The sequence below is a fragment of the Beta vulgaris genome, chromosome 5 (genome assembly GCF_026745355.1).
Source record: "Beta vulgaris subsp. vulgaris cultivar EL10 chromosome 5, EL10.2, whole genome shotgun sequence".
NCBI classification, from domain to species: domain Eukaryota; kingdom Viridiplantae; phylum Streptophyta; class Magnoliopsida; order Caryophyllales; family Amaranthaceae; genus Beta; species Beta vulgaris.
Window position 1 is genome coordinate 1,423,645 of NC_079206.1, and position 72,089 is coordinate 1,495,733.

Here is a 72,089-nt window from a genome sequence, read left to right on the forward strand (position 1 = left end):
ATTTCACATAAAAAGTTCGAAATAAATTATAGCATATGTATGATCCAACTTTTCTTTAAAAGAATACCACGTTTTCAGAAATATTTAAATATTTGCAGTTTTTCTCGTATTCAGGAAGATTGATAGAGGTTATAGAGAAGAGAATACACACAGTATTATCATTTGATTCTTGGTAATCGATATGCAAGCCACCGATTTAATGTTTTCCATTCTAAAAATGGAATTTGTCATAATTAATCTCATTTGTATATAATAGAAGTTTTTCATATACAATTGGTGGAATATAATTTATCACTTGGATTGATTTTTTTGCAAATAATACAAACTAAACAATCATACAACATACCATAATTCACAGACTATATAGAAGTATAAACAACACTACTGAAGAAAAATACTTGTGTAATTACTAGCTCTTAGCATATATGCAAAAAAAAATCATTGAACATGCTATTATATGCCATCAATATATACAAAATGTAATACTGGAATTGTATGTCTTGCATGTTGCACAATTGTACAACAATATAGACTTAAGCATTGTACCGCCTTCGTGGCTCAAAATTCGTTTACTCTCAAGATGAAGCAGCTGCTTGACAAATTGGTAGATCTTTTTCGGAGTATGGTTGTTGCATTCCAAGGATAGGATTTTCGTCAAAGAAATTAACAGGCTTCAAATCAAAGCTTGATGACACCGTTGGCATAATTGGAAAATCCTCTTGACATGGTATATGATGAAACCCTAAAGTGTACCATAACACAATATCCTTGTTCTCTATTGGCCTGTCCCTGCAAAATATAGTCCACTTTGATGTTAGTGCTTCAAATAAGCAAAAAAAAATTTATAGTGGATAATTTTACAAAATGATTGACTACTTAACTTCAAGTCCTTATTTTGTTAAATTTTGATGAAATTCATACATATAATTGTCTTTCAAAAAAAAATTGTCCCAAGTGGACAAAAATTGAGATGTTGTGTAAATCTAACATACGACTCTATTAGATATGATCATGGGTTGGATAGGGTTCAACTCATGCCATACCTAAAAAAATTACCCATTGTCGGATCTAGCCAAATTTTTGTGTCCAAAGTCCGCTATTTCGGGACAAAAATATCGGGTTTTTCGGTCCAAAATCGGGTTGTGCCGAAATTTAGACCAAAATGTCATTTTTGATTTGCCGAAACCCGTCCCAAAGCCAAAAAAAATTGGGTCGGGCCGGAAATTGGGCCAAAAAATTCTACCCAAGCCGGGAAAAATTCGGACTGGACTCATTTGATCAGCTTTAAACTCTATAAATGTTTACTCTTAAACCTATACCCAAACAATCTCAATGAATTTGGTGGCAATATGCTAATAATATTGATAATCTTAATTTGGCTAATTCAATGTAGCTTAACTACCTTCTAATATTGCTTACCTTTCAGACCATTTTGCGAGGGTATCTTCCCCATGACTTTGGCAAACAAACAATCCACCGGCCCATTCTTCGCTACGGTTATATGGGGTGACCCATATTTGGTTATTGGTGAAAGCAGCTCTCTTTTGGGGCGAATCCTCGGGTTCGAGTAGGCTACCCGCGGTACCAGCAGGGACCAACTTGTACCCGACCGGGTTTCCTACTTGGGTGTACTTATTTGGATTAACCATATGGAATTCATATGGGTCATAAAGTTTGAACTTGATTTGTGCATCTTTTTCTGTCTTAGCAACATTTCTTTTGGCTTTCATGTAACTCTGACGAGGTGACTCACCAGGAGAGGTTAGTTGCCTTTGCATGTTCACCTTTACAAAAGAATTATCTGACCCATCCACATCCATATCTAGGTAGAATGTGATGTAATGATCATGTATTACACCAATAACATTTTCAGCTAATAAGATACCATTTAAGGTCTCTTGGTTTGGAATTTGGTTCAAGTTCTTGTGTTGTGTGGCCTTTACAATCACTATGCCACTTAGTCCCACCTGCAAAGATTAAAAAAAAAAAGTAAGAAGATGTAGTTATCCAGATAGAGTTCATTCCAAAACACGTCGTTTTGGCTAGGAGTTTGCCAAAAAGAATTTAAGTTTGCACACTCCAGCCTACAGGTCCCACACGGACGATTAATCGTATTTTCATTTTTAAGGTGAGAAATTATAAGACTGTGAGTACTACGAATCTTCTACAAGTATCGACCATTATTAGCGATTACAGACCTTTGACCTAATATATATTCTCAATCGAATTTTAGGGATCAAAACTGGAAGAATTTTTTTTCTAGTCATTTAGGATAGATAATTAAACTGTCAAAAGTATCTACTAGATCAATGGTCTATATCTCACTAATTAGCAGTGATCGACATTCATCATAGAATTTTTGTTAAGGATGCTCTTATACGCAAGCAGACAAACCTTGATCTTGATAAGTCCATCAGATTGAAATTCCCAGTCCACAATGTAATCGTAGTTAGCTACTGATGCTGCCATTCTCACCACTAATGTCACCTTTGGCCTTACCTCACGAATCTACAATCAAGCAAAAATCAATTCATCAACAAAAACCATATCTTACCTCCGTTTAATATTATTTGCAACGATTAGACATTTTCTACTCACACTTTATGTCAAATCGTTATAAATTTAACATAAAACAAAGGTAGTAAATAAAAGCCAAAATAAAGCTATAATAGTAGTAGTAAAATGGAAGATTATTACGCCAAACATTCCTCGAGTTTCAGCTATCCAATACAGCAAACCTATAATGTATTTTTTTTTACAATGGAGCAAACCTACATTGTTATAGATCTGTTAATTATAAAAACTGGCGAATTAAGTGTTTCAATTTGCTGTTGTTTTTGACAAATGATGATGAAATTAATCTCTTCACCAAGAATAGAATTGATCTTGGGCACATGTCAAGAGATATAAGTATATTACCACGTCCGTTTCTTTTTAATTGTTACACTTTGACATCTTTCACTATTCACAAATTACAATTTGACCATCGTTTGTGATTTATACGTGAACAAAAACATAGTCACGTTAGATCTTATTAATATGTGAAAAGTGCAAGTGTTAAAATCAAAAAGAAACGAAGGGATGATAATTTTGACTGAAAAAAACCCAAATTAAGGTTGGACACCTGATCAAAGCTAGTAGTAGTTGTTCCTTTCCTTATAAAAAATAATAGTAGTAATAAGCTTTATATATATTTAGTTAAGTATAGAAAGGATCAATTTTCAAAATGTCATAATTAAATTTGGAATGGAGTTATTGTTATTATAATTTTTCAGAGATGCATATGTTTAGCTATTTGTTTTTTTATTACCTTTATTTAACAAAACAAATATATATGATATAATTAATTAATGATATAAATCTTATAATTGATATCTAATTTCTGTCATGAAAATTAGATCTTTAATTAATTATGCCATAGATTAACCCTTGTTACTATTATATATCAATGCTATTTTTTTCTTAATACTCATTTGAAATCTCCAAAAATGAGTATAATCACATAATTGATAAAGCTTTAAATGAGCATGAAATAGCTTTAGGTGTATCATTCACATGGTACACTCGGATGTATGATGGATGCACTCATGTATCAATGGATTTTTTTATATTAGGAAATTAAGTCAGCCCAAGGGCTAACCCCTACTAGCCTGTAGGAAACACCAACAGGTTGGTTGGTAAGGCATGCATAGCATGCTAATAAGGAACTACCCCAGCATAATGCTAGGGGTAAAGATCGAACCTCTGACCTTAGGGGCCAAAAGGGAGCGCTCTACGCCTCTACCCACTTGAGCTAACTCCTATCCTTTTCATGAGAAAGGCTTGGTGGTAACCAACGATTTGAGTCCAAAAAAGACTCAAACACCCAAAATAAAACACAATGGTACCATTATAACCTGACATTGGTATCAAATTGTTATCAAAACTAGTACCAAGGTATCAATATTTTCGGAGAATGGTACCATTATAACCTAGCAATGGTACCAAGCAAATGTCAGCCACACGCACGTGAAATCTCCAACGCATAAAATGACCAAATTACCCCGTTTGAGTCCCCTAAGAGATTCAAACGGTTGGTTGCCAAGACAAGCTCCTTTTTCATGTATCAATGGATAGCACTAGAAAATTCACTCTTCAAAGTTGAAATAAGTACTTGAAAATCTAATAAAGTAAAAGAAGTAAAGGCATTACTTTCATATTGGTGATTGGACTCTCTGAATGTCGCCATGCAATATCACCCGCATATCTTTCAAAGACACAAACCATATTTGATCGGACATATGGTGTCCCATCGCTAGCAGCAAATACACCATCCATGTAGTGTGCATTCCTAGGACAATCATTAAGTGGCTCAAGAGGCATAGACTGCAACCCGAACCCGTATTCGCCCGCATCCATATACGTCTTAAAATACCATGCATCAGTCGGATCCATATAAGGAACAAATAACTCTGAGGCCATCCCTTTGTACATCACATTTCTAAGCTTCCCAGTGCCCGTATCCCGGACCATGGCCCGGGATATTATCACCCCGGCTCTTGGGTCGGGTTTGAGGTGAAATTCCCAATTTGCCCATTTAACCATGTGACCATTCTCTATAGTGAAGCTTGGGCCTTTGGGCTGCTCAATAGACATTGGGTTAATGGGCTTAATTTTATTGTGGGCTTTCTTTTGGGCTGAGAGACGGTAATCTGTGTTGGTTGCCTTGGGAATTGGGATTGTCTTTCCATTATCAGAAACTTCTAGAATTTGATTGGTGTCCATATCAACGACCACAGTTAGACCTTCAATGGGCCTCATATAGAAGTTAGCAGTGCCCTTCATAGAAAAACATTGGATCTTAAGCAATCTTCTGTTTTCCTCTTTCTTGCCGTACCACCCTACACAAGTATTCTAATACTTATTATAATATAAACTAAAACATTCAAACAATAGAACGTTCCCGAAAACGGAAACGCAGAACGTAGCCTTTTGGAATAAAATAAATCAAATAGACTCCTACATTACGTACCACGTACCACGTTTCCCGTAACAATGATTCTAACTCATAATCATATAAACTTGCATCATGGATGATTAATCCTGTTTTTTTTTTTTTTAAAAAAAGTTGCATCATGGAGCCTATGTTTTTTTTTATGGGGCAGAGAGTGTCACAAGAACAAATGATGTAGACGCAGGAATCGAGCATTAATGTCCTGAAGTTTCCTTTTGGAATTATGGGATTATCTATAAAGGTCATTAGGACTTAGTAGAGATGATAAGTATAGTGTGGGAAAGAACATGGAAGTTAAGCTAATGCATCTGTTTATCTCTCTCCATCTCTTCATGATCTCTTGCTCTATCTCACTCTCTCTTTATCTATCACACAAACAAGCATACATAGGCTATGTTTGATTCACCTGAAATTTTCTGATCTGAACTTATCTGATCTGATCTGAACTTATTTTTTCTGATCTGATCTGATCTGAACTTATTTTTTCTGATCTGATCTGATCTGATCTGATCTGATCTGATCTGATTGATTTACAAGATCTTATCTTTATAAAATATATTATTACTATTATATTATTACTTTGTAAATCATTATTATGCAATACATTATAAGATCTTCTTTATAGTTTTACTATTATTATCATTTTATTTCTATTACAACTTTTATACAACTTTTATTATAATAATAATTATTATTATTATCATTATTATAAGCAACAATCAATAATATATCATTATTATTACTAAAAATAATTATATAACTCAAGTCATTATTTTATAAGAGCACTTATACAATGTTTTCACACTTTCCCTTAAAAAAAAGTTTCACACTTGAGAAGTCGGCAAACTCAACTCTTTTTTTTCCATATAAAATAGAATAAGATATACAAACAACTATGACTTGAGCAAAAAATAAATAAATATCGTGCAACTTCAAATAGCTAGAGAGATTTGGAATTCGGTAGGAAGAGTTATACCGAATCTAAATTTATAATTTGTATCTCACACTTAGCTTATTTTGAAATGTAATCCGAACTTATAGTTTCGTTGTCATGAATTTGAGATATCATATTTTATATATTTCTTATTTTTGCGTCAATCTTATGTTCTTAACACGTGGCTTTTAATTTTCTATTATTTAATAACAACAAAATAACTTAATATAATAATAACAATGACATTTATAATGGTAACAACAAGATTAATAATAATTACCAATATTAATAATTAATAAGTACAACAACAAAAACAACAATAATAATTCTTTTGAACAAATGTACTAGTAAATAATAATACTCCCTTTGTATTTTTTTATCTTTCTCACTTAGAATCTTGACACTATTCACAATTAGAGATAATCTTTTAGATTTTTCTCAATATATAAGAAAAAATATAGTCAGTGGGGTCTTGTTTGATTCGTCTCAATGAGTACTTTATTAATATTCAATTATTATAATTTTTATTAATATGTAGTGAAAGATATTTAATAATAATGAGTTTTTAAATATAAGCATGATATGATCTGAATTGATCTGATCTGATCTGATCTGATCTGGTCTGATCTGATCTGATCTGATCTGATCTGATCTGAACTTATTTTTTCTGATCTGATCTGAACTTATTTTTTCTGATCTGATCTGATCTGATCTGATCTGATTAGATCTGAAATAAGCAAAAATAAGGTGAACTGAACATAGCCATAGTCAGAGAGAGTAAATAATCTTAATCTTGTTTAAGAGGAGCTTAATCTTCATTGTTAGAAGAAGACAAACGAAAAACTATCTAAGAAGATAGGAGAATCACTAATAATAGAGCTAGTACTAACTTATTAAGAAATGACTTGACATTATTATGGAGGAATTACCTTGTAATATAATTCAAGTTGGTTAACAAAAACAATGAAGTGAATAGTTAAGGGCCATCTGGTATCATTGTGGTTTTTAGTTTTTTGTATTTAAGAGTCATATGATATATGTTTTGTAATGGAAAAAAATTAGTCAAACCTATTAAAAATATGAAGATTTTGAAATCTAACAACTGAAAAGTAAAAATCACTATTTTTAGTTTTGAAAAACTGAAAACAAAAAACTACAACGAACAAACCCTAAATTTCTTTTAGGACCTTATGTCGTATGAGTTTGTTTGTTCATTATTTGATTGTCTTCCCTTCAAATTCCCAAGGATTTCAAAAATATTTTGTTTGCTGTAAGTATTGTCTATGACTTGTAGTGATGTCATATGCTGAAACCTCTGTTTCTAAATAAATGTAAATAATTTGACTTTTACGTTTGTCAATGTATGTCAATATATAACTTTAACCATTAATATCTCTAATTATGTATTTGTAAAAATTATAAAAAGTTGATATTATGAAAATATTCATTGAACCAAAATCCAAGAACATTTTACATGATTATTTTTGTTTTTATGTATCAACAAAAAATACGATCAAAATGATGTAGATGTATAGTATAAAAGTCAAAGTGTTGTATTTAAAAAAAATTGAGGAATTATTTTTTAGCGAACAAGGTAGTTTATTGTTCAGTTAGAAAAATTTATATCATGTTAGGATTTTAAAAATTGATAAAATGTCCCGAATTATGTTAAAATTTGTCTTAAGATATTGATTATCAAACAAGGTGAATACACCTTTATTTGATTTAAAACTCTTTTTTGACCTGCATATAAGAGTAATTAATTTATAAGAAAATGATATACTCCCTCCGCTTTTTTTTATTTGCTACGTTAGTTGTTGTTGCACGGTTTTCAATACGTTATTTAACCCTCGATATCTCTTATATTGTTTAAGTAAAAATTATAAAAATGTGATATTATGAATTTACACATCAAGACAAATCTAATAAGAACACATATGATTATATTTTTACTTATCGAAAAATCATAATAATCCGTCAAAGTTAGTGGCTTCATTCTCAAAGTAACAATATAGCAAATAAACAAAGTACGAGTAATAGTTCTTGAAAATCTCACTTTAATTTATAGTTTTTTTATCTTAATATTTTCCTTACAAAGAAAATCAAGCCCGATCAATCACATATAAACAATAATGTATCACATCAAAACAATAGTATATGTTAGTATGTTACATGCCTCGTTTTTTATTTATTTATGCGTGTCCAAATTAAAGTCCGAAGATATGTTCTTTGATTTACAAAATCTTAGGCAATCAAATTATCACTAAAAATCAAAGTACTCTATTAAAAGTTTTTTTTAGAAAAAGAGTATTAATTAAAATGTTAAATATCAATACCAAAATCTCTAAACGTTGTCGTTAAATAGTTACAAAACAAATACACAAAAATTAGGAAAAAAAAAGAATTAATATTGCAAAAAATAAAATCTGGGTCGTTCATCAGTGATATTTACCTGCAATAGAATAATAAAAAGAAGTATTAGCAATGCAAAAAATAACAATATCACCCACTATAAAAACACTAAAAAATGAGTTACGTGAAGTCATATAAAGAGAAACATAAACTTGTTACGCATGCCTGTAGACAAGGGAACACAAGCCAAGTCTGCCAAATCAACTCCACGCTCCAAAATGGTCCGGTTCAACTGAGAACCCACTAGTTGAGTATACTTGGTCATGTTCGTATCCTCAATAGTCATCATCGGGTACCCGGATAACGGGCCCGTATCAACCCGGTTCACCTGACCTGTCCCCAAGTCAACGCTGAACACGTGCGACACACCATCCACACGTGCGATGACAGATGCCTTTCTTGGTGGTAGCGGATTTCCCTCCATCCACCTCATGACACGTGGCTTTAGTGGCTCCTCCAAGACCACTGAGTGGAGCGCGTAAGCCTTAGCTGACACGAATAACAAGTGGGTGGACAAGATTGCCTGCACCCGGTTCATCTCTTGGACCGTGAGTGGGTCCAAGGGATGACACGGGATATCAGTTATGTGGTCGTGGTTGTGGTCGTGGTTATGATGGTAGAGCTTAAGTAGCTCCTTATGTGCATCATTAATAGTTTTGAAGTTACCAAAAAATAAAAGGTTTGAGTTGCTGTTGAATATAAAAATGAAAAGAAGTACAACTCCTAGCGATGCACATAAGAAACGAAGGGATTTTCTTCCTTCCATTTTCTATATCAAATTATTTGTTGGATCTATGAAGATGGTTTTTTTGTAGCTCTATTCCCTTGCTTAGTTTTTGAGATGACACATAATTTTTTTTGTCATTGGATGGAGGAAAGTGTAGTGGCTGACTAGTATATATAGAGGAAAAATGTCAAAATGATTGTATGAGTATGACACTGTTTGAGCAAAAACATGAATAAGATGATGGATTAAAAAATATATAATATATCAAGGTTTGACCGGTTATTGTAACACCCTTTTTTTTTACAGGAGTTTAATTTTCACCCTTCATAAGAAACATCCCCGATTTATCCCCTTTTACAATATGATTCTCCTTACCAAAAAAATAAAAGGTAAATTGACATCAAAAAGAAGTAACCATACTAATCACGAGTATTAATCAATAAATTTATTTGCAATATGGTTCAAATCATATACTTTTTACCTTTCCAATTTAATTGTTACTTGCGATAATAACTTAGTACTATTATAAATTGAAAAAATAGACATGAATAATCTCAACTTTCATCCGTCTTATCAAAATAATCCCAACTTTGAATTATTCAACTATTTGACGAAACCTTCTCAAGATAAGCCAATCTATCTTTTTTCTTGCGTTTACTGATCCATTTTAGGTATAGTGTATTGAAAATTAATAGTTCGGATTATTATGAAAAGGTACTCCTTAAAGTTAGAATTACTCTAAAATAATTTAGAGGTGGAATTATTTTGAGAAGACGGGTAAAAATTGAGTTTATTCATGTCATTTTATACCTTATGCTCATTTTTTTCTATTACATCATTTTGATTTTATACTTTTTATCTACTATAGTCTAACACTTACCATATAAAAACAAATATTATATTATTAACCAAATGTTGTTAGATTTATGTGAATGAACATTTTCAAAATATGAACTTTTTGATGAAACTATTAATTAAAGACAAATATCATAATCAAAGTTGTGTATTAAAAAGTGTAAAACTAAAGATATTATTCATTCATCATAATATAACCATATAATTAAGTGGCTTATAAATAGTAGACCAAAAATTTATCTAATGGAGTTCATAGTAAATCCAATGAAAGAGATTTATGCAACCATCCTTTATTAAGACACTTGTCGGCAATTATCATCACCATCTCCTTCGACTTGGATTTTTCATGATAAAAATAAAGGGAAATTTCTTCAAGTAACCATGAAGTTTGACATAATTTTCAAATTGTCCATAACATTTGAAAAATTCCTCATATACCCCTTAACTTTGACTTTGTGCTTAATATATCCTTACTAAGTACGGAACTCTGAAGTCTTTAAATTTTCTCTATCTCTCCTCTCTATCTTCTTCATCTATTCTCCCACCATCCTCCCATTAGTGACATCATAAACCTTCAATTTTCTCTCTCCTTCCACCTATATGCCTTTATCTCTCCTCCCATCATCTTCTTCATCTCTATTCGTGCTTATGTCTATCACCGATCCTTTTTCAACCCCTCTTCTCTATCTTCTTCCTCTCTCCTAAACTTCACAACCCCTTTAACTTAATCCGAACACAACACTGATTATTGGTTACTTGGTTTTGAAAATACTTTGATTTCTATCATTGATCATCTTTGGTTATGATGCAGATGTTTGACCCCCAAATTAAGTTGGGTGTTTGATTGGTAAATCATTTAGGTCAAAGTTAGAATTTTTAATTCCGCTATGGTTGTACTGTGGATTTTTTTTTTATTCTAGGTACAGTCGTACACTCGTACACATAATAATGTTAGATTAGATAGAAAATAACGGATAAAATAAAATCCAGTCACTTGATTTAAGTCACTTTAACCACTTTATATTTTAGTCAGTATTTCATTTCATATGCCAAATACTCCTAATAATTTAAGTACCTCGAAAGTTTCAACATCTTATCTTTTAAGTTGCTTGAAATGTATGGCCAAACTTAGCCAAAATACCATAAACTAAGATTACGAAAATGCAATATCCTATGGAGAATTGGATACTTCTCTGAGTCTAACATCAGTCAAACACTCACATACTCTCTCCGTTTCATTTTAATCTACAAATTTACATTTTTCACGTATGTCAATGCAAAACTTTGAGAATATATTTCTTTAGTTTTGTATTTGTAAAAATTATAAAAAGTACATATCAAAGAAATACATGTTATAATGAATCTAACAAGATCATGCATGACTATATATTTATCGTGTATAAATCACAAATGATGGTCAAAGTGAAATTTGCGAATAGTGTAAAATATTAAAGTGTAACAATTAATATGAAACGGAGGGAGTATGAAATATGACAATCAAAAAGTCACAGCCTCACAGGTCTAAGTAACAAGAAATTTTGACTAGTGGTGAAAATTTTGTGGCAAATAATTAGATTTAAATATAGAAACAAAATGAGATTGACCTAAGTTTTTAAATTGAATAAACTATCAATTTTATCTTATGAGAACTACAACATTTCCTTGCTGGAACTACGCAATAATATAATTACTCGTAGGTTTTCGTGTATTAAAACAGGTATATTAGTAGTATATGAAAAGAATCTTGCATATTCTTTATTTGATGTGGAAGGTTTGATACTTTTACACTCTGTAGATTGGAATCCAATTATTGATGAGTGACATATTTGGCACACTATCAACCACATGCATAAAAAACTAGGGTCTAATGGTTTGCTTTTAGAACATGTTCTCTTCGGTATAAAATAGCTAAATTGAATTAAATTAAAATGAATAATGATATATATGAGAGTAAAAGTACTCCCTCTGTTTTTTTTTATCATTCCTACTTTTCTGTGCGCGTCTTCCAATGCATATTTTAAAACTTAAATATCTTTCATTATATATTAGTAAAAATTATAACGATTAAATATTAATAAAGTACTAATTGAGACGAATCAAACAAGACCCCACATGACTATGTTTTTTCTTATAAATTGAGAACATTTGAGAAGATTCTCTCTATGCATGAATAGTTTCAAGATTCTAAGTGAGAAAGATAAAAAAAAACAGAGGGAGTATTGTCCAAGAATGAACTGAACTAAACTGAATTGAACTGAAAATAAACTGGGGAGAACAGGAGATACTTAACAAAGACCGAAAGTGAAAGCCATTGATATTGCTATTCCTTTGCCATGTTTTTAGCTGGGAGTTGTGATATAGAGAGGACATATCAACAGTGATGAATCCAAAAATATGTTCTAAAATAAATGAAATATTTATTATTTTAAGTAAAATAAAATAGAAAATATAAGGCCAAAGTTTGTGCATAATTTTCTTTATTATATAAGGGATGAGTTACGATGTCCCCTATAAAATTATTTTTTTGCCCTTCACTTATAAAAAAACGTTAATCATAAAATATTTCAATTTCTTCTTGATTTACATTATCTAGCTTATACTAAGATGTAATGTATGAAAAAAAAAAACTTTTCCAAGAAAATATGCTTAAAAAGAGATATTTTCGATTAAAAATTAAACTGATATAACCAAAGCAATTCCAATCAATTAAAAATAAGAACTTAGAAAGTTTCTTTCTACCTAAACTACCAATTACAATTACATACATTAACAATCCATAAACTTACCCAAAAAAAAAAGAAGATAGTCTCATTTTTTATATTTTGCCTTTTGTGATTGTCTAATGTGTTGATAAGGACAACTTATCATTTTATTTATTTAAAGGTCTTGTAGTAGTTGTTTGTATTAGTTGGAATAATCCATCTCATCATTTTATTTTATGCAGAAATATGTCATGCTTATTAAATATATTATTTAAAAATATGTTAGCAATTCAAATATACTAAAATAATAGGTTTATACCATCCAATTTCTCAATATGATGTCATGCAATAAATTATACTTATGTTAAAGAGATTAGCATATATCATCCAATTAAACTATAATAAAATTATATTAGTGCCTCAACCGCTTTTTAATGTCAATATTGATGTTAATATTTCTTTGCATGCATCACATACATGTAAGAGTAGTGTTAAAATAAGAAAAGAGAAATTTTAAGCTTAGATCATTATATTAAAAAGTGAACCACATGAATAAAAAAGAAAAAAATACATGGAACATATTATCAAAAATAGATAAATAACGTGTAAATTAAAAGAAACATATTTTTTTTATAAAAAGTGGGTAAATTAAGAAGAAACGGAGAAAATAGTTAACTCGTTATATGAACAAAAAAAAAAATCATGGAATCTTATAGATTCTTTGCTTTGATGTGGAAGGTTTTGATACTCTTTCACTCCATGTTACAGTTTGGAATCCAACAATGACATATTTTTGTGTCATTATCAACCACTCACGTAAGCCACTAGGAATCCAAGGAAAGAATATCCCACATCAACAGCAAAATAATATGCTTCCTCAGCCTTGTAAGTTGTAGTACTATTTAGCTGTGATATAGCGACATGTAGTATTAAGGAATCGTCAAAAAGTCTACGATTGATCTCTTGTGATGTGCAAGAACTTCCTACCTTGTTTTTTTTTTTGGCAAAAAGTTGTTGGCTCTCTAGTCTCTAGTACCACTAGCAATATTTAGTTATTCACTACTAGATTTAAATCTATGCTATATGTACTTCAAGTTATAAAAATATGTAAAATAATCATACTCAATACTAATATTAAATTTTTAAAACAGTAATATGACAAAGAGCATTTAAAATATGTTAGGTTGACATTCAAAGTTGGCTTATTGGCTTACTAGTCTTTTGTGCACGCGATGCGTGCGATGATATTTTTAGGCCTAATACTAAGTAGTAAACAAACTGAAAATGCAAGTTAGTATGTAAGTTCACCTCTATTTTGTGAATAAGATTCTTCCATGTTCTTTTTATGTTGTCATTCATTTTTGTGATTTTGAATAGTTTTTTGTTTCTCAAGTCTTATATGCGCATGTTCTTTTATAATCAGTATGATGTTCTTTACAAATATCGTCATGTTCTTTTTTTTTGGTTTTATTCATTTTTGTAATTTATAATAGTTTTTTATATGGATTTCAGTAATTTCTCTATGATCCCAAAATTGTAACCGAAAAGTATAATACAATTTTAGTTTTTTTTCCTTGTCTAACTTCTAAATTCTGATTTCACAGATATTTAAGAATTTTCATCATTTTAATTTTTTCTCCTTTTCTAAATGTTCACACTTTGAGTTTCAATTATATTTGAAAGGAAATTTAAGTTTTTCATACACAATCTGATTTTGCATGAAATGGTCATTTTTAATTTTTCTCCTTTTCTAAATTTGAACACTTTGATTTTCAATTATAGGTGAAATGAAATTTCAAATTTTTCATACACAATCTGATTTCGCATGAAATGGTTTTTGCAAAGCATTTTATAGAAATAAAATACCGTTATTTGTTCATTATTTATACTTATTTATTAAAGTGTTTTTAAATATATTTGATTGTAGTTCAAAGAATCTTATTTCTACAAAATGGAGGTGAACTTAAATACTAACTTGCATTTTCTTTTTGTTTACTACTTAGATAATAATTAGGCCTAAAAATGTCATCGCACGCATCGCGTGCATAAAAAGCTATGTATGTGTAGTCGTCAATGATAATAACATGAAACATATTTGTTGATCAGTGAAAGTAGAAGCTAATCAAGCAGGTATTTTATTTCTATAAAGTTATAATAAGAGGAAACTTTAATTTTCCTCATATAAGCTAATCAAGTAGAAGCTAATCAAGCAAGTATTTTGTAATTTAGAAAGGAAAGGGGGGCAAAATAGTCGGTTCAAAAAAGGACACCGTTGCTCCCCCCTTCCCTTATGTAATAGAGATAAGTCCAACAGTTTGACTTTTGCGATTGCCAACTTTATATCCCTAATTATGTACTAATAAAAATTATAAAAAGTCGATATTATGAAATCCAACAACAGTTTATATGCTCATTTTTGCTTTTATATACTAGTAAAAGAATATGTTTAAAGTGGAGTGTCTGAATAGTACAAAAGTTAGAGCTGATCATTTTGGCCCGGCCCATGGGCTCGGCCCGAATTTGGACCAGGTTTTGGCATAATTTTTCGGCCCACGGTCGAGATCGGCCCTGCCCGAATTTTTTTTGGCTTTGGGCGGGTTTTGGACAAGCCAAAAACGACTTTTTAGTCTATTTTTGCCTGAAAAGCCTGTTAATTTTGGTCCGAAATAGGGGGCTTTAGGAACAAAAATTTGGCCCAAGTTTTAGCCCGACCAATGGGCAATTTTTTTTGCCGCGGTCCGATCCATGATCACCTCTAGCAAAAGTCAAGGTGTTGCACTTAAAAAAACAAACCAAGGAGGAATAAATTATTTGCAAAGTAATTTGATGCAAACTTTATAACAACAATCAATTGTGACATTTAGGGAGACTTTTCCATCATTTAAGGTGGCGTACTATTATTGTTTTCTTATCACAACTTGAAGAGTTGAAGTCCATATAAATTAGCTTTCAATGTTAACCACTTGCGTAAATGAAGAGTTATATTGAAGCTGTAAAAGGCACTTTTTATGGGCGTGTTCGGCAACAATAGCTGTAATAATAGCTTTTAGTCGTTAGAGTAATTGTTAACTACGCTTATACCTATTAGTAGTTGGTGTGTAATTGTTAGCTATTAGTTGTTCAAATAGCAATATAAAATATTGATATTCGGTAAAAGAAGCTGTCAAAACTCAAAATAGCTATTTACAAATAATTAATTAAAAACTTAAAAAAAAACTTTAATACTTCCTCCGTTTTTTTTTAGATGTTACACTTTCTATTTTAGGAAGTTTTAAATTAGATGTTACACTTTTATTTTGGGTAATAACTTCTCTCTATCTCTCTCCTATCACATGTTCACATGTGACCCTTTTGTTTTTCATTCTCTCTATCTCTCTCCTCTCCAAAAATTACCTAGAAATCCGTGATTTGAAAAGTGTAACATCTAATAAAAAACGGAGGAAGTATATAATTTATGCACCACTAAACGCTACCACAAAAGCAACAAATTGTAGCTTTTCACAAACACTACTAAAACACTACTTGTAACACTAAAAGCTACTTACACCACTAACTTATCAAATACTAGTAATTTTTTTAATTAGTTGTTTTGACCTATTTAAGACACTAAAGTTACTTAAAAAAACTTGTGCCGAACACCCCATATGTTACTCCTTTCATCTTTAGCTAATTGTCCGATATAATAACGTTTTGCTCATCCCTTAAATAACTGTCTTGTTATCTTCCACCCATCTGATATCAATCTCTTACCACTCAGTGGAGGACCTACATCTTGACACCCCAAATCAATTGAAAGCTTTATCAATTCCACATGAGCCATTGGAAAAAAAAAAGTTAAAATTTATACCGGTATCCCCGAATTACTAGTCTCAAAACCTACCAATGACACCCCGAAACTAAAATCCTGCATCCACCATTGTCTCCACTAATTATCTATCTCCTAAACTCTCTCTTCGGATTCAAGTAATATAGCTATCTCTGTTATTAAACCAATTTCTTGATTGATCTAACACAACAATTAATTGAGAACAGATTAAGTTATATAATCTATACAAATATATTAAAAGGCGTGCATAAACAAGAAACTGTGCCACATGGCACTTTGCATAGGGAGTTTTAGTTCATGTAATCCATGTACAATAAAATTTTTTAGAAATTATGTAGTATAAGGGTTCGATCCCGAGACCTCAATTAAACATACTAAAGTCTTAACCACTAGACTAAGTTGTATTTAATGTTATTATCATAAAGTATTATATTAATAAATGAAATTTATTCTTACCCAGGGCATAGCCCGACCCTAATAACTAGTTGAGACAATTAAATTGTAGCCTTATTTGTCAAACTTGAGTATTAATCTCAAGTGAATTTCTTCCTCATTGTTATATTGCATTAGACGCATCCTCTAAAATCCAACTAAATGATCAAAGCATGTCATACTATGAGGGAGACTTCCTGATATTATGTCATCACAAAGAATCTATCACCTCTGACCTCATACCTTAGGGAAGAACGGTAATCCTAACAAAATTATAACCCTCGTCTACAGCATCCATGCCATGCCATTCCAGGTGAAACCCGAAGCAAAGGCCCATGAGACATGCCTTCATGCATAGGTTATATAGGTATACAATCATCACTTAACTGTGCTTTTTTATGCTGTAACTTTGTGCCTCATGGCTTGCTTTCCCATCCAAAAATACGACTCGGACTCGCCGCATCAGTCTTATGTTAGTGGCTAGCACTGTGCCGTGCTTTATATGATGGGTCATGCCGTTCTCAGGTCCAGCCCCGTGCCATCACTACAATCTTGTAGCACATGGAGTTGCCGTGAGAGAGCAGCCAAACCATATAGAGATTCCAAGTATCAGGGTGGACCTGAAGATTCCTTGTGGTGGGAAAAACCATTTGGTTGGAGATACTCTTCGTCGCTCACTAACAGCTAGAATACAAACAGTAAACTTCGGTCATTATTGCCTGATGTCATAACCAATTAAAAGAAATAGACTATGACATTCTATTTATTCCAATAGGTTGAGTACACTACATGCAACAATTACTATGAATATGATAAGTGAACTTGTTTTACCCACGTCATCACCATAGCTTTCAATTGTATCCAACCTCAACTTCAAACTTCCAATGAAATGGTTAGCGTGAGCCTAATGATAACTTCCATCAACCTCCCTCTTGATGAAAAAGATAACCTTTCCTATCAGCTCCCAGTACGTTTACGGTATCCCCAACGCACAATATGTGACTTCCGCCTTCCCACATCTAAACCATACTACCTCCGTTCTTGAATAATCTACGCATTTTGTTTTCACCATAATCATGGAAAAAGTAAAAAGTAGAAAAGATGGAAAGAAAAAACATGAAAGACGGGGAGCAAAAGTATGAGAGAAGAAAATTTAATTACAAAGCTTATCACTTGGGGCCTTGGAGTTTGATTGGACAAAAGATGTGAAGAGCCACATCCAAGAATGGTATTCAAAAGTGTGTAAGGAAACGGTCCAAAAGTCAAGTGTAGATTATTAAAAAACAGAGGAGATACATGATATGTGCCTTTCGCACATCTAAGCAAGTGACCCGAGCACGTATAACACAACTTCACATATAACACAACTTCACATAAACTCAAGTACGGGTGGGTGTGCAATACGTATACCCATCATGGATCAGCTTGTGTAGGATGTCCTGCCTTGTTTTGTCACTTCTTTTCAAAGCCAAACTAATTAAGAAAGGTGCTCGGTGGGCTAAAAAGAAACATTTGACGCTCCCAAAAATGATTAATAGACAGCCCTATGTGAGAGCACAGTTAAATAATGCTCCTCTTAGTCTTAGGCAGGTGAACTTAGAAAAGCCACTGTAGTAATAAAAACAACCTTCCTACTAACAGCCACTTTCATTTGAATCCAACACACAAGTTACAGACCACGTACAGAAAATGGCAACTATAAAATGACTACCTGGAAACTCAACCACTTGTAACAATTATTTAATTGTACTACCCAAAAAAAAAACAGAATTTTAAAATAATAAGCAATTAGAAAAGATAAAAAGAAAGGGTAGGGAAGGGGGGTTTCCTTCCATACATGTAAGAGATTAAAAGAGGTTGACAGATTTACCAAACAGCTGCTCCAGCTCACTCTCTAGAATCCCTGACAAAGTTGCTTTATTTCGACGGTAAATCCAAGCTTGAGAAGCAGGATCCCAGTCAAATCTTGAAGGACCACTGCATCAGAAACACAATATACAGAAGGCTTGATCAGAGGAAGAAAGTGAGGACACTTTGCTATGATAAGAAGTCAGAACAACAAACATAATTAGTATTCATGTGAAACCAAAGAATGAAGCCCCAATCGTCGTGTGAACACTAAAATCATAGACCAAGGCTTCTCGTGACGATTAGGAGTAAGAGCAACATTTATACAGAAAAAGAAAATATACATCGATACATGAAACTAATTTTTAAACCACTTTTACCAAATTTTCCTTCTTGCTGTGGGGAGGCCAATCATGTTCCGCTATCATCTTCAGAAATGCGATAACTTATTTAGGACATCGCAAAATGAGTGGGAATGTGGGATTGACACTAAAAAACAGTTTGAACACAGTTGAGGCACCTAGCTTGGAACAGACCAAAATAAAGTAACGAAAGAACAATGCTCATTCTCCTATAGCACATATAAGAGCAGAGAATATTGTGAAGTACGAGAAACTGCTTTCCCATGGCACACACTGACTGCTCAATATGGCCATAACTCATAAGCATCAGTCATCAGGCTACAAATACGAATTCAATAACTATAAAGATGAGTGAGCAAGGAGCTGCTTCAATTGAGAAATAAATGCCAAAGATGTAATTGCGTGGATAGAGAGATTAATTGTCCCTTATAAGGGCATTAGAGCTAATACAGATTAATTGAGAGGGTTGAGGTAAAAGGAGAGGTTTGACTAGTCCGAACCTCTGATGGGAATGTATAGTTGAAAGAGGGTTATAAAAGAGGTTTGAGCCCAAAAGGCTAATTTTGAAAAACCTCTTGGTAGAAGCTTTTTAGAAGGAGATATTTATGAATGTAGTGGTAAAATGACTATTCTATCCTGAAGCTGGTTACACTTACTAACCTTCACCGAGCATTCTAAAACAATCCCCCACCAATAGATTAATCCAAAGCCCTTCTTGATCAATTCACCTAACTTAAAAAAAGTCAGCTTATTTTCCAAACACTTCTGGATCTATAGCTAATAGCTAACACTTAACCTCTAATTACAAAACAACTGAACATGGCCATTATCGGCATGGTAAGATGAGTTCAAGGTGCAACAGAAATTTCCACCAAAAAGATCCTTTTTTTCATTTCTTTTCTGTAGGACTGTGGAAATTCGAATTTCAATGTTTTGGCCTTTGGGGTACTACTTCCCATCAATTTGCATTTTCTTCCCCTCCCTTCCGAAACAATACATTTCATATTACAAAAAATTAGGGTAAGCAGTTGACATAGATTCATCAAATATGAATCTGACGGCCATTCCCACCAAGTATTGTAGCCTCATCACTATCATTTTCATGCCTACTCATCTGCTTATACTAACTGCCATCACTCCAGAAGTCCGGACACTCACTTATGGACATGAGTGGGTCCATATTGAGGGCCACTGCCAAGATTTAATGGCAAGCACTCCAGTGATGTCACACTTGAGTTTTTATCAGTAGTGGTGTTAGTTAATCATAATTTGAGTCTCATTTCCAGTAAGATTGTGATTGTTCTACCTTTTACTTTAGCTTGATAATAAAAGACTGAAAGTAATTCAAAATTGCGCTCAGGCCAGTGGGATTTATGTGCTACAGGCTGCGCACAGGTTAAGTGAAATTTGTGCCTACTTTTCAAAAGAGATGCCCATGTATTGGAGGATTCCCTCATGATTTTTACCATTTTTGGGTTATAAATGGAAGGGATGACATACAGGCTAGACGGCCAAGCTCAGGAGCAATTTCGAAAATGATATTCATGCAGAGCTCACAACCCATCTGGCCCTCATGCCAGCCCATCCCATGGCCAGCTCTAGTTGCACATTGTTGATCAAGCATTTTGTCACCCAACTCCTAGCTAAATATGTACCTCAGCTTGATGATGCAAATATGGGTTATATGGAACAGAAGCTAAAATAGAAATTTCATCACTAACATATTTAACCCATTTTTTTGCTGAAAAAGCCAACATTACTCCACCAGCTGTAGATTTTGGTCAGGAGAAAAAATAACTTCCGATCTAAAACCCCAAATTTCAAATTTCAAATTTCATACCTATTTCACAGAAAGAACCAGCAAAGGCTGCATTCAGGCACAAGTAAGGCTACGGTCTCTAACCCAGTTCCTCCACCCCCCCAAAATCAAAATTTCATTGGTTTTAAAACAATATTAAACTCACGCAAGCACCTTTGTGACCACCAACTCCCTTCTGACAAAGTATTTACTGCTATTATAAGGCAACATCAATGTTTCAGGTTTATCTTGCACTAGACTATCACAATTCACAACAGCATAAAATCTGGAAGGCCCAGATAATTGCAGAACCAACCTTAATCAGCTTAGAGAAGCAGAAAAATATATATAGAACTATAGAAGAGACCCATGCGTTAAAGTTAAAACAACAAAACCAAAAACTGAAAAAATAAAAACAAAATGTTAAAAAATGAACATTAAGAAAGCAAAACAGACTCAGCAAAATCTCAAAGGTCAGATCACAAAGTTCTAACAGTAAAACTAGGAATTGGGTACACTCAATTAAAAAAAAAAGTTAAAAAGTAAATCACAGGCAGGACAAAGAACCTATCATGTTAGGCATTTAAGTTGCAAAATCACCTACTGAGCCAAAAATCGTACAGAATACGACGAAAATGTAGACGAAAGACACAGCATGGATAAACTACCACACAAAAACAACAACAATTAATTGAACAAAAGTACAATGTTTGTCATAAAAAACACAGTATAGGCATTTAAGCCGGAAGTTTTTGTCTCAATATAACCATATAAGTCATTCCACGATAATGATACAGCTTAAAAGTAAAATACAGGTTATTTCACATATCAATATATCATCAGTATAATTTTTGTGAAGTTAACTAAATTCTTAGTACGCATAAAAAGTAGTTAAATGGTCTTATATATTAAAACAAAGGGAATATAAATATGCAAGCACTGAAAGTTTTCATGAATTACCTTACTGGAGAAGACAACCAGATCTGTCTGTTTGGCGTCTGTTTATTCACCACATAAGTGCCCAACTCCCCAAGCTTCAAGGTCAAAACCTCATTCTAGAATAACACTTTTTGTTAAGACCCATAAAGTATGGGAGATGTATGCATCCTGACTTGTACAAAGCAAAATTAAAGACACAATGTCTTGGGGAAAAACGTCGCTTACCCCATAATCTACGTCAAATCCATCAACCTCAACAGTATCACCATATTCCTGCCAAGAGTGAAAGGTATGTCATAACCAAATATAGCCAGATACATCTTAAACTTGTAGATATAAGCTAAAAACCAATAAAAATTCCATATACATTAGAATAATACACTGCACACAGCCCTCAGAATTCGGTAAACCAGAGCTTACGCAAAAAGCAACCATGCAGATACACAAAAAAAGCCATGAAGTAAATAGGATCATAAGGGGGGCCTTGTGCGTAAGGGAATATGAGAGTAAACACAGGAAAGACAAGGTCATGAGCAATTACACAGTCAATAGAGTAAACGATAGGATCTTCTACATTAACAGAAAAGAATATCAATTCCACCAACTGTGGAAGTGTGATCATATTTTTTACAGGGAACCCAACAAAACTCACTTAAACACAACTCTCACTTCCAAAACTTTCGCCAAAACAATCAGCATCTCTAAGAAAATTTTGCAGAACCTTATGTAGATTTTGTCCTGGCGAGTACACTAAGCACGTGCAGGCTCTCTATCCAAAGAGCAACCTCAATCCTCATAATATGCTTTGATCGTTGAAACTCAATAATTTTTTGTAATTGCAGCCATCATAGAACAAAATGAAACCAGCAGCAAGGAAAAGACAGTAATCACCACAAATAAATAAAGATTTAACAAGGGCCACATAGGAAATGAATTAACACCCTCGGTTGGATCATCTCAATCTGCTTAAAAAAAAAAAGAGAGTCATTTGACGTTTTGACCTGTCAAATAGCAATTCGTCCAAGGTATCTACGAGTTGGACATCATATATGCTAGGATGCAGGTACATACGACATAAATATATAGGTGGTTATTTGGTTGAATTGGTTCGTCAAGTCAAAATTCCCTTGAAATCCCAATTCGTAGGAAATAATTTCTGTAACTAATTACTCCTTTGTCCCCCAATAGACTTCCTATTTCTACATTTCACATTTGCCAATGCACATTTGGTATCATTAATATCTTGAACTACATATTAGTAAAACTTATAAGAGTTTGATTTTTGTAACGTACATAATGAGACGAATCAAACAAAACCCCACATGACTATGTTTTTTCCTATATATTGGAAAAAGATTTGGAAGATTTTATTTACTAATAAATAGTGTCAAAATTAGAAATAGAAACTCTATTGAGGGACGAAGGGAGCACATGGGAATTTGATAAATGTGTTTGGTTGACAATGGTAGAAATATATTCCTATGCAAATTTTTACTTACCTATGGGACCCTTGATAAGCAACTTCCTCCATTTTGTGGGAAGTTGAAATTGCTAAGAAGTTTTCCCCCGTTTTTTGCCATTTTTCTGTTAACCAAACAACTTATCCATTTTCCAATTCCTATGAATTTCACTCGTGTCAACCAAACCAGCACTAGGATGTTCAAACTTCTGTACAAGTATCTAGCACAAATACAGATCTATCTTGGAAAAATTCAAAAACCGAGGACTTGGGGACACGTTTTAGAAGGATCATAAATTACGATTTAGACTCGGCAATATTATTTTTTTATTTTCAGTATTTTATTCTCCTTTTGGCTTCCTTAAGCAGAGACTCTATTTTTGAATTTCTTTTTTTAGAAATATCTTAGCTTTCACTTATAGAGATTTATTGTACTTGAAGAAACAACATATAAAACTACATGACATAATTAAGCTGGAAAGATAAAATTACAAACTATCTTCAACAAGCAACCCAACTTCCTAAGCTTTTACAGTTCAGTTCAACTGTTCTTCATTATTAATAAACCATGCCTCCAACTATCGTATCATCAATAAATAAAATAAAACCTGCAAGAGCCTCAACATGGGAATCATCAATCATCCAATTACAAGTGAATCTCCACCTTATAAAACAACGATTTAAAGGATATCCAGTTGGCCAAATACTTGTTGAAGATGTAAAATTAATTTCTGTCAGATTGTGTTTAAATTTGTTTTTTGAGGGAATATTATTTTTTATTCTAAAACTTACCAATATCCCAATAACTTAATGGACCCTTCTTGCATTCTGCTTTTTTATGGGACAGCATCAGTAAGTTATTGTAGATAGTTTTACTTGAAGCTAATTTGTTCTTCTTGACGATTTGAGTTTGTGAGAAGAACTCCAATTTCTTTCACAACAAGAGGATACCGGTTGTAAAAGCAACTTAAATGCCAAAGCTTGCAACATTAATGCACTAGTACCATAGCTTACTTGAACAATAGCTTACCCACCAACTGAATGGTTAACATGAGAACATGAAAAACCCTTCAAAGGCCCATAGCAACAGTGCATGAAAAGTATTAAGTTTTGTGAGCAAGCTACGTTTTAAGTACACCAATGTTGCATACATTGGCGTTACGTTGTATTTACAACTGGCATCTTCCTCTTGTTAAAAAAATAAAAGAGCTCTCTTCTACAACTCCAAAGTATCAAGAGGAACATATTGGCATCAAGTAGAACCAAGGACCTTCTTTATGTCCCGCAGAACTTGCAAATTTCCTCTAAAATGAAGAGAACAAGAAGGGTTCATCAATTGATTGGGTTCTAGATAATTTTTTTAAGATAAAACACATTTTCTTCAAATTATATTCACATCTTTAAAATATATTTGGCTGACTTTTTTCTTCATCCATTACTTCATAAAATGGAGATTCACTGATGTTTTTTCAGAAAATCTAAAAAGTTGGATTGCATGTTGCGGATATTTGTTAATATTGGCATGATTTTCACTCTTACAAACTTATCTTCCAAGCATACTTATATTACGTAGTTCGATTTCTTTTTTGAGTTATGAAATTTATATTACTAGTCTTTATCAAATATGTCGTACTATTCGAGTACAGAAGATCTTCATGACTATGTGAAAGATCATATACCTCTGGAAAACATTAAAAGATAAAGTAACATGCCTCTGCCTAAGGGAAAATAGAAGGATAAATAAAAATGCAAAGATTCCTCCCAATTTAGAAGGGGGAAAAATCATCGTGTCTAAATCCAAATTTCCGATCCTCCCACCACGTCCCTCCAAGCAATTGATTTTGAGACATCCAACATCCAGTACTCAGAAGTCAGATCAGTAGCCATGGCGGACACTCGTACTCAAATTTGAGCATCCTAGAAGAGCAATCAATAATCTAACCGGGAAATGAAGTAAAGAACAAATTACAGCTACCACAGAATCTATGTAAACAATATGGAAGGCCTTTTTTGATCTTGCCTTGGCTAGCAATGTTTTGCAATCTATCTATCTTATCAAACATTATATTAATCTACTAACATTTTGAATTATCTCACATTAGCTATCATGTGTTGAACTGTTGATAAGTGGTTTGGCGGTTTGGCCTCAACTTTTAAGATAATGTTTTTGTCATATTCTTTTTTTTTTTTCCCCCACATCCTCTCCCTTTGATTCATTTCCTAGCCTATTGTAGGAATAGTTGTACAAGATAGCAGCAATCATCTCAAAATATTCTAGCAAAAAGCCGTACCAGTGACTCACATTAAAGCGAAAAGCCTTGGGTGCAGTTGAGATTTGTATTTTATACACAAAGGACAAAACTTATCTATAGCAGAACACATTACAGAAATGTCAGTTGTTTCACTGAAAATATCATAAAGAGATGAAGAACCAAACATCCAAAGTGAAGCAAATTAAACCACTAGATCACAGAGAATCCATGCTCAGAACAATGTTTTTCCAAATTTTTGGCCCAAACCCCAATGTGCACATAAATTTTCAAAAGCCACAACTCCAAAGATCACCAGGCCTGGCCTGAAAAATTCCAAGTTTTGGGCATATATTTCGGTCCAACATTAGGGGCCGACCAAGCCGAATTCTGGGAAAAATAGGTGGGCTTTAGACAACCAAGATCTTTAGTCAAATTTCGGCTCTGCCAGAAATAGTGGGTTTTGACGCCAAAAAAACCAGCCCGGAGTTTTTGGCCCGTCACAAGCTGCCTCTCTACACCAAAGGATAACCTCATATCCCTCCAAAATATCCATGTTTTCCTCTAAAATCTTCTAACGAACCAAGACGCCATTAACTAACTTCATAATTCTCCACTCACCTCAAAAAGACTATGCTACAAAAGGTCTGCAACATCATCAAAGAAATATGCCTACCAACCAGCCGACTCTTGTCTCACATCGTGCATACCTCAGGTGAGGTGTAAGAGATTTATCCAGAACTGCTAGCAAAGAGGAAGTTATCAAACTTCCAAATAATAAAGACAAATGATGAAAGCAGCTTTAGATGACATGACTCTTGAGATGCTTTTGGCAAGAGGTCCATGTAAAGAGTGCAAAAAAAATTTATATCCAAACAATCTCTTGCCGAGACATATATATATAAACTGTAACACATTCAATAAGCTTCGGTAATCCCCAACTCCCCATGCTAGTCTGTTTAGCTTACTTTCATAATCTTCCATTTCTTTGGGCTTGTCCTAGGGCTCCAAGACCCATGTATGGCTCCATAATTGAGATTTTCCTTTTTCAGTCTCCACTCACATAATAACTGAAAATTTCAATCTTCTTCAAAGTTGCATAACAACCTGCTCAAATCTGGTTGACGCGTAAATTAACAACCACCACCACCACCCCCCCCCCCCCCCCGCCACAAACTTACACCTTGTGTATACTCTTATCTCTGATTTCTAAATGAAAGCATAATTTTCTTTTGAAGCATCATTATAGTTGCAAGTTTGGTACAAATGATGTATATTATACACATAGTGGGTTCTCAATCGTAATGTACGGATAATAAATACCCAAACTCTACTATTTTGAAACAGTCACAGTTAAAAACTACACACACACACACCCCACCCTCCATATTCAACTTATTCTCCCACCCTCCATACAGCCACGCCCATGACGGTACTTTCTTTAACGACAATCAGCATGCAAAAACAGTTTGGAAAGACATCGACTTATACCACTTTGTAGAGAATTACCTCCAGTTTCTCAAGAAGATGATGGATGGTAGAATCAGCTAGTCGATGAAATTCATCTTCCTGTAACACAGAACTGTTTTCACATCAATTATTATCACGGTCACATCATAATACACACATCACAAACGCAAACAGAATAAGTGAGTAGTGAAAAGTATCAGGATTGTTATAAAGCTGCTCAATCTATTACAAATCACCAAAGCTCAGTAATATGATTCGCAACGGCGTTGTTATATACATTTGATAACTATAATCTTTATTATAGTACGCCAGAACATCGATAACACAAGCAGCAAGTTCAATTGCACAAAACTAAAAAAAACTAACGCGCAAGCTATGAAGATACTAGCTCACTTACTCCAAAATCGAACAACTAATTCACTTCAAAATCCAAAACTTCCATCAATTTAGTTCTCAAAAGTTCCAACATTCAAACTAGTGTTTCAACAATTCTCAAATTAAGAAACAAACACTACAAATTAAACCTTCGAAGTTCGAACTACAGCACGGAACAAATAATTCAAATTACGAGTTGTACAAAATTAAACTTTAAATCAGAAGTTCCGAATTTCACTTGAAATCCGGAATCAATTACAACACATTTCCTATAGAAATTGAATTTTCAAGATCGATTGAGAAGAGAAAACCCTAAAAACAGTCAAATTACAGCATAATGAAGCAAAAACAAATAGAGCAACAATACCGATAATCGATGGGAGCAGGAGCTTGAGATTCGTCGAGAACATTCGAAGAGAAGGTTCTAGAAACGAAGAGAGGAAGAGTGTAGAAAGAACGCATTGAAGAAGAAGCAGGGGAAGATGATGGTAGAAGATTCTCGAAGGTTTTGGAAGGTAGGAGTTTAGACGGTGAAAAGGAAGCCATTAATGGATAACATCGCAGTGAAGGAGAGAGAGAAAGACGAGTGAGAGAGAAGACGTGCCGAAGTTTCTGCATGTTCTCAATGGATTGGTCGTCGGTGGTGGGCGGTGGCTAATGGCGTGTGTCGATGTAGGTGCGAGGAGGTGATGGGGTGGTTGATTTATTGATTAGTGGATGGCTGATTGTAAATTGTAATAGTGTAGTTTATTGTATTAACGGTTACTTCCTCCGTTTCTTTTTACTTGCAACGGTTTGACTTTTACACTATTCACCAACTCTACTTAGTTTATGTTTGGTGATTTATAGTTAAGGAAAAACATATTCATGTGGGATCTTGTTAGATTCGTCTGAATGTATATTTTCCGAATATATACTTTTTATAATTTTTATTTATCGGTAACAAAACTTATTGATGGTTGAAATTATGCATTGGCAAGCGTGAAAGTCAAATGTTGCAAGTAAAAAGAAACAGAGGAAGTATTTGATAGCTTATTGTATTAGTTGATTTGACGAATTGATTGTAATAGCTAATGGATGTGCTTGGTAAATAGAGTTTAGAGTTTAGTAGTTAAAGTTTTAATTTTTTGTTCACCGGATTTGACTATTGATTTGACGATTTTTTTTATAGATGTGTTTGATAACAATCAATTGATTGCTAAAAGCGTATTGTTATTTGTTTGTGTGAAATATCATTAATAGGCATTTTAATACATATATGTAATATTATTATTAGAGGCAAAAAGTCATTGAACATATTTTTACCTAATTCTCTGAAGAAAAAGCTCCTATTAAGAGCTTTTTCATTTTGAAAATTTTATTCCAAAACTCTCTTTTACCAAACATTCCTTTTAGAGTTTTCGACTAGTCAAAACTCTAAAAGTGGTCCAAAACAAATCTAAGAGCAACTCCAATGGTAGAGCAAAATGAAAATTGGCTTAGAGTGTCACATAGATTTTTCTAGCTAATTCAACTTTAAGCCAAAACTCCCATAATGGTTAGCCAATATACTTATTGTTTGAGTAGGTCCCACTTGAAGTAAGATAGTTTTTTTATTTAGAGAAAATTATAGAAATTGTTCACCAAAATTCTCACATGGGCCCACAACTTTAGATCAAACAAATTGGCTTAGTTAAGCTACATTGGCTAGCAAATGAAATTTCAGCTACTCACTCCAATGGTTGGGCTAATTGCTTGATTTTTTATTTACTCCCTCCGTCCCATAATATAAGTCCTGTTTCCTTATAAGGTGTCCCAAAATATAAGTCTTATTTTTATTTTCAATCAATAATTATACCCAAAATATCCTCATGAAAATAGTTTAATTCCCAAAATGTCATCATAATTTCAGCTTCCAATGCACCTTATTAATGACAAAATGGAATCTTTTACCTCATTAAACTCCTCTACACATTAAACCATGCAACATTAAATGACAGTTTTTTTTTTTGTTAAAAAGAAAAAAGCAATGTAAGTGTTTCTCAATAAAAATAATTTTTTTTATTCAAATAAAACAAGATTCCATTTAACCTTAATTCCCGCGTAAAAACAGAATCATGACTTATATTATGGGACGGAGGGAGTATTTGCTAGCAAGTCCATAATGTTCACCATTGGAGTTGCTCTTAATTGCCAAGTACCTTCAATATCTTATAGCTAGCTGATTGTATAATTAGCTGTTATCTAATAGTTGATTGTATTAGTTGATTGAATTAACTGATTTGCATAAAGTTGTTTGGTAAATACTTGATAGTTGATTACATTAGTCACCCAATATCATTTTAAATTCAGATCAAAGTTATTCATAATTTGGTCATGATCATTCTATTTTTCAAACACAAAAATACTAGAAAAATTATTTAGTTACCTAGATGGACGTACATACAATAGTTCTCTATTATTTTCTAGGTTCTACAAGGATGTGCTATCATAACTCATGATGATAATCTCAATTTTACTACTAATCTATAATTTGTCTTTTTAGAGGAGACCAAATATTACAATTAAGTTATTTTATTTAAAAAAAAATTACACTTTCGACCTTAATTTTTAGAAAAATTCAAAAGTTGGCCTTGGTCGGGGCCACGGCTCCTGCCAGTTCCCATGATGTTCCGCCCCTAATCATAATTCATGATGATAATCTCCATTTTACTACCAATCTTCGTGTAACTAAACCACTACTGCTTTCTGCAGGTACTAGCCAAGAAGTTTCTCCTAATAGCATAATATACCAACTCTACAGCCACCAAGCAATACCAATGCTTTCCTTTGAACACCAAAATCTGCCATGACAAAAACGCCTTTACATTGTTTATATCTTTATCTACTCTTCAGATAAACACTTTGTAAAGCATGAAGTTAGAACTTTAGACTCATTAATATGTATGGTAGCTTTTGAACATTCTGTAAAGTTTCATTAAACTAATATAACTTCAACTATCTTTGCACAACATCACATAAAAAGTGCAGAAAGAAGACAATTGGTATACAACTATAGTGCTCAATTTGATGTTTTGACTTCAACGTTAGGCAGCCAACCAAATTTGATATTCCCGCTTTTTATCAAATTCATACATCTAACATAGACTCACATAACACAGATCATTTTGATAGAAAGAAAACACAACTACACAAGTAACACAAGTAACACAAGCAAAAGCAAAAATGGCAAACTTCTTGTTATTACTGTCATATTTTCTCATCATCTCCTTCTTCTTTACCTTAGCAAATTCCACAACAAATTCATCATCTTGTCCAATAGACTTCACCTATGTTAAAACATTCCCATGGGAGACTCAAGAATGCGGCGAAAACGGAGAAGAAAGAACTTGTTGTCAAACACTTAGAAGTTTACTAGGCATGGGACTTGCTAAATACCTTAAATCCTCCTCAAATTTCTATCTACCAACCCCTGAATTAGCCTCCTCTTGCCTCTCCCTCTACAAAATTGAGCTCGCCTCGCATTCAATGCTCAACCTTTCATTAGTCTCTTCTTGTTTAAGCAACTCAAATGAACTACTGCTAAACCATCCAACAGATTGTGGTGGGATAAGAACCATCAACGATTGGGGCGAAAACGCGGGCCTTACTACTGAGTTAAACTCTTCTTGCCAAGGTGACATGAGGAGGTTAACACAATGTAGCTCTTGCCTTGATGCTGGTATGAAAGTTAATTCTCAATTGGTAAGTTTAGCACCAAATTCAACTAAATGTTTTTTCTTTACTATCTTTTATGCTGCTGGGATTGTTAATCAGTTTGGCCCAGAGGATCCTAGATCAGCTGCTTGTATTTTAGGCCTTCCCCTGGTTTCAGATCATTATGGTTATGATCAATCTTCAGGGAAATTAACTAAAAACACTTTGTTTAAGTTGGTTTTTGGAGTTTTTGGGGCTATAATTGGTGTTACAATTGTCATAGGATTGATATATATATGTAGAGTTTGGGATCAAAGGAGAAAAGATAGGGAAGTCCATAATACATTTGTAAGTACTATTAGAGGCCAAGTAACACCTAATGTAGGTACAATATGGTATGGTGTGGAAGAGTTAGAACGCGCATCAGATGGATTTTCGCGTAAAAACTTCATTGGTCAAGGTGGCCATGGGATTGTCTATCAAGGGATCTTTGGAAATGGGACTAAAATCGCGATAAAACAAATCACAGAGGAATTGGATTCTATGAGGGATGAAGAGTTTTGCAATGAGGTTGAGATTATAAGCAAAATTAGGCATAGAAATCTTCTTCCTCTTAGAGGATGTTGTGTAGCAAGTGATAATATAAAGGGTAAAATGAGGTATCTTGTGTATGACTACATGCCAAATGGTAGTCTTAGTGATCACTTATTTGATCATCAAAAGAAGCTAAGTTGGCCACAAAGGAAGAACATAATCCTTGATGTTGCAAAAGGACTTGCATACTTGCACCATGGTGTTAAGCCGGCTATTTACCACCGCGATATTAAGACTACCAACATACTTTTGGACTCGGAGATGAGGGCTAGGGTGGCGGATTTTGGGATGGCTAAGCAAAATGTCGAAGGACAATCACATCTTACTACTAGAGTTGCAGGCACATATGGGTACTTAGCTCCTGAGTATGCTTTGTATGGGCAGCTGACAGAGAAAAGTGATGTTTATAGTTTCGGAATTGTGATTTTAGAGACTCTTAGTGGAAGAAAAGTTTTGGATACAACAAACTCATCAACTCCATTAATCACTGATTTGGTATGGAACTTGATTAGATCAAGAAATGTTGAGATGATTTTCGACGAATCGATAAGGAATGAAGGTCCAAAGGGCATCATGGAAAGGTTTGTACATGTTGGTGTTCTTTGTGCTCATGTTATGGTGGCTTTTAGGCCTACTATAGCTCAAGCCTTGAAGATGTTGGAAGGGGATATTGACATACCAAAGCTACCAGCTAGGCCATTGCCTCTTGCACATGAGTCTTTTAGGACATCTTTGTGGAGTGGCTCAAGTAGTGAAACATCATCAAAAGTTAGCAACAGAACTATGAACACAAGAATACAAGAGTTTGATATGCCAATTCCTGATCAATTATACTTAAATCATGTAGATGCCACACATGTAATTACAATAGAGAACTTGAAATAGTCATGTAACATTAGTTGTTTTTTTTGGAAAGATACAAACTAGTATAGCACAATGGGGTGAATTAATCAATAGGTCACTCACAGGGATTATGACCGGCCTCATAATATATATTTATTATTTTTCTTTTGTATATGGATCACGTGTAGTAAAACAATTTAAGGGAGAGCCCCACGTGGCGCCATTCCTTGGTTAAGAACATCTTTTGATATATTATAAGACTAGTTGTTGATCCAGGCAATGCAAGGGATCATTTTATTTACTAATGTGTGAGATTAGATTTTATGTCATTATAAAATACTAATTTTGAAACATCACATTTTGTACTAGTTGCAATAGCATAATAGATTAACTTGAGCAAATTACTCATCTTCTGTCACTAAGAAAAACTGGATTCTAATTTTACATGACAATCACCAAACTAAAACCTTTATATATTTAATTTTGTTTAAAGTCAAACTAAAACATTTCAACAACAAGGAAACGACGATAAATCAATTTGATATACACTTGCAGAATTGTAAATAAAAAGAACCTGTAATTTAAATTAATATCCATTTTTTGTTATAGATCTAGCAAATATAGTAAATTTTTTAACTAAATATGATGATAAAAGCTAAACATACAATCAAGGATGAGACTATCATAATAGTGGCCTCGTTTAAATTTTCAATTCTGGACCCTTGACTCATGATAAATGAAATTTTGGGATATAAGTGAAGGATTTCGGTTTTAGAATTTCGAAGGATGAAAAAAATGGATCTGGAGAACTTAGGGAAAAGGAATTGTAGCGTAGCCTTCATGATGAAGACTAAGGGGGCGTTTGGTTCGTTAAGAGGAAAGGGAAAGGGTATGAGAAAGGGTTACAAGAGGAATGGAAAGGGTTTCCCTTTGATTAAAAATGTTGTTTGGCTAGGAACATCAAAGGAAATGGAAAACTATTATTATTATTATTAAAATAATAATAATAACACATAATAATAGATAATAATAAATAATAATAATTAATATTAATAAAAATAATAATATTTATAATAATAGTTTTTAAATAATAATAAATAAATAATAATAATAATAAATAATAATAATAATAATTATTAAAAAAAAAAATTATTATAATAAAAATTAAAATAATAATAAATAAATAAAAAAATAATATATATATAATAATAATAAATAATAATACAATAATAACAAATAATTATAACAATAAATTATAATAATAATATGATAATAATAAATAATAATAATAATTATTATTATTAAATAATAATCATAAATGTAAAAATAAGTAAATAATAATAAATAATAAATAGTAATATTAATAATAATAAATAATAATAATGATAATAATAATATTAATAGTAATAAATATTAATAATAAAAATAAATATTATAAAAATAATAATAAAAAAATAATAAAAATAAAAATAAAAATAAAAATAAAAATAAAAATAAAAATAAAAATAAAATAAAAATAAAAATAAAAATAAAAAAAAAAATAAAAATAAAAATAAAAAAAAAATAAAAATAAAAATAAAAAATAAATAAAAATAAAAATAAAAATAAAAATAAAAATAAAAATAAAAATAATAATAATAATAATAATAATAATAATAATAATAATAATTTTATGGTTGAGGGATATGGGGTAATCCCAAACCTTGGGGGTGGTGGGGAATCAATCTAAGGGTAAGGAGGGTAATCCTAATAAGAAAAAGGGGTAAAGAGTTTGAAAAAACACACTAACCAAACACTCACAAAGGAAAACAAGGAACTCAATTCCCTTTCCCTTTCTTGAAACCTTCCAACTAAACGCCCCCTAAGAGTCAAGGCATTCAATTGTTCATTATCTATGAAATTACCATATAACCAATACTTCCTACGTAACGAATTATTACTAGCAATATTTAGTATTACCTGTGAGAAGTAAAATATTCAATTGTTACTAGTAATTAATTCGTTACGGAGGGAATATTAATTACGACAAAAAAAGAGTACTTTTTTTTTAGGGAAAAAAAAAGAGTACCTAAAGCATGAATATAAGTATAATTGACTTAAACAAACAATAAAATTTGAAAATTTAGAGGTCTCTTAAATGAGAGGCTCTATGTTATTGTAATCCCCCACATTTTTAAAGGGTTTTCATAAATATATTAAAGTATTTATGTAGTTATATTTAAATCCAAATGAGTTTGGAAAATGATTTGACTTTTAAAAAAGGGTTGACTATTTTTAAAAGTCAACTAAAAATATTTTCATACCTTAATAAAATTGAAAATGTTTTAATTAAGCATGTCTTAATAAAAGCTTTAAGTATTAAAAGTACTTATTTAAAAAGAAGTTTAAGGGAATCGAAACTCCTAAAAGGATAAAAAGGAAAAGAGTCCTATTGATGATTAAAGTCCTAAGTTGATCATCTTATTAATCATCAAATCTTTTTTTAAATCTTATCTCTTTTCCTAAACCTAAAAGGATTAGCCTTTATGTAAATATCCTAATACCCAATTATTTTATTTCACACAAAGATTATTTTCTCTCTCCTCACACTCAATAATTTCGCCACTTTCTATTCTCTCTCCTCATGGTTTTCTTTTCTTCCCTTCACTCGTTTTTTCTCTCACCCGAATCTGATTGGCCAGATTTCTCATAGTTCCGTTTATTTTTAGCCAAAACTTTCTTCTTGAAAGTTGTAGATCTCGAAAAGTTATTGAATTTAGGCTCAAGAATCACTCAATTCCGATTCTTATTCTATCAGTTATGGCCTCTGCAAGTTTCGCAATTCTGCTGCCATATTTCACTCGCGATTTCGGTATTTCTCTATTTTTCTCCGTTTTCCTTTTTGATTCTTTTCCTCGTTTTCTTATATATTGACTTCATATATATTATATATTGAATATTAATATTTTCGATTTGTTATTATTTTTAGATTGAAGTTTTAATCATTAAAGCATGGATTTTTAGAGTTTTAATTACTATAAAACCATAGTAGCATATTAGATACTATGAGATTGATTTAGATTATTATTTTAAACATGTTTATATACGTTTAAAGAAGGTTTTATGATTTTAAAAGTTGCTGGAATTTTAGAAAGAGTTTTATTAATGGAGTTTTAAGATTTTTAACTACTAGTATGGTAGTACTATGCTAGGAATTAAAAGTTATTGAAGTTTTGATATTAAAATAAGCTTTTGAATATATTTAAAGGGGATTTTAAATATTTTAAAGTTGTCGTATTTTTAATTAAGAGTATTGATTTTAGTTTATATTAATTTTTAGGCGGAGAATCTTTCGTAGGAGACTTTTAACGTTTTAAAAGTGGCCTACAGGCTAGTATTTAAAGGTACGTACATAGTCTACGTGCATATGGTTTAGAAACATGCCTTAGGGATGTTTTTATTTATTAGTATCATGTATAGGACCTTGTTGTTCATATATATGATTTACTGAAATTGCTTTACATGTTACTTGCCTGTGTGCTACATGTAAACTGAGAATATGTATGAGTATGACTTGTTTGTATGGAAGTTTGATGCAAGCAAATAAGTTCAGTTTGGTATTAATTCGTAAGTGGATTAATTTAAGTAAGTTGGAATCATGTGTTACATAGATTCTTGGAGATTATTTATTTATCTTATAAGAACCGTGGATCTTATTTGGTAAGTATGGATTATACCTATGTAAAGGTACGGATTTCTGTTGGCTGGGTTCAACAAAGGATAAAAAGGAAATAAAAGGAGTCTTGATTGATAAGTTGTGAACACTTGTTAATCCAAAGATAAAAAGAATTTTGTTATGATTATGTGATTGTGAATTGTGTGTTACTTGGTTGTTGTGGTGTCAACACAAATATTAAAATGAATGCAACGTAAAGTGAAACGAGAATAGGTTATAGACTTTAGACTGGTGCACGTCTAGAGTTGGACATAAGGGTTGGGGTTATGGTGAGCGTGCCATAGCTTTTCTAGGAAGGTTGATCACCATCCCTTTTTATTCAAAGGTTCCTCGATATCGCAGGTCACTCTGAAATGCGGATCGCCCCCCATTTCATTTTTATTGGCAGGACAACTCGTCCAATAACTATTCCATTAAAGTAGTAAAAAAGTTGTGGTTAAGTTCAGTAAAATTGTTGTAGATTATTATTTACTTATGTTATTATTTATTCCTGCAAGTTATTTTGTAGTATCATGTTTAGGATTATTTTGTCTGATATGTAGTACTCAGCTTTGCTGATTACGTGCTTGTCTGTGTTTGTGATCATGGCTTTGCCTATTGATCCTGTGGTGATCCTTCGGGGGAGCAGAGTCAATATAGCATTGACATTACAGGTTCGAAGATGCATACATTGGTGAATCTGGAATGGAGAGGCTTTTGTGATAGTAGTATTTAAGTTGTTTCTAGGAGTTTATATTTCCAGACTTTAGCTTTGAGTTGGTGTGTTTCAGTTCAAACCTTGTTTGACTCTTATTTCATAAGTTCAATAAAGTTGGTTTTGTTTTAGTAAGTTTTCCGCTGCAAAATTCTGAGTAAGCCGAAACGTTATCACACGGGCGATAATGCCTGGGTAATTCTCTAGATTTGTTAAAAGTATTTTCTAGAAAGAGAGAATTATCGGGGTGTTACAAAGTGGTATCGGAGCTTTAGGTTAGTTTAAGACTTATAGGCGCCTAACTAACTAGCTTATTAAGTGACTTTAGCTTCTTAAGTTACCTAGCTTATTGATTATTTGAAGGAAACCTTAGTATCGCTCCTACGTTTCATTTCGAAAGATGAACACAAATATTTTGAGGATCAAAATTTTTTTTTTTAAAACCGAAATTTTTTTTCGGAAATTAGGTTCGGAAATTTCGTTTTCCGAAAGTCGAGGAGTTCGAAATTCTTTCGTTTTCGTTTTCGTTTTTCGGAAATTTTTTTTTAGAGCCGAAAAAAAAAAAAAAAAAAAAAAAAATTTGTCGAGTAAAATTTTTTTTTCCGAATGTATTTGAGTTCGAAATTTTTTTTTTAGAAAATTCATTTAGGCACAAAAGTAATGTTATTATAAAAAGTGCCTGCATTATTTTCATACCTTTAAGGGTTTACAACATGACATTGTGAGAATGGGTAGTATAGGAAAGGCATATAGGATAAAAATATTATATGCCTGCATTGAAAAAAATTAGTTCAGCATCATCATAAATTTTCTTCCCTGCAAATAAGTGCATTATTATTTTTCCTCCCTGCTAACGATGCATGAATGTTTTCTTTCCTGCTAACTGTTATATCCTTCTTGCTTGCTAAGGTGTTATATTTTACATACCTTTATTTTTGTTTACCCTTGTTATTTGTGGGAACACGTTAGAGAGAGTGCTAAACCATTATAGGTTTATTTGTTGTAGATCTCTAACAATGTCTGCCAGACAAGTTAATAGAATTGTCAGGCAAAGTTAATAGAGTAGGAAGCTATCATAACCCAATTATATTGAGTGATGATGAGAAGTTCGATGTTATGAGCCTTGAAGTTATAGTTACACTAGCCTAGAGAGCATTATGCATTATGTGTTAAAAGTAGGCATCCCTGTTAGTGATATATGAAGAGTTTGATTATACTAGAGTGCAAACTTGAAAGGACATCTACAATGTTATTTGGAGACTTTATCTGAGCGATGTGAGTGTTTTAGAGATGGATGAAATGGACATCAATCCAAAAGTATTTGAAGATCTACTAGATCTAGGAACTCAAGTTATTGTTGTTACTATTATTATTATTGTTATAGTGAAGACTTTGGAGACTTTGGAGATGAAATGTTTACTCCATATAAAGGAAATAAGGATGAATGATATGTAACTCCATGAATATTTATTTATGCTTAAGATTAGTTGTTGGAAAGTAGTCAAACTACAATGGGTTAAATTTCCTTATTATGATATTGTTGAGGAATAAGTTGGTTATTTTGGATTGAGAGAATATTCTTATTATCGGTTGGGGAATGAAATCTATTATTTATTTACATGAGCGAGTAAGAATTTATTCTGGGAACGTGATGGGAATATTTTTTTTTATTATCATTCTTTTCATCATGTGATTATATTCTTGCTTGCTTGTTTCTACTTGCACGTTGATGTGAATATATTTTACATGAACGATTATGTGATTATTAGAGAACATTTCAAGTTGAAACTAGCGAGAAATTGTTTGTTGATGCGATCTTTAATGATCAAATCAAATGTTGCCTTATTAGATGGACATGTAAGTTATGCTGGAACCTAAAGTAGAGTTATGTTTCAGTCGCGAAGTAGAGTGTCAAATAACAATGATGCCTTAGCTTCTGCTTTTCGCCTATTGGCAGAGATTTGGACTCGAAAGAGTTGAGCGTCCCGATTTTGCTGGGATATGTTTGAGAGACTAGCTAAGATTAAGCCGTCGTACCTTAAGGGGTAAGCTGACCCTATCCTCTTAGAGAGTCGGATTAGGGCGTTCGAAGAAATTTTTAGGGCTGTGAACTGTCCTGAGAGTGTGAAAGTAGGTCAAGTTATACTATATCTGAAAGATGAGACTGACTTATAGTAGAAAGAGAATGAGACTAGACTCAGTATTATGAAAGAGTTTATTTGGGAATCCTTTATTGCTGCTTTAAGAGAAAAGTTTTACCCTGCTTTTATGAGGAAACAGAGTTTATAAACCTTAGGATGAGAAGTATGACTATCTCTAAGTATTATAGCAAGTTCATAGCGTTGTCTAGATTTGCACTTGAAGTAATAGCCACTGAGGAGTTAAAGGCTCAATGATTTGAGCAAGCTTTGATTGAGGAAATTCAAATGGGGTTTAGTAGATTTTGAAGTGATTGAGTTGCCTATTAGCATACCTATTGGAGAAATCATAAGGTGTGCCAAGTTGTATAAAAACCTGCCTTTGAAGATAGGAGGCAGTGTCTTTCCATCCGATTTAATCGAGTTTAACTTAGGAGATTTAGATGTGATTCTTGGGATGAACTGTTTGAGTCATTACAAGGCCAGGATCAATTGTGAAGTTCAAAAAGTAGTGTTGAGAAACCCTTCGGGAAAATTGACCTCATATAGACGATTTGGGAAACCTAAGAACTTTGGGGTGATCTCTGCTCTGCAAGTGCATAAGTTGATGAAAAAGGGGTGTGAGCTGTTTTTCTGTAGCGTGCAGGATGTGAGTAAAGAAGTCGAGTTGAAACTTGAAGATGTCCCAATAGTGAATGAGTTTATGGACGTATTTCCGAGTGAAATTTCAGGTATGCCACCTGCAAGGGCTGTTGAATTTACCATAGACTTAGTTCCTGGAACTGCACCTATATCTAAGGCACCTTATAGAATGGCACCTCCTGAGATGAGTGAGTTAAAGACGCAATTGCAAGAACTTTTGGAGAAGGGTTATATCAGACCAGTGCATCGCCTTGGGGAGCTCCTGTTTTGTTCGTGAAGAAAAAGGATGGGAGTATGAGGTTATGTATCGACTATAGGGAGTTGAATAATGTTACCATTAAGAACAAGTACCCTTTGCCTAGAATAGAGACCTATTCGATCAATTGAACGGAGCTAGTGTGTTCTCGAAGATTGACTTACGTTCAGGATATCACCAGTTGAGGGTAGCTGATAAGGATGTACCTAAGACTGCCTTTAGAACGCGTTATGGTCACTACGAGTTCACTGTAATGCCATTTGGGTTAACAAATGCTCCTGCTATATTTATGGACTTGATAAATAGATTTTCATGAGTTTTTGATAAGTTCGTAGTGGTTTTCATTGACGACATTTTGGTATATTCGAGGAATGAAACCGAGCATGATGAACATTTGAGAATTATCTTGGAAACCTTGAGAAAGAACCAACTATATGCCAAGTTCTCTAAGTGTGAGTTTCGTTTGGAGAAAGTAGCATTTTTGGGTCATTTTGTGTCTAAGGAAGGAGTCTCAGTAGATCCTGCAAATTCAAGCTGTGAGTGAGTGGCCAACTCCAAAGATGTGTCTGACATTAGGAGTTTCTTGGGTTTAGCTGGCTATTATAGGAGATTTGTGAGAGATTTCTCGAAGATAGCAAGACCTATGACTAATCTGATGAAAAAGGAGTCCAAGTTTGAGTGGAATGAGAAGTGTGAGGAGGCCTTCCAGATCTTGAAAGATCGTCTAACCACTGCACCTGTCTTAACCCTACCTGATGGGAATGAGGGATTTGAGGTCTATAGTGATGCTTCGAAGAATGGTTTGGGTTGTGTATTGCAACAGAATGGGAAGGTAATAGCTTATGCATCGCGTCAACTGAAACCCTATGAGGCTAATTACCCTACCCATGATCTAGAGTTAGCTGCCATTGTATTTGCATTGAAGATTTGGAGACATTATCTTTATGGGGCAACTTGCAAGATATTCACAGACCATAAGAGCTTGAAATACATATTTACCCAAAAAGACTTGAATATGAGACAAAGGAGATGGCTAGAGTTGATTAAGGATTACGATCTAGACATCCAGTATCATGAAGGGAAAGCCAATGTGGTGGCTGACGCCTTGAGTAGGAAATCGAGTCATAGCCTGAGTACTTTGATAGTTCCTGAGGAGTTGTGTAGAGATATGCAAAGGTTGAACCTAGAAATTTTAAATCCTGGGGAAAGTGAGGCTAGACTCAGTAATCTTTCTTTGGGAGTGTCAATTTTCGATGAGATCATTGAGGGTCAAGGGGGATGAGCATCTAGATAAGATTAAAGAGAAAATGAAGCAAGGTAAGGAAGTAGACTTCAAGATTCATGACGATGGGAGTCTAAGGTTTAAAGGAAGGTGGTGTGTACCACAAAAGTGTAACGACCTAAAAAGACGTCTTATGGATGAAGGGCATAATACTCCGTATTCTGTGCACCCTGGGGGTGACAACTGTATAAGGATCTTAAGGTGATATATTGGTGGCCGAACATGAAACGAGAAGTAGCTGAGTACGTGTCTAAGTGTCTAACCTGTCAGAAAGTGAAGATAGACCATAAGAGGCCCATGGGGACAGTCCAACCATTAGAGGTTCCTGGATGGAAGTGGGATTCGATTTCTATGGACTTTGTGACTGCCTTACCCAAGTCGAGGATGGAAATGATACCATTTGGGTTATAGTGGATAGATGACCAAGTCCGCTATTTTCATACCTATTAAGGAGACATGGAAGAAGAAGCAACTCGCTACAACCTATATCAAGCATGTAGTGAGATTGCACGGAGTCCCAAAGGACATTATTTCAGACCGTGACTCTAGATTTCTATCAAGTTTTGGAAAAAGGTCCAATCAAACCTTGGGACAACATTAAAGATGAGTACCGCCTTTCACCCTGCGACCGATGGTCAGACTGAGCGGACTAACCAAACTATGGAAGACATGTTGCGAGCTTGTGCTATAGATTTTCAAGGAAGTTGGGAGGACCAATTAGATTTGATTGAGTTCTCTTACAATAATAGTTACCATGCGAGTATCAAGATGGCACCTTTTGAGGCGTTATATGGACGGAAGTGTAGAAGTCCCATTTGCTGGAACGACTATAGTGAGAATGTAGTTTTGGGGACAGAATTCATTGAGGAGACCGTCAAGAACGTTAGATTGATTCAGGCTAGAATTCAAGCTGCACAAGATAGGCAGAAGAGTTATGCAGACTTAAAACGGCGCGAAGATGAGTTCGCTGTAGGTGATAAAGTATTCCTGAAAGTATCACCCACCAAAGGCGTTATGAGTTTGGGAAAAAGGGCAAGCTGAGTGCTAAATATGTAGGCCCATATAGATTTTGGAGCGCATTGGGAAAGTAGCTTATAGATTGGCATTGCCAATGGAGTTTGAAAAGATGCATGATGTGTTTCATATATCCCAATTGAAGCGCTATATCCCTGATGAGCGCCATGTGTTAGAGCCTGAACGAGTTCAGATAGATAGTAGCCTCACTTATGAGGAAAGACCTGTCAAGATTCTCGACAGGAAAGTGCGTAGTACGCGTAACAAGGATGTTCATATTGTCAAAGTTCTTTGGTCTAACCACGAGTCAGAAGAGGCAACGTGGGAAGCCGAAGAGGATATGAAGAAAAAGTATCCAGACCTATTCCTTGAGGTGAGTTACGAGGGCGTAACTCGTTTTCTTTAAGGGGGGTAGAATGCGATAAATTTCGCGCTTTTTGTCTATTTTTATGACATTTTCATGTATATGTATGCCTATGTTGGGCAATTTGCACATGTTAGTGCAAAAGAAGTAGAGTCTCCGCATAAGAAAAGTGTTCGTAAGTAACACAAGTGTTTTAAAAATGGGAAAGTGCACGAGAGGCACTACCTTTTCTTCAAAATTTTCGAAATTTAGTTCAAACTTTGAAAGTACGAGGGTTTTGTGTTAAGTTTCGGGACGAAACTTCTTTTAAGGGGGGTAGACTGTAATCCCCCACATTTTTAAAGGGTTTTCATAAATATATTAAAGTATTTATGTAGTTATATTTAAATCCAAATGAGTTTGGAAAATGATTTGACTTTTAAAAAGGGTTGACTATTTTAAAAGTCAACTAAAAATATTTTCATACTTAATAAAATTAAAATGTTTTAATTAAGCATGTCTTAATAAAAGCTTTAAGTATTAAAAGTATTATTTAAAAAGAAGTTTAAGGAATCGAAACTCCTAAAAGGATAAAAAGGAAAAGAGTCCTATTGATGATTAAAGTCCTAAGTTGATCATCTTATTAATCATCAAATCTTTTTTTAAATCTTATCTCTTTTCCTAAACCTAAAAGGATTAGCCTTTATGTAAATATCCTAATACCCAATTATTTTATTTCACACAAAGATTATTTTCTCTCTCCTCACACTCAATAATTTCGCCACTTTCTATTTCTCTCTCCTCATGGTTTTCTTTTCTTCCCTTCACTCGTTTTTTTTCTCTCACCCGAATCTGATTGGCCAGATTTCTCATAGTTCCGTTTATTTTTAGCCAAAACTTCCTTCTTGAAAGTTGTAGATCTCGAAAAGTTATTGAATTAGGCTCAAGAATCACTCAATTCCGATTCTTATTCTATAGTTATGGCCTCTGCAAGTTTCGCAATTCTGCTGCCATATTTCACTCGCGATTTCGGTATTTCTCTATTTTTCTCCTTTTTCTTTTGATTCTTTTCCTCGTTTTCTTATATATTGACTTCATATATATTATATATTGAATATTAATATTTTCGATTTGTTATTATTTTTAGATTGAAGTTTTAATCATTAAAGCATGGATTTTTAGAGTTTTAATTACTATAAAACCATAGTAGCATATTAGATACTATGAGATTGATTTAGATTATGATTTTAAACATGTTTATATACGTTTAAAGAAGGTTTTATGATTTTAAAAGTTGCTGGAATTTTAGAAAGAGTTTTATTAATGGAGTTTTAAGATTTTTAATTACTAGTATGGTAGTACTATGCTAGGAATTAAAAGTTATTGAAGTTTTGATATTAAAATAAGCTTTTGAATATATTTAAAGGGGATTTTAAATATTTTAAAGTTGCTGTATTTTTAATTAAGAGTATTGATTTTAGTTTATATTAATTTTTAGGCGGAGAATCTTTCGTAGGAGACTTTTAACGTTTTAAAAGTGGCCTACAGGCTAGTATTTAAAGGTACGTACATAGTCTACGTGCTATATGGTTTAGAAACATGCCTTAGGGATGTTTTTATTTATTAGTATCATGTATAGGACCTTGTTGTTCATATATATGATTTACTGAAATTGCTTTACATGTTACTTGCCTGTGTGCTACATGTAAACTGAGAATATGTATGAGTATGACTTGTTTGTATGGAAGTTTGATGCAAGCAATAAGTTCAGTTTGGTATTAATTCGTAAGTGGATTAATTTAAGTAAGTTGGAATCATGTGTTACATAGATTCTTGGAGATTATTCATTTATCTTATAAGAACCGTGGATCTTATTTGGTAAGTATGATTATACCTATTAAAGGTACGATTTCTGTTGGCTGGTTCAACAAAGGATAAAAAGAAATAAAAGGAGTCTTGATTGATAAGTTGTGAACACTTGTTAATCAAAGATAAAAAGAATTTTGTTATGATTATGTGATTGTGAATTGTTGTTACTTGGTTGTTGTGTGTCAACACAATATTAAAATGAATGCAACGTAAAGTGAAACGAGAATAGGTTATAGACTTTAGACTGGTGCACGTCTAGAGTTGGACATAAGGGTTGGGGTTATGGTGAGCGTGCCATAGCTTTTCTAGGAATGGGTTGATCACCATCCCTTTTATTCAAAGGTTCCTCGATATCGCAGGTCACTCTGAAATGCGGAGTCGCGCCCCATTCATTTTTATTGCAGGACAACTCGTCCAATAACTATTCCATTAAAGTAGTAAAAAGTTGAGTTAGTTCAGTAAAAGTTGTCTGAGATTATTATTTATTATGTTATTATTTATTCCTGCAAGTTATTTGTAGTATCATGTTTAGGATTATTTTGTCTGATATGTAGTACTCAGCTTTGCTGATTACGTGCTTGTCTGTGTTTGTGATCATGGCTTTGCCTATTGATCCTGTGGTGATCCTTCGGGGGAGCAGAGTCATAAGCATTGACATTACAGGTTCGAAGATGCATACATTGGGGAATCTGGAATGGAGAGGCTTTTGTGATAGTAGTATTTAAGTTGTTTCTAGGAGTTTATATTTCAGACTTTAGCTTTGAGTTGGTGTGTTTCAGTTCAAACTTGTTTGACTCTTATTTCATAAGTTTAATAAAGTTGGTTTTGTTTTAGTAAGTTTTCCGCTGCAAAATTCTGAGTAAGCCGAAACGTTATCACACGGGCGATAATGCCTGGGTAATTCTCTAGATTTGTTACAAAGGTATTTTCTAGAAAGAGAGAATTATCGGGGTGTTACAGTTATAGCTTTCTTTGTACGCTCTCATAGACAGACTTGATATGAAAACACCTTATGTTCTTACTCAGGATAATTCATTAAGTTATTGTAGATTTTTTTTTGACAGGAAGTTATTGTAGATTTTTAACCCATCAATCGCAGCATCAAATGAACTTGGTTTGAGACATACATGACATTCTTTTTTTTGGATAATAAGGTCCATCTTAGGAAGGGAAAAATAATAAAGAGAAATCATCTCTAGAATATGCTTGATGAGATTTGACCCATGACCTCCCACCTAAAAGTTAGAACTCTAGCTAGCTATCTACTCCAACTTTCCATCTCAGAGACGTACATGAATTGAGCAAGTGGTGAAGACGGGTGGCAATGAGAGGAGACAACTTGCGATCTACTCGAAATTGACTCGGTCAAAGCTCGACTCAAGATGTTGGTAAGTCGAGTTGAGCAACTCGATACTCGTTCGAAAACTCGTGAGAACCTAGAATACCTAATTATCAATAGCAAAATACCTAAATTCAACAATTTATTTCTATCTTATTGTTGCTTTTAATATGAGAAACTTACAAACTACTCGAAATCTACTCGGTCAAAACTGGACTTGGTCAATGTTCGACTCGGTCAACACTCGACTCGATCAATCGAGTCGAGTTAGCTCAAATCGAACTCGACTCGCATCATTGACACTCCTAAAAAGAACACAAGATAAGTACTAACGTCCGATAATAAAAAAAACTAATTCTAGTTAGTTATTTATTTTGAAGGGACTTAGCTATACCATCTCATTGATGATTTATTAGTGATACCCATAACCAGTCATTAGTCAGGAATGGGCTTTAAATTTTACTTATAACTTACTATTCACAAATCTACAACTTTACAAGAAATGGGCCAAAATCGTTGACTTTTGTATATACCAACTAAAATCTAACTTTATTATTTCCTTCAACCCCTCGTGTAAAAAGAAAAATGAAAACCAAAATTGAATTTATTCAGCCAGAAAGTAATGGAAGATGAAAAGATCTATCTTCTTCCATTCTTAATCCAGATCCAATTCATCCACAATTTACTCTCCCTTCAAATTCAATCAAAGGGTTTTATAGCAAATTATTGAATTTTCACTTATAGAGGTAAATTGTTCTACCTTCCAAAAATTAAATTTAGTCTATAGTATATAAATCTGTCTAATTTGTTTCTCTTTTTCTCTCTTTTGTCTTTTTTCCAGTGATTGTTTATATTGCTAGTGGATATCTACATCAAACAAGTCACAAGTTTCTATACTTAGTGAAGTTTTTTTTGTTGGATTGGTGTTTCTTCTCCTGTCTTAATCTGGGATTGACAAATTTAGTAACATTTTCATAAAACTTCTTATTAAACATCCTTACAAGTTACAACTCATTTTATTGGCGGGTTCTATGTGAATAGTGCATATTACAGTGATATTTTTTGTCGTAATAAAGAAAAAGAGTCAACCATTTTCAGATACCCATTTTATTAGAAAATCTCCAAAACATTAACGAGTATGATTTTCCTCAAAATCGCATGAGATACCTTTATAATATGCTACTATTACAAATTATCGCGACAAAATGTCAATGGGATAAGTGCGAAGAAACTACTAGTTCTTGTTATGAATGATTGATTTAACACAAATTGAGATATACTCAATTATTCACATATTTGGTCTACAAGAAAGATTTATATCATTAAATCTCTTTGTCCATTGAAAACAATGTGCTATGAAAGATTTAGATTAGATGATTTAGTAGTAATATAAGAGGGCCCATTCATTGAAAATTACTTTTGGCTCTAGTACAATGACGACATCCTGTGCACACTCTTTCTCATATTTTGGCGTCTTTAGACCATTTCAACACTAAAAAACAGGATTTCTCAACCTTCACTTTATTTTCTTGCCCAAAAAAAATGTTGTCTAAGGCGTTATGCTGCTATGTTATCTTCCCTTTAGATCAAATTCTTACCACTTCTTTACTCACACAACAAAACACCACATGTAATTGTGATTATGTAACACATAATCTTAGTGTAGACACTTTACTAAAGACTAAAATCGCGGCAATAGTCGCGATTTTAGTAGCTAGTGGAGTTGGTGTTACTCTTCCTATCGTAGGGAAAAACTTACCAATTTTACACCCGGAGAGCAAATTATTCTTCTTAATTAAGTCTTTCGCGGCAGGGGTAATTTTGTCAACAGGGTTTGTACACATATTGCCTGATGCATTTGAGAACCTTAGTGATCCTAGCCTTAGTGACACCCCTTGGGGTAAGTTCCCTTTTACTGGCCTTGCGGCTATGCTTGGTGCTCTTGGCTCGTTAATGATCGATGCTGTCGCCACGGGACATTATCGTAGAGCGCATTTCGGCCAGCATTCGGCCTCGAGTATTGGTGCTGTTGATGATGAGACTAGGGGAGACCATGCTAGTCATGTTCACCTTCATACTCATGCTACTCATGGTCATGCTCATGGGCCTGGTCCTATGGATGCCAACTTGGATGGTTTGAGTGACTTTGATCGTATCAGATATAAAGTTACTTCTCAGGTATATTTCTTTGACCCTTTGTATACCATATAGAGTATTACTTGTACTGCTATTATATTCATGATAATTGATGTTTGATGATATAATAACTGAATATGTCTGGCAACACTGAATGATAATGACGTGAGCTGAAACTGATAAGGTAGCTGATTACGACTTTGTAGAGCATATATTCAATTACTGTAAGTGCATATTGATTTGATAAATTTCCTATGCATATCTAGGAGATTAAGCAGGCATTGGCTTTGCTTTTTTCAATATATATATATTTGTGAAATGAGTATTAATGACAAACTATTTGGTGAATAAACCAATTCAAGCTTGGTTAATACAATAGTTGTAATTAAGGTTCAATGTATTATTGACAGTAGTTGCATGTTTGGTTGAAATGTTTATGGAGTTATCAGAATCTTGAGTAGGGTCTTATCTGGGTTACTGGGTATCATGTGTTCTTGTTGATTTGTATTTAGGTGCTTGAGCTGGGGATTGTAGTTCACTCGATAATTATTGGGATATCACTAGGTACTTCGCAGAGCCTTGACACGATCAAGCCTCTGATAGTAGCATTGTGTTTCCATCAGTTCTTCGAGGGCATTGGACTTGGCGGATGCATTGCACAGGTATGGAAGAATTCACACGATTTTCGTTCCTTTGCTTTTATGACACTGGCTTGGATGCTAAGAACTGCAATGACCTCACCCATGTGATTTCTGAAGGAATATAGTAACAAAGTCATCCTTATTTGGTAGTTATGAGATTGAAAGTTAAGCTATTTGCTAACAGAATTACTGGCTGAGTCATCAGAAATGACCTCTCTACCTCTGAATTTGTCCCTGATTTGATGCTCAAAAGGGCTTATTTGGTATGTATAATGGATAGCAACTTCGCTAATCTTATCAATCTGTTGCAAAGAATCCTGTGCTCTAAACAGCAAGCCTCGGTATCTTTCATCCGATCTAATACGTATATAGAATCAGATTCCATAATAATGTGTTTGGCTTGGATCCTTATCTACAACATAAATTACCTTCTCTTGATTGAGAGTTACCTGTTAAAAGCTGCTTTTTGGGAGAGTCACCTTCCATTATCTTTTGTTCAGACAAGTTCTAGCCATCCTTAGTTGAGCTATCTATCTGTCAAATGATTTTCTTCTAAACCCCAAAATTACCTCGTACCTTTGTTCTTCGTTGTTCAACGCAGCACAGATAGTCTGCGTAGCACCAAAGAAAAGGTGTTCTGTAAACAGACTACTGTCCTTTTGTTGGAAGTATCTACTAAGTTTCATTTTCTTTTGTCCATTTCAAAATTTGAAGTAAAAATATAATGTCTCCCAGTTGATAAAGTATATATTTGTTTCCTTTTGTACTCTAAATCTCTTCCCATCACAACTACTCTAACCTTAGACTTCTCTTGAAGATGACCATCTAACAAACATAATGTTCCTGTTTGGTGAAAGTAGTTGTGAACTGTTTACTAGTTCGAATATATTAGCTGTTAAGAGTAGTTAATTTGAAGAACTAGTGTTAAATAAAACTTGTAATTGAATTAGTAAAATAATGAACTTTTTGTACATCCAAAAGTTAATTACCCCTACAAGAAGGCCTGAAAACCATGTATATATCTGCATCATTTGCAGGCTGCATTCAGGTCAGGATCAACAATGTGCATGGCTTTGTTCTTCTCCCTTACTACTCCTGTAGGAGTCGCAATTGGTATTGGAATAACAAATGTTTACGATGATAGTAGTCCAACTGCGCTAATCGTTCAAGGATTGTTAAATTCAGTAGCAGCTGGAATCTTAATTTACATGGCACTTGTTGATCTTCTAGCTCAAGACTTCATGAACCCAAAGGTACAGACCAACACCAGGCTTTTCGTTGGAGCTAACGTAACCCTGCTTCTTGGTGCCGGAGTCATGGCCCTCTTGGCTATATGGGCTTGATATGTTCCTTAGACAATCTTTAGCTAAGCATTCTGCTACATATGTGCTCATTAACTCTCCCCTTTTGTTCATTGGGGTTTCAGTGATAATTCACAAGAAGTTCACATGAGAATAATTACATTAAGGGTCCGTTTGGTAGAGTGTAAAACGTTTTCCTTGAAAACTATTTTCCTATTTTACATTGTTTGGTTTGGTGTAAAATATTAAAATGTATATTTAGTGCTTGTATCTGATCATATTTACATGATTTTCTGTTAAACCAATAAAATATCTATCTGATTTCAGTAGCAACCAATTTAAGGTAATACAAAATTGCCAACAACTGTGGTTAGCAGCAGAGTGTGCAGAGATCTCTGAATTTTACTTCAGAATTTAACTAGCCAACTTGATATAATTAAAGAACAAATATTACTTAATACATGTGATTTAAATTTTTAATTGTGTCACTAGTTTTTGGTGTTATGCAATGCACATGCTTGAGCTGTAAGTTATGTCAAAGATAGATAAACAAAAGAAAGATAGAATCCTTAGAACATAGAAGTATTACTTGAATTGGGGTTCATGACAAAGTAACATGAGGGCAGATGAGTAGGGGAAAAAATGGTACTGGATATTAGAGATCGATTTATGTCCCATTCATATTCTTATTCGACCTTATGTTTGACATACAATAAAATGTTGTTTAGGCAAAGAGACGTAAATACAATTATCGGGTTGATGGTAACATTACATGTAAGACAGTAGGACAACACCTTTTCATATAGTAGTATAGATATAGATTAGCTACGCTCTTGAAATAAATCTCAAATATGATATTTTAAGTGTCACTTTCAAGCGGATGGTTTTCTAGAATGGTTTTTTCTTCCTTACTTTCAAAAGGAAGTGTTATGGTGTTATCGGGAGCATTACTTATCAGTGTATATATGGCGGGACGTGGATGAGTCTCCCGACTAGGATTTTTGCATACGGTAGGATTTGAACTCGGAGATTCTTCTTAAGCGGAATCAAGCCACTTACCACGTGACCAACCCGTTAGTACTTAGTAATGTCACTACATATTGTATCAACTCTTGAGTATGAATTTTCCTTTGAATGTAAGGAATTGTGCAGCACAATTAATGTTGTAAATAGTCAGATCTATTAAATCCACCTTGCTTGTATTCACATGCTTGCCTGATGCTGGTTCATATTTTAATAAGTGGTTGTATATTACGGCAAGCAAATCAATATTTGAAGCTAACACGAGTTTATTAGTGACTTTGACGAGATTTTTTTTGTATAGAAACATACTGCATATACGATTCGATCACGTTACCTCAAGTTAATAAACAAAAGTTTTAATCAATAAATTATGCAACATTAGATAATTTTTTTTAACACGAAATGTTAATAACTCGAGATATCGCTCGAGACTACAAACTAGTTCACATTTAAAAGGCAAATAAAACCTCTCTCATAACGCACTTTAGTTCATAGGACCATCTGTAAAGCTCTAGTCTCATGACCTGATCTAACTTGTCAGCTCCAAAAAATTGTTTTGTGAAGATCTCAAAAGATAACTTCTCTAAGTTATTTCCCGTGAATATTTTTTGTGATGTGATTAGGATAATATAATGATACTGATTATGAGCTTAAATATTGTGCATATCATGGAGATCTTATTTTCAATAAAATCAAAATAATATCAAGAAGATAAGTTTCCTAATTAAAGATAACTTGTTTATTCTAAGTTTTAAAATATAATCAGATAAGAAGTGGATGATCAACAATCACTCGAATTTTCAAACGAGTAATCTCATTTGTTTACAACAAGAGTTGACCAACTACTACTAACTTAGAAAGATCTTATTTTCTTCTCCATAGAGTCAGCAACATCGTTATGGAGATCTTGCCATATGCATAAGAAACTTTCTTGCAAATTTTCATTGTACATGAACGGGCAGACAGGGTCTAACAATTGCTCTCCACTTTTGGCAACCTGAAAATAGAAGTAAACAGTCATAGTATCTCTTTGGTCGAGCGACGTTTCTTTGATCGAAATTTTGTATGAATTAGGCCCGGTTTTTTTGGACTTATATTCAATTTTATATCATTCAATTTCAAATAATCCAAAAGAACGCGGCCTCATTTCACAAATTGCATTTTATTGCAATCACAAGGTGAGAACCAAAAGAAAAAAAAATCCATCAATTAATCTTATAACTTAATAAGGATCTTTTGAATACAATATTGGCACTAATTTTCTATGAATCTTACATTGATGTATATAGCACTTAATATCTTCCCTATTGTAATTGAAAAATAAAACATTAGTATATTACCCTCTCCAATCTTTATTAGTTTACCCGTTTCTTTTGCACAAAGTTTTAGGAGAAACAATATTGTGGTACATAGAAAAAAAAAGAGAAACTGTTATTTTATATGAAAGTTGAACGTATATGTCATGGAAAGTTAGTGATCTTTTTCCAAATATAGAAACAAAAGAAACAGATAAACTAATAAGAAACATTCCAAATAAAATACGGATAAACTAATAAAGACCGGAGGTACTCTATTATATCATATGAAATCTTGAATATGTTGTATGCATGCCCCTCGAGGTGAACGAGGTGATGCAAAATTGCAACCAAAAGTGTAACCGTAACAAAAAAATCCTCATTTTCCACGAGTGTACCAACACAGATGGTAATATATAAATAAAATGAGCATACATTGTAAGATCACGAGATATTAGAGTTGTAATTTTTCTCTCTCTTAATTCAAATAAAGAGATCTGATCTTCAATTTCTTCCTCAATTTCATCGAATTTTTGTGCTTAGAAACCTCCATTAATGGCGGCGGAAGAAGATTGGGTGAAAATAGTGACGGCGAAAACTCCGACGAATATAGCAGTGATTAAGTACTGGGGAAAACGAGATGAAACCCTAATTTTGCCGATTAATGATAGTATTAGTGTTACACTTGATCCTAATCATCTTTGTACTACTACTACTGTTGCTGTTTCTCCTACATTTGTTGAAGATCGTATGTGGCTCAATGGCAAGGTAATCATATAATTCTTTTTCTAAATTTTTAGTATATTGTTTTGATCATATTTGTTTGCTGGGAATTTGAGCTTTGTGTAAGAATGTGTGTAAATGTTAGCTAAATAGTGCGTTGATTGTGGAGAGATTGATTGATTCATTTGACTAATTGCATCATAGTTGGAGAATTTTGTATCTGAAATCTGCATTTGATAGTATGATTTGTTAGGGAATATCTTCAAACAGTATTAAGTTCTAATATTGTTGCATGAATTGATAATGTTACGCAACTATTAATTTGAGGGTACTGTGGTTTTTGATCAAGTTGGAATAAGAAAGATTGTTAGATAGAGGATATGGGAGGAAGTAATCAAATTGACATTTACTCAAGTAATCGCATTGGTTTAGGCGAATTTGCGTCTGCAAATTGTTTTATGGAATAAGTAGTGAGTGTCCCGCGCAATACCCCCTGAGTTGTTGCTTGTCCTACACTTGGTGAGTGATGAACAATTACTGTGATTGAATTGTATCGGTGTGAAGGAATGAGTAGCTTGTGCTGTGGAAAACAAACCATTGAAACTTAAACACATGATTTCCATTAAAAGACAATAATATTATGTCTATCTTTGGGAAAGAGAAGCCATAAGATTCGGTGGATAAGTCACGGTCATTTATTCTTTAGGTCGCGGGTTCTAGGCTTTATATAAATGGACAATGCTCATAAGTATCTTTACTGTTTCAATAAGTTATTGAATAACTAGAAAAACTTGAAATTCTCGCATTGGAATAATTCGCAATTATGGATGGAATATACTTCTATATCACTAAGTAAAGGTAAGAGTTAGGGAATACAATTGTGGTATTTTTTTTGCTATCGCAATAGTTTTGCATGGTTTAGAACATAATATGAGACTTTGTGTCATATTTTTTTGAAAAGTGAAGTTCTAAGAGTCTACTGGATAACTGGATTGGTGGATCAGTCTTACTTTCCGAACCAAAGATTACGTGTTTGAAACTTGTGGTGACAAATATTTTTTAATGAGGGACTGTCATGGAGAGAGAGAGAGAGGCTTTTCCCTGCTATACAATTAAAGACACATTTCCAAGAAAGAAAGAGATTGAACTTTTTAAACTCGCCTTATTTAATTCTTTGGATCTTACGTGGCTTAGTGAAAAGTTACTACTACAATATTATCTCCTTTTTTTTCTGTTGAAACTTAGAGTAGTTTCAAAATGATGATTGTTAATAAAGCAAAAATGAGACAGTAATGTATTACATTTGCTAAACAGTGAGTAAATTGCACAGAGATTGGTTTGCCTGATCACAATGGTAGTCGGCAAATTTTCATCTGAAAAGTACATGATCTAATGGTGTAATAGGCAATTTGTTTCTTGTTGAATACTTCCGTGAACTTCTTTAAGAAAAGGCTCACATTTTGTTGTACTGCTCTTGCCTTTTTTTTTTTTGCTATTTTGGGTTGGTGTAGGAGATTTCCCTTGCTGGAGAAAGATACCAGAATTGTCTGAGAGAAATTCGCAAACGTGCTAGTGATGTTGAAGAGGAGGAGAAAGGCATAAAAATAGCAAAGAAGGATTGGCAAAATTTGCATGTACACATTGCTTCGTTCAATAACTTCCCTACTGCTGCTGGGCTTGCGTCTTCAGCTGCTGGTTTGGCTTGCCTCGGTAATCATTGATGTTTCCTTAAATTATTACTACTTTATGATAACTTGTTTGGTTGAGAATTTTTTTCTGCATTTCCTTCGGCATCAAATAATACATCACTTTTCTAGTTTGGGCTGTTTTAGATTAAAGGTTCACTTTCTAGAATTCGGAAGTTGAAAAGTTTAACTTTTTCATATTATCCTTAGGCTTTAACTAAGAATTCTAGAGAAAGACTGCCTTGTGGCATGGAAGGATTAAAAGAATCCAAAAACTGAAGGATAAATTTAAGTCAATTCCGTAAAATTACCCCTATTATATAAGGACGGCAGAAGTATGTGATTCCAGTTCTATCATAAGTTCTTTTTTCCCCTTCTGTAAATGATTAACTAAGAATTCTAGATACTTTTAGGTTTCTGATTTTTTTATTTTTTTTTGTATTGAATGGAGCTCTTAGTGTAATTCAACTATGTTTGCAGTTTTTGCTCTAGCAAAGCTCATGAATGTGAAGGAAGATCAAGGACAGCTTTCTACTATAGCAAGGTATTCGATCTATCTTGTGGGTTCTTTTTATATGATTATAAATGTGTCCGACGATTTTTGTAATGAGTCCCAGGATTGTTAACCTAAAATTTTATGTTTTACAGGCAAGGTTCTGGTAGTGCTTGTCGCAGTTTATATGGCGGTTTTGTTAAGTGGATCATGGGAAAGGTAAGCTCAAGTTATGAATATCTCTTTCTAGGACGTATAGGAATAGCTTTTAGTTGATCAGATAAATGGACATCTAAAATTGTCAATCTGAAATGTGCGGATATTGAAAGTTGTAATCCAAAGGGAGTATGTCTCTATTTTCCCTTTTTAACCAAATGGTAGGCTGTCAAGTAGTGAACAAACTGTCATTTATAAATAAGTTTAGGTGAGTTTAAATGAGAAGTCCTGTAGGGCAAGTTGGACAACCATAGGGAAACAAGAGGAGTGTTTATTTCTGCCAAGTAGATTCTTTTTATCGTTCATGTTACTCATTTTGTTGCCTTGCATGTAGAATGAAGACGGAAGGGACAGTTTAGCTGTTCAAGTCGCAGATGAGAAGCATTGGGATGATCTTGTTATTTTGATTGCTGTGGTATGTATTTCTCTGTGCATGATCAATATTTTGACATGCTTGGTTCTAAAAAGTGTCCTTCAAGTTACTGTTTCTGAATTCTACTTTGTTACTTAATATTGTCTATTCTGAATAGCTTTTCCCTCTCTAGTAGTTTTTCTGCAATTATATGACACTTGTATCTGCTCTGACGGGGAAAAACTTTCTGATGTAATGTATGCAAATGCTTGTCTCCTGGTGCATGTATATATTCATGTGTTCTTTCAAAGTGGACTATGTAATCTCAAGTCGTTCCTTGTTTTAAACTTATTGTGCTTAGACTTGGCAACTTCCATATGCTTGTAAATTGAGTTTAGATATTCCCATTATTAGAGCTTTGCTCCCATTTTGTGTGTGATAATCCTAATCATATGAAAAATAGGTATGCTCTCGGCAAAAAGAAACAAGCAGTACAAGTGGGATGCGTGAGAGTGTCGAGACAAGCTTGCTGCTAAAGCACAGGGCACAGGTACCTTCCTTCTTCCTCTAAATTACCAATTATTGTTGAAAAATATTGAAGCCTTTAAATCACCACCTTATTTTTTCTGATTGTCACGCAGTAGAGTTATTTCGGTAAGAATTCATATTGCTAAAAGAAAGTCTCAGAACTCCGAAAGTTGTGGTAGCCAAACATGAAACATGTGTATCATCTGCATGTATACCATGTATATTTGTAAGCTCTCTGGAATGTTAAAAGAACGCATCAGCCCCCTTAGTTCTCTAATGATTTTAAGTCCTCTACTGCTTAGACATCAAATTATTTGCAAAGTGCTCATTGAGCTGTTAGGACCAGGGATAAGGCTTTGCACATTTTAGTCTCCCCTCTCAAAGGCTTTTATTTCTCTCCCAAGGCTGGTTTCCACTTTGATTGGTGGTTTTATTTTGAATGACTAAGATATATATATTTCTATACTCTCATTTTTCATTTTCCATCTTTCTCCTCCCCCAACCACCGTTTAATGGCTTTTATGATTGATTTATCTTATGTATTCATTCATGTGTCATTTGAGACCTTTTTATATGCTTGTTTTAGGAAATTGTACCGAAGCGCACACTTCAGATGGAGGAAGCCATTAAAAATAAAGATTTTTCCTCTTTTTCTCGTCTAGCTTGTGCTGATAGTAACCAATTTCATGCTGTCTGCCTGGACACAACCCCTCCCATATTTTACATGAATGACACATCCCATAAGTAAGTTCTATTTTATTGGCTTGCTTTTTGGAAAAAATGTAGTGATGTAAACTTAATAACCTTCCTTGTTATCCTGTTCCTTGAACAATTGATTGGATACAGGATTATTAGCATTGTTGAGAAGTGGAATCGTTCTGAAGAAACGCCTCAGGTTTGTTTTCCAGCCACATATGTCTTATTGTGATAACTTGAATGTTATGCATTAGAAAGTTGCAAAACTTTATTTTTTGCTCTTGTATCTCGATTACGGACTGAAATAACTGATATTTTAGTGGATAAATGCATTTGTAAGCTATAAGAATTAGTATATGTTACTTTTGTCTTGGAATACCAGGATGACCTAAATTTCTGGTAAGGATGCCAAAGCAGAATAGAAACCTAAACTTGATGTATGGTTTATGCTGTCTTTTGTTTCACAGCTGTTTCAGTTTCATCTGTTTATTTGATGGACCTTTTTTTATCATCTTACCACCAAAAGGCGTAGCTAAAATCGATTTCCTATAGCAATTTGTTTCATTTAGGATTTGGTATGTGGGATATGTATAGTAGAAAGTTGATCTGAAAACCTGAATGTTTCACATCTATTCTATTCGAATTTGTTTATGAATGAACCTTTGTGATCATCTGATCGTCAAAAGGCATAGCTAAAAACAAGTTCCTATCAGCAGTTTGTTTTGTCCAATGTTAGGATCCCGTGTGAAACTCCTAGATTAATAATAGGTAGTTGAACTACAATGCGCGGCAGTGAAATACCTAGCAGCTCAGTCTTTTATAAGCACCCCGGAGAATGTCTGCAGTTCATGCCATTTTACTGCATCAACTTTTTGGTTGCCACTCTAGGACTGCTGAGAACATATGAATCTGCATATCTTTTGAACTAGGCTTAGCTATCGAGGATCTCACAAAGTCATAAGCTGAAAAATTCGCCTAATTTATTGTCCGCTTTGGGATAACATCACCAAATTTCTTTGCTTGTTTCCTGTAAATACTTTGGAAAGTGAGGTATATCACTTGCTGGTTTGTTGGGAAACTTCATATCAGTTAGGCTTAATTGCTATATTAATCTTGATGAAATTGGCAGGTGGCATACACTTTTGATGCAGGGCCAAATGCTGTCCTAATTGCACGTGACAGAAAGGCTGCTTCTCTTCTTTTGCAGCGCATGCTTTTCCATTTCCCCCCTGGTGCTGAAACTGATCTAAACAGGTATCTACTGACTATCCTTTAATGTCACGGTGTGGCCCTAATTTTCTGGACATATATTTTGTAGATTATAAACTTCAATTTTGCTCTGTAGTTATGTTATTGGCGATAAATCTATTCTTCAAGATGCTGGGATTAAAAATATAAAAGACGTGGAATCCCTGCCAAATCCTCCAGAACTTAAGGATGCCAACTCCATCCAGAAGCATCCTGGGGATGTTAGCTATTTTATCTGTACAAGACCTGGGCAAGGCCCTACTGTGCTTTCCGATGAAAGCCAATCTCTTCTTAATCCAGAAACGGGGTTGCCAAAGTGAAAAGGGTTATCTAGTTTTTTAGCCTCTTGTGCACTTGTAATGTTAACATCATCCATTGATCACATCAAGGAAGTAGCAATTTATGTTCTTTCAATTGGTCAGAGCTATTTGTTTGAAGCAAAAACATTATGCACCGTGAATTTGTTCTCTCGCGCACACCACATGCTGCAGATTCGTTTGGTTTGTCCGACTCGCAATACATGATTGAAGACATATCAGTATATGCTATTTTAGTGTGAAACAGTAGAGGTCTCCATTATCCTCTCCTCTGTTCTGTGTTTAGTTTTCGAGGTTTTGGTGTTGTAGACAACAATTAGTAGGGTTTTTAAGATTTGAAATTTGTATCCTGTAATGAAGTTTGGATGTTGAACAATCGCCATGAGAGGCTGGATTCTGAAGGAGAATTTGTTTATGAATGATTGTCTTCATAACCAAATATTTATCCGACTTTCATGTCCTCTATGTAGATTACCATTCAATAATTGACACAATTAAAACGACATTTGGAGATGTATAAAACTCAATGTTGGATTGCCAATATATGACGTATATGACGAAATTGTTGATCAATTTGTCTATTGTTATAATGATACACTTGGGGCCTATTTTTTTTCTGCATAAAACAACTGAACTCTATTGTTATAATGATACATTTGGGACTTGTTCTCTTTGGCATATAACAGATGAATTGAATTGAACTGAAATGAGTAGTGATATGTGAGAGTAAAAGTAGTGTCTAGAGCTGAATTAAACTGAACTGAAAATAAGTTGGGAAGAATAGACCTTTAGTTGGTTTGATAGAGACCCCTCAAATACTAAATTTTGGATTTGCCTTTGTTTATATTATAACGAATATAACTCATATCATTACAATTATCATTTTAAAAGTACTTTTTTTTTTGGTGTGAAATTAAAAAATACATTAATGCTCGTTCCTTTTTTATGACAACTATAACCATCAAAAGAAAAGGCATATAGTAGTTTCCATCAATAAGATTTGAGAGTGATTAACAATTACAGTTTGACCTTGTATTATTCTCATCCTTTTTGAAAAAAAACGTGGAAATAGAAATAAAATAAAAAGTAAGAAATCTTAATAACTACCGTTGATACGTAACATGTGGATCACATGGCATAAATTATTATAAAAGCTACGTTAAATTACTCCATAATAATCTCCACTTTATTAAAGAAATTTACCTGTGGTAGATTACAAACTCACATTCACAATTCCAATCATACATATATAGTCTCTCTTTTTTGGATTTTTCAGCTTGAAATGCATATTTAAGCATGACCAGTAGCTTGACAAACAGGGAGATCATTCTCAAAATGTGGTGGAATCCCAAGTATTGGATTTCTGTTGAAAAAGTTAACAGGTTTCAAATCAAAACCTGAAGTTACCGTTGGCATGATGGGGAAATCTTCTTGACATGGTATGTGATGGAAACCTAATACGTACCAAAGAACAATATCCTTGTTCTCTATAGATCTGTCCCTGCAAAAGTCAAACAACAAATTTTGCATATCTTCTTTAAGCATTAAAAAAAAGTCTTTAAATCAAAATACAATCTTAAATCAAAATAATATAGTCCTTTTGTCTCGCTTTAGAAAAACAAAAACTAAAAAACTCATAATAATAACGCAACGATTAGTATGGCGTGCACTGAATGAGACAATTTCAATTTCAGCTAAATGTGTTACTTTTTTATTAAAACGAGTCACTTTTTAAGTAAAAGATCATTTTGATAACAAAATGGTAGTTTATTTTTTAACCTTGTATAGGTCATTTTATGCAAGTAAAAGTGAGTCATTTAAGGCGAAATATTAGATGTTACCTATTAGACCATGTTGCAAGAGTGTCATCACCATGGCTTTGCCAAACAAATAACCCACCAGCCCACACTTCGCTTTGATTATATGGTGTGACCCATATTTGGTTATTGGTAAATGCTGCTCTCCTCTGAGGCGGATCCTCCGAATCCAGCAAGCTCGCGGCATTAGAACCGGGTACTAGTCTATAACCAACCGGATTTCCAACCCGTGTCTTCTTACTCGGGTTGATTACATGATATTCTGATGGCTGATACATGTTAAGTTTGATTTGTGCATCTTTCTCAGTTTTAGCAACATTTCTCGTAGTTTTTAGGTAGCTTCTTCTTGGTGATTCCCCTGGTGAAGTTTCTTGTTTTCGGATATCCACCTTTACAAATGAATTATTCGGACTATCCACATCCATGTCTAAATAAAAAGCAATATAGTGATCATGTATGACTCCAATACTATTTTCAGATACTAAAGTGCCATAAAGATCTTCTTCTTCAGGCACTTCCTCCATATTCTTGTATGTTGTACCCTTTACAACTGCAATACCACTTAATCCAACCTGTTTCAAAAATTTCAAAGGGATTTTATATAGATACAACTAGGTTGCACATAGACGGATACGGGTACGGGGACGGAAAACGGTATGATTTTGATATTTTAGGAATGCATGATATGTATCATATCGGGCACGGATACAAGTTCGTGACCTAGAAGAAGTACCTATACTACATAATATACAAGTAAGCAGTGGGCTTAGGGCTACAAACTCTTTCATGTACTTTTTATGTTTTATGATCCTGATGGGTGATCTAACAAACAATTCCGTTCTAAAATAAGTGAAAATGTGAAACACTTCTCCTGAAAAACTCACATGTAACAGATTAGTGTTTCACTTATTTTAGAAGACAATTCCGTTCTAAGATCTTGTTCATTAATCATTCTAGAGTAATTGCCTTAGCATAGAACTTAGGTTCATCTTAGGAAGAGCACAAATTCTTCCATTTGAGTTAGAAATCATTACAAAACGTCAAAGTCGATTCAAAATATCTGTTGGTTATAGGAATTGAACCCTCAACTAACTTGTTCTTGCATTTAAGATTTATTTAATTTACTTATTCAATGATCTACTTAGATCATTGTAAACTTCAAATAAGTACAATACGTTTTGAATGAGTATATAAAATTCTTTCCCACTAATGTTAAACAAACATAAAACCATCAATTACTCAAAAGTATGGAAAAAAAAAATCATCCCAAGAGATTATATACATTCACAAATCATCATACACATTTGTATAACAACAAGAATCGCTAAACTGATATTTCAACCAATACATATTCTCACAACGTGCACATTTGCAAATAAATGAAGTCATTGCAAAGATCTCATGATCGTTTGAAATATTCATTTGCTGAAAATATATACATACTCATTTTAATATACAGATACTCATTTTAAAATATACATACTCATCGATTCTTGGCCCCTTACAAGGCGGGATCCCCAAATCTCCCGATTGTGCAAGAGATCTTAGCTTTTAAAAACATACTTAATACTTATTCGACCTTAGATGTAGAAAGATGTTAGAGATAATAATATATCCTAAAAATATTAATCATATCTTTAGTATATATCTTATTCCTAATATTAATCTAATACGTGAAAATTAATCATAAGATTATATTTTCAAAGATCATAATATATCCTAAAGATGTGTAGGCTATGAGAGGAAAGAGCCGAGGTTTGACTTTTATATTATTCTACATTAGAGATTAAGATTTAAATCAAGCTTATCAATTTAAAATTTTAGCTATGTAAACCACATGTATAATGTAGCCCAAGGCAGTTCAGGAGAAATTTATTTTATCACGGGTTCTCGAAAGAAGGAAAAAAAGTGGCGTTATTGTAAGGGTGATGAACTTTTAAGTTTACGTATTTAGAAAAAAGATGCCAAAGAGAAAAAAGGTATTAGAAAAAAGTTGAGAAACCAACCTCAATCCTAATTAATCCGTCATTTTGAAATATCCAATCCAAGATGTAATCATAGTTACCTATCGAAGTTATCATTCTAGCTACGAGAGTAACCTTCGGTCTCACTTCACGAACCTACAAGCACAATATTAAAGAAAGAGAGTTAGGAATTAGTATGAGATTATATTAATTATAGCGTCTTGCTAAGACAAGTTTATACCATTTCAGTTTATATATATATTGTGTTAGGGAGTTAATATTTTTTTAAAAGTTTATAACGAAATCACGAATCGATTGATATTAATTAATGCTCATTTATTATTCAATATTTTCATTTCTACATTCTTATATACAGGTCTTAGGAGTGTAAAGAACTGCACATATCATTTTGTATAACTTGTGATGTAAAAATGGTTCCAAAAGGTAGGCATGTTCTCTTCGGTATAAAACAGCTGAACTGAATTGAAATGAATAGTGATACGTGAAAGTAAAAGTATGAACTAAATTTATCTAAATTAAACTGAAATTGAACTGAACTGAAAACGGCGTATTTATTACCTCTTCTCCAACAACAGAGCTTTCAGTATGACGCCAGGCAATATCATTTGCATATCTCTCAAACACACAAATGACATTAGATTGAATAAATGGTGTTCCATCACTTGTAACAAGCACCCCATCCATATAATATGCATTTCTAGGACAATCATTAACCGGGTCAAGTGCTCTTGTCCATAAGTCGAGCCCATAATCACCCGCATCCAAATACGTCTTATAATACCATGCTTCAGTCGGATCCATATATGGTACAAATATCTCAGAAACCATCCCTTTATACATCACACTTCGAAATTCTCCACTATCCGGATCTTCAAACATGGCTCTAGATATGATCATACCAGCTCTAGGATCGTGTTTGATGTGAAATTCCCAATTTACCCATTTGATTAAATGGTCATTTTTTACAGTGAAGCTTGGACCTTTGGGCTGCTCCATGAATATTGGGTTAATTGGGTTGGTTTTTGTATGAGTGTTGTTTTGGGCTGAGAAACGATAGTCTGTGTTAGTGTCTTTGGGAATAGGGATGTGCCTTCCAATATCGGAGACTTCCACCCCTTGATTTGTATCTAAATCAACAATTACTGTCAAGCCTTCTATTGTTCTCATGTAGAAATTAACACTTTCTGCTATGGAGAAACATTGTACCTTTATTATCCTCCTTTTTTCCTCATTCTCCCCATACCATCCTACAAATAACAAAAATACACAATAAATAAAACTTTTGCTATACCAAAGACGTCTTAGCCTAGTGATTAAGTTAAGATTGAGGTGTTGTGAACGATAGGTCAAAGGTTGAAATTCCCCTCCCTTCTTTGTACTTCGTATGGCCTTCGTGACTCATATGAATAATAAAAAAAAAACTCTTGATATATAGCATTATTCATATCGCATATTAGGGTTAGAAGAAAGTTAGGGCACTTATCTATACAAATTCTGGGCCACGTCCAAGCTTCCAAAAGGCTGCAACACTGCTTTTATAGCCTTGATTCCGAAGGTTGACAATCCTCATGGGTTCAAAGACTTCCGACCCATTAGTATGGTGGGCTGCATATACAAAATTGTGTCCAAAATATTAGCTAGAAGATTGCAACAAGTGATGGACTCCTTAGTTGGGCCTTTTCAGTCGTCCTTCATTGCAGGCCGGCAGATACTTGATGGGGCTTTAATAGCGAGCGAGCTTATTGAATCGAGCGAGCTTATTGAATCGTGCAAGCGTCGTAAATCAAAGGTTGTTTTACTTAAGCTCGACTTTCATAAAGCCTTCGATAGCTTATCATGGGATTTTCTGGATTGGGTCCAAGAACAAATGGGATTTCCTTTACTATGGCGATCTTGGATGAAATCATGTGTTATGACCGCATCGGCTTCTATTATTCTCAATGGTTCTCCAACACCACCAATAAAACTTCATAGAGGACTAAGGCAAGGGGACCCATTATCGCCTTTCCTCTTCAATCTAGCAGTGGAAACACTTAACTTAATTATGAGAAAGGGGCTAGAAACTCGATTATGGGATGGTATTGCTACCCGTCCAAATGGTATCATCGTTTCGCATCTTCAATATGCGGATGATACCATTATCTTTTGCCCACCTAATATTGAGTTCTTGTGCAACATCAAACGGGCCCTCATTGCATTTCACATTGCTTCCGGGCTCAACGTGAATTTCCACAAAAGTGCAATCTACAGAATAAATGTAGATGATCAATGGTTATCTCAAGCCGCAGGCATCCTATTATGTCGCATGGAAAAACTACCATTCACGTATCTCGGACTGCCAATTGGTGGCAATACCAATCGGCTGGACTCATGGGAGCCCGTCATAAACCGAATGAACCGCAAACTAGCAACATGGAAAGGTAAATTGCTCTCCATTGGGGGAAGACTCACTTTGATCAAGGCATCTCTATCTAGCCTACCTCTATATTACATGTCCATATACCCTATCCCTAAAGGGGTGCTTGAAAAAATTGTGGCAATTCAACGAAATTTTCTATGGAGTGGAAGGGAAGGCAAAATAGCCCTTCCCCTTGTAGCGTGGAACCAACTAGTGCTGCCCAAAGCATTAGGTGGCCTTGGAATAGGCAATTTGGCCCATAGAAATGTTGCCCTTTTATTCAAATGGATTTGGAGGTTCTTTAATGAACCTAATGCTCTTTGGAGATCCATTGTCTTGGATAAATATGGGTACGCTCAAACCCTTTCCATAATGGATTTGGATGTTCCAAAGGTTGGTGGGCCTTGGAAATCCATATGCAAATCCATACTTAACCATCCCACTGCCAAGGGATTTAGAAGCCGAAATATCCGAAAGAACGTGGGCCAAGGCTCAAACACCCTCTTTTGGCAGGAGCTTTGGATTGGTGAATCCCCACTGAAAATCCTATTTCCAAGATTATTTTCGATATGTATGAATCCATTAGCCACCATTGATTCACTTGGAGTTTGGGATGGCCATGAATGGCACTGGATTATTCCGTGGCGCCGCAAACTGAGACCGCGGGACATAGAGGAAAAGGAAGCAATGTTTATCTTATTGAAAGCCGTCACTCTTGATGTCTCCAGAAAAGATTATATGGTATGGACTCCTGATAAATCAGGATCTTTTTCAATAAAATCAGCGTCCTTTGAATTGGCAAAAAGCTCGACTATGGTTCATCAAGATATTATCAAAGGAATTTGGAAAGGTCTTGTACCTCACCGTGTGGAAATTTTCGCTTGGCTTTCCATGCTTGCGAAAATTAACACAAGATCGAGGCTGCTGCAGATTGGTATTATCACCCCGGAAAACTCATTTTGCGTCTTCTGCAATTCCTCCATCGAAACTCCAGATCATCTTCTTATCCATTGCCACCTTCCCTCGATGATTTGGACATGGTGGTTAAATATGTGGAATTTATCTTGGACCCAACCTGCTTCTTTAAAGGAAGCTTTCCATCAATGGCGGCTCGCTAAAGGTGGACCTTTCTTCAAGAAAATCTGGGCAGCGGCTTTTTTTGTCATAATATGGACCATATGGAAGGAAAGGAACGCTAGAATCTTTTCTAATATTTCATCTTCATCACGGGCATTGCAGAATTTGGTTCTACTAAGATTGTGTTGGTGGCTCAAGGCATGGGAGGATGATTTCCCATATTCTGCAGATGAGGTCATTCGCAACCCATCATGCCTCAACTGGGAAAAGAGTGTGGCGCCTCGAAATTCATCTCAGCATCTTGTTCCTCACTTATGGTCTCCTCCACCTATAGAGACCCTACAGTGGAATGTGGATGCCTCATATAAACCTCACCTTGATCATGCTGCGGTAGGAGGAGTTCTTCGCAATTCCATGGGAAATTTTGTATGTCTATTCTCAAGCCCCATTCCTTTACTCGAGATTAACTCTGCCGAGGTATTTGCAATTTTTAGAGCCATCAAAATCTCTATTAATTCGGACAGAATCAACAATCACAGCCTCATCATCATCTCGGATTCCTCCAATGCGGTTCAATGGTGTAATCAAGACTCTGGAGGGCCTTGGAATCTAAGTTTCATGCTGAATTTTATTCGCAATGCAAGAAAACAATGGCTCTCAGATCACTTTCAATTATTCATAAAGTGCGAGCTACAAATGGGGTAGCAGACTCTTTGGCTAAACAAGGATTGTCAAGAAAAGATGAGTTTCTTGCATGGCTTTAATTTGATTGAATGTAATCTGTAATTTTTTGCAGAACATTTTTGGTTGTATGTTTTCTCCGGCCAAGAGCCTCAATAAAATAAAGCCCAAATTTATCAAAAAAAAAGAAACTGTGTTACGTGACGCTATCCATGCAATAAAAAAAATTAGAAAATGCATGTTATAAGATTTGATCTCATGACCTTAAGCTTATATATTAATTAAAGTCTTAATTACTAAATCAAGTAATGTTTGGTGTTTTAATTTTAAAGTAAAATATTAATAAGTGAAAGTTATAATTACTCGAGGAATAGTCCAGGTTTAAAAACTAGTTATTATAATATTATTGAGTGTATAAATTAAACTACATTTAATACTTGCAATTATGTGGCGTAATTGACTTTCTTGATGCTTCAAGAAAAGCCTAATATATAGGTAAATGAGACTTTTCTTAAAGTATAATTCGAGCTGAATTTAATGGCATATGTATATAGAGAACCTGTTACTAAAATAAAGTAATGTAGTAACTAATATAATTTTAAACTTTCAATAAAAGAAAAGTGTTGCAACTAATATAAAACAGGGCATAAGTATAGTAACAAATAACTCATACCCGGAGATAAGGGTGCACAAATCAAGCTTGCAAAATCAACACCACGGTCAATGATGCTTTGGTTGAATTCAACACTAGTCAAGGGTGCACTCAATGCAGCTACGATCTCCTCTGAGCTTGGACTTTGGTACCCTGATGAAGGGCTAGTCTCAACCAAACTCACATGGCGTAATCTCAAATCCACAGAGAGCACAAGCACAGGTCCACCTTCGAAACGTGCCATAACACGTATCGTTCTAGGAGATAAAGGGTCATCTTGCCTCCAACTAAGAACTCGAGACTTAGGAGGTTCCTCAAGAGTTAAGGTGTAAATAGAGAATGACTTATTAGTTGCATAAGTAGATAGTAGGGCTCGAACTTCATTTATCTCGTGTATTGTCACTGGGTCTAAGGGATGCCGGGCTATAGTAGTTGTATGGTCTTTAATGTGCGCATTTGTGGTGATCAAAAGTTGGAAAATGACTAGGATTATAGAAATAATGATGAGGTACCAATTTTGTCTTTCCATTACACAAATATTATTGTGGAATGAAAGCTAGATTGGGTTCAACAAAAGAAAAAAATAAGCTAGATTAGAAGTTTGCTAGCCACCTTTTGAGTACAGCTAATCAACTCATATATATCTATATATATATATAGATATGTTTAAGTTTAAGGGCTTCTATTGGCATATATAGTCAATATAGAAATGTCATATATCTATACTATCACCTTTATTTTTTTAAGCTACATGATCTGACTTTCATGTTTGGCGACGTAGAGTTTTGATTATTAATATCTTTAATTAAGAATGATTAAAAATTATAAAAGTTGATATTTGAAAGCTTTATGTTGAGATGAACCTAACGTTATCCTACATGATTAGTTTTTCCTTAGGTATAAATCATACTCCCTCGTTTCTTTTTAATTGTTACACTTATATATTGCACGCATGTCAACGCAAAACTTATATATCTCTAGTTTTATATTTGTAAAAATTATAAAAAGTACATATGAATAAAATACATAATAAGACGAACCTAACAAGATCACACATAACTATGTTGTTATTCACGTATAAATCACAAGTGAGGGTCAAATTGCAATTTGTAATTAGTGTAGAATGTCAAAGTGTAACAATAATTAAAAAGAAATAAAGGTAGTATATGATAGTCAACGTGAAGTATATGAACATTAAGTAGATTAATAAGAAAAAAACATGTATTTGTAATTGATCATGTATAACAATTTGTTTTGGTCATGTTTTGAGTTATTTCTTTGCAATAATTATTAGATTATATATTATGAAAGGGAAAAACTATATGCATAAGAAGCTAAAAACAGAAATAATATGTATTAATTAATCACTTATTACATCGGTTGACGTATAATTTTTTCATAAATTCACAACTTATTTCCATTTAAGGTAGTGTATTATTTATGTATATGCAACACTTTTCTCTAATATAATGATTAAATTACCTACTAAAAAAATCTCTTAAATATTATATGAAAGTTAGTATAACTATTATTATTTTCAAATTACATTCATTATCAATTAGTCCTCTTAATTGCCCAAATAATTAAACAAATATATTTATTCCATTTTTCCTTGTTCTATATTTGCAAATTGGCAACAAAATCACTATTTTTCTATATATCATTCACAAACAAAAAAGTCTCAGGTGATCTATCTAACAAAACACAAAGTTTATCTTTTCATTAGAAATTCAAAAACAAAGTGTCCATATATTGTACTCCCTTTGTGTTTTTTTTATCATTCTCACTTTGTTTGTATACGTTTTTCAATACACCTCCTTGAGCGTAAATATCTTTCATTATTATATATTAATAAAAATTATAACGATTAAATATTAATAATGTACTAATTGAGACGAATCAAATAAGACTTCATAGGACTATATTTTATTCTTATAAATTGAAAAAAAGAAAAAAAATTCTCTCTAAATATGAATAGTGCCAAGAGTTCAAGTGAGAAAGATTAAAAAAAAAACCGAGGGAGTATTTATTATTGAAACAATGGTTATTTATTTTAGAGTCAACACTTGTATAGTTGTATATTGTAGGGACCGAAAACTAATAATAAAACGTACTAATATATACTTCTAATACATAAATATATTACGCAAGAAGGGGTGACAGGACAACTATATTCTAATATTTATAATCTATATATCTATATAAAGCTGGGTACATAAATCCTATGTGTCACCGTCACAACTAATTCGTCAAATGTCAAATTCTCATGCCTTTTCACAATCCATATGCCACGTGTAAATTGGAGGAAATATATTGCTTATGTGTCGTTTGCATATTACTTCAAGGCGTGTGCCATAATATTTGAAGCTAGGAAAGAATATTAAGTAAATCAATTACAATCCTCTTCATTAGGAAAGAGTATTATAATCATCCTTAAATCAACAAATAAACATATAAAAGATTTATGTACAAGAATTAAGAAAATTTGATTGGAAGAATTATTTGTTATCATCCTTAAATTATTTGCTCCATCAATACAAAAATCATAATACTACACGTGCTGAGTTCATGTACATCAACTCAAATGATCATAAAATATTGTTTTACCATTTGCTGAGTTCATTGCTCCATTAATACATAAATCATAATACATTAATTTATTGCATCGATTAATATAACGTCACTTAAACAAAATGGGGAAAAATGATATATTTTAAGTATAAATGATTGTTATCTACAAAGTTATATAGTAAATGCGGGTAGAAAGACTTTAATTTTAAAGAAAAATAAGATTAACAACTTAGTTACATAAAATTAGGGTATAATTTTTTGGACCATGTTTTTAAAACATTTCATTTGGCAAATATATATATAGATAATTTGATCATAAATTTGTATAATGACCTAGAATGAAATTGTGATATCTACACTATTTTTAAGAAAAGTTTAGAAAATATTTTCTCCAAGTATTGAAACAATGAAGTGTCACTATTTCAAGCAAATATTATTTTAGAAGTATGAGCAATCTATATATTTATCTAAAAGCAAAAATTATTTTAGCCACGTGAAGAGAATAGAGATTTAAAAAAAATCTTTAACTTGAGCAAAGAAAAATGAAACTATTTCCAAAATTATATTACATCTTTAATTATTAGTTATCACCATAATATATGTTGTACGATATAACAAGGATATAAGTATATAACACTATTATATTACCTTTGCGAGCACTAAAAAGTTTACATATAACATTGTTAGTAAATAGTGTAGTACATCATTCAATCAATAATTGTTATCTACAAAGTTATATAGTAGATGCGGGTAGAAAGACTTTAATTTTAAAGAAAAATAAGATTAACTTAGTTACATAAAATTAGGGTATAATTTTTTGGACCATGTCTTTTAAAACATTTCATTAGGCAAATATATATATATAGATAATTTGACCAAACCAAATTTGTATAATGACCTAGAATGAAATTATGATATCTACACTATTTTTAAGAAAAGTTTAGAATATATTTTCTCCAAGTATTGAAACAATGAAGTGTCACTATTTCAAGCAAACATTATTTTAGAAGTATGAGCAATCTATATATTTATCTAAAAGCAAAAATTATTTTAGAAGTATGAGCAATCTATATATTTATCTAAAAGCAAAAATTACTTTAGCCACGTGAAGAGAATAGAGATTTAAAAAAAAATCTTTAACTTGAGTAAAGAAAAATGAAACTATTTCCAAAATTATATTGCATCTTTAATTATTAGTTATCACCATAATATATGTTGTACGATATAACAAGGATATAACACTATTATATTACCTTTGCGAGCACTAAAAAGTTTCCATATAACATTGTTAGTAAATACTCCAGGATCGTTGACATTGTACAATATAACATGGATATAGCATGAATGTCATAATAAGTCATAGTTCAACACATAGGTTGCAAGCTAATTTTCGAGTATTCTAAATACAAGATCATAAAATTTAAATCACCAGCTAATATTTTTATGTTTAGCTCTAATTTTTATAATTGTTGAAATTTGAAATTCAAAATTGAAAAAGGACTTTGAATTTTTTTTTTAGAAATAATCTTAGTTATCTATCTTTTTATTTTCAAAAAATTGTTAAAAACAAAAATCATATGTCACAATTTATTTATTTTTCACGTTTTTCAATAAAACATTATTACAAAGCGCAACCAAATCACTACGATTTCTTGCTAAAAATTATCAATTACATCATATTATGCATAAATCTTTTAATAGCTGAAAATTATATTATATGTTTATATCGGAACAACTTGCAATACTAGATAGTATATTTATATGAGTTATGAAAATCGAGTCGTTAATATTCATTGTATAATATAATCCATACATCTTTAAACCATGATTGTGTAATGTACGGGTCATAAGGCAATTTTAATTATTCTCAATACAAGAATATTGATTGAACACAAGCTAAGTAATTATTACAACAACAAACACTTCTCCCTGAAATTGGAACTATACAACGTACCTGGTTTTATTTATTCGTAACACAAGATTATAAAATTTAAATCACAAGTTATTAGTTTTACAATTTAGATAGAATTGTTCTAATGTAGTTCTCAAAGTCTAAAAGCACAGACGGTATAGTCAATAACATTGATGGAAACATGTAAAAGTATTTTATATTGCCAGTTTAAGAGTATGAGCAAAATTTTCAGATATCAAGGCCATTTTACAAAAATCATAACTATATAACATACGGGTCATAGCCACATTTAATACTCTCGATACAGGATCATAAAATTTAAAACACATATTATTAGTTTTAAAATTTAGATAGAATTATCTCATGAGTTCTTAAAGTCTAAAAGCATTGACTATAATCATTGAAATTGATAATAATATGTCAAAAGTATTTCATACCAATTCAAATGAACAAAAATTTTCTTTTATATAAGTATATAATCATGAATTCAACCATTGTTTTCCTATAGCTGACCAATCATACTTTAGAAAACCTGTGTATGGGAATAGCAAATTAAA

At 33.3% G+C, this 72,089-nt stretch overlaps 6 protein-coding genes across 9 annotated transcripts; 3 read left to right on the top strand and 3 right to left on the bottom strand.

Annotated features, from left to right (window-relative positions):
- Positions 1–277: 277 nt before the first annotated feature.
- On the bottom strand, positions 278–9,420 carry LOC104892090 (amine oxidase [copper-containing] gamma 2). Its single transcript, XM_010677915.4, has 5 exons — positions 8,505–9,420; positions 4,192–4,880; positions 2,395–2,508; positions 1,420–1,967; positions 278–789 (listed from the first exon to the last, which is right to left on the bottom strand). Exons 1-5 carry the CDS (start codon positions 9,103–9,105, stop codon positions 576–578), a joined length of 2,166 nt encoding a protein of 721 aa, XP_010676217.2. The 5' UTR covers positions 9,106–9,420; the 3' UTR covers positions 278–575.
- LOC104892089 (frataxin, mitochondrial) lies at positions 5,832–28,114 on the bottom strand. 4 transcript variants are annotated; one of them, XM_010677914.4, is made up of 6 exons: positions 27,749–28,114; positions 27,046–27,118; positions 22,054–22,101; positions 21,850–21,944; positions 18,752–18,858; positions 5,832–8,379 (listed from the first exon to the last, which is right to left on the bottom strand). In XM_010677914.4, the coding sequence occupies exons 1-6, from the start codon at positions 27,997–27,999 to the stop codon at positions 8,366–8,368; spliced, it is 588 nt and encodes a 195-aa protein (XP_010676216.2). In that variant the 5' UTR covers positions 28,000–28,114; the 3' UTR covers positions 5,832–8,365. The 4 variants fall into 4 exon arrangements, with proteins under 4 accessions (XP_010676216.2, XP_010676214.2, XP_019104940.2 ...); XM_010677912.4 differs by lacking the exon at positions 5,832–8,379 and adding an exon at positions 16,700–17,565; XM_019249395.3 differs by lacking the exon at positions 5,832–8,379 and adding an exon at positions 17,424–17,565 and having other exon boundaries at positions 18,719–18,858.
- A 2,378-nt stretch (positions 28,115–30,492) lies between these two features.
- LOC104892122 (probable receptor-like protein kinase At1g11050) lies at positions 30,493–32,667 on the top strand. The gene has a single exon (XM_010677955.4). It carries the CDS (start codon positions 30,586–30,588, stop codon positions 32,533–32,535), a length of 1,950 nt encoding a protein of 649 aa, XP_010676257.2. The 5' UTR covers positions 30,493–30,585; the 3' UTR covers positions 32,536–32,667.
- Positions 32,668–46,369: 13,702 nt separating this feature from the next.
- On the top strand, positions 46,370–50,147 carry LOC104892091 (zinc transporter 1). The gene is made up of 4 exons (XM_010677916.4): positions 46,370–46,531; positions 46,627–47,963; positions 48,434–48,583; positions 49,600–50,147. The coding sequence occupies exons 2-4, from the start codon at positions 47,328–47,330 to the stop codon at positions 49,903–49,905; spliced, it is 1,092 nt and encodes a 363-aa protein (XP_010676218.2). The 5' UTR covers positions 46,370–46,531; positions 46,627–47,327; the 3' UTR covers positions 49,906–50,147.
- A 2,343-nt stretch (positions 50,148–52,490) lies between these two features.
- Positions 52,491–59,012, top strand: LOC104892092 (diphosphomevalonate decarboxylase 2). The gene is made up of 10 exons (XM_010677917.4): positions 52,491–52,949; positions 54,416–54,614; positions 55,070–55,133; positions 55,238–55,301; positions 55,633–55,713; positions 56,114–56,200; positions 56,765–56,922; positions 57,025–57,073; positions 58,004–58,128; positions 58,220–59,012. Exons 1-10 carry the CDS (start codon positions 52,737–52,739, stop codon positions 58,440–58,442), a joined length of 1,263 nt encoding a protein of 420 aa, XP_010676219.2. The 5' UTR covers positions 52,491–52,736; the 3' UTR covers positions 58,443–59,012.
- A 496-nt stretch (positions 59,013–59,508) lies between these two features.
- Positions 59,509–63,599, bottom strand: LOC104892124 (amine oxidase [copper-containing] gamma 1). Its single transcript, XM_048645247.1, has 4 exons — positions 62,800–63,599; positions 62,263–62,376; positions 60,281–60,828; positions 59,509–59,940 (listed from the first exon to the last, which is right to left on the bottom strand). Exons 1-4 carry the CDS (start codon positions 63,406–63,408, stop codon positions 59,730–59,732), a joined length of 1,482 nt encoding a protein of 493 aa, XP_048501204.1. The 5' UTR covers positions 63,409–63,599; the 3' UTR covers positions 59,509–59,729.
- Between the last annotated feature and the right edge of the window lie 8,490 nt (positions 63,600–72,089).

Coding starts and splice junctions, on each gene's coding strand:
- LOC104892090 (XM_010677915.4), bottom strand. CDS start 9,105: ATGGAAGGAAGAAAATCCCTTCGTTTCTTATGTGCATCGCTAGGAGTT. Junction 4,881..8,504: donor TTGTGTTCCCTTGTCTACAG/GCATGCGTAACA, acceptor ATACTTGTGTAG/GGTGGTACGGCAAGAAAGAG. Junction 790..1,419: donor CTCGCAAAATGGTCTGAAAG/GTAAGCAATATT, acceptor TATATTTTGCAG/GGACAGGCCAATAGAGAACA.
- LOC104892089 (XM_010677912.4), bottom strand. CDS start 27,999: ATGCAGAAACTTCGGCACGTCTTCTCTCTCACTCGTCTTTCTCTCTCT. Junction 21,945..22,053: donor GATTTGACGTAGATTATGGG/GTAAGCGACGTT, acceptor GTGTTATTCTAG/AATGAGGTTTTGACCTTGAA. Junction 18,859..21,849: donor TGGTTGTCTTCTCCAGTAAG/GTAATTCATGAA, acceptor TTTCTGATGCAG/TGGTCCTTCAAGATTTGACT.
- LOC104892122 (XM_010677955.4), top strand. CDS start 30,586: ATGGCAAACTTCTTGTTATTACTGTCATATTTTCTCATCATCTCCTTC.
- LOC104892091 (XM_010677916.4), top strand. CDS start 47,328: ATGTTGTCTAAGGCGTTATGCTGCTATGTTATCTTCCCTTTAGATCAA. Junction 47,964..48,433: donor GATATAAAGTTACTTCTCAG/GTATATTTCTTT, acceptor ATTTGTATTTAG/GTGCTTGAGCTGGGGATTGT. Junction 48,584..49,599: donor TTGGCGGATGCATTGCACAG/GTATGGAAGAAT, acceptor CATCATTTGCAG/GCTGCATTCAGGTCAGGATC.
- LOC104892092 (XM_010677917.4), top strand. CDS start 52,737: ATGGCGGCGGAAGAAGATTGGGTGAAAATAGTGACGGCGAAAACTCCG. Junction 55,714..56,113: donor TTGTTATTTTGATTGCTGTG/GTATGTATTTCT, acceptor TATGAAAAATAG/GTATGCTCTCGGCAAAAAGA. Junction 56,201..56,764: donor TGCTAAAGCACAGGGCACAG/GTACCTTCCTTC, acceptor TGCTTGTTTTAG/GAAATTGTACCGAAGCGCAC.
- LOC104892124 (XM_048645247.1), bottom strand. CDS start 63,408: ATGAGAACAATAGAAGGCTTGACAGTAATTGTTGATTTAGATACAAAT. Junction 60,829..62,262: donor ACGGATTAATTAGGATTGAG/GTTGGTTTCTCA, acceptor TTTTTGAAACAG/GTTGGATTAAGTGGTATTGC. Junction 59,941..60,280: donor CTTGCAACATGGTCTAATAG/GTAACATCTAAT, acceptor TGACTTTTGCAG/GGACAGATCTATAGAGAACA.